Here is a 72,089-nt window from a genome sequence, read left to right as displayed (position 1 = left end):
AAGTTCCCAAATCAATATCTAGCCTCCGGGACATCAATCCCCACTTAACCGGGTACTAGGTACAACCCCGAGGCTTAAGGCTTGAATTCCCATGCTAAAAACCCCTTCCTTGGCAAAAATGACCTTAAGGGCTGCGGCCCTCCTTGGCCATGCCGCGGCCCGCCCCTCAGACAGAGGCGCCCAAACCCAGTTTACTCCAAGGGCTGCGGCTCTCCCTGGCCATGCAGCGGCGCAACACCCAATTTTGCCCAGAAAAAACCCAGCACGCACACCAGAATGTCCCCTGCATTTTCCCTTAGAACCAACCCCTCAAATTAGCCCAAAACCTCTTCCAAACACTCATTCAAACCCCTAGACATCACCCATAACCTCCCCTCATCAAGACCCAAAATAAATATCATCCAAACCTCCATTAATTCAAACTTTCCACAAATGATTCACAAGTTAAAAACTAAAACTCAAAACAGAGTATGAACCAGAAACTAATGGTTGAAGCTTACCTCAAACACGATTTGAATCCACTTTAATGGCTGAACTCAAGCTAAACCTCCCCAATCTTGACTCCCTAGCTTGCTTCCTCAAGATAGGCTCTCAAAACCTAAAGAAGAGGGTGAAGGATAACTTGTACGGGAAGGAAGGGAGAAAGAAGGGATAGGCTCTGTTTTAACTCTATTTTAATCTACCACTTTCCACAGCCAGCAGCCTTTAAATCATATATATATATATATATATCTAGAACCAAAAATGACCAAAATACCCTTAAGCCAATAAAAGCCTCTAAACCATTTCAAGGGTAAAATTGGTACTTTCCACCTATCTCATTAATCATAATTAACGCTTCCCAATTCCCACTAATCTCCATATTTTCAATTACCAATAAATCACATCCCATTACCCTTTAATTCCCAGTAATGCTCTAATCAATAAATTCACCCCGAGTCTCACCCCGAGCCCCGAACTTAATCCCGTTATGACTAGACTGAAAACTTGCTTTCCCATGATCGTCTCACGTCGAAAGGCTCGAACCAATCCACATATAATGTGGTAAAATTATAATTCACCCATATGCATACATTCACCATCATATAATAATATAATTCACATAAACAGGCATATAATCATTAAATATCATAACAAATCATTTATGGCCCTCCCGGCCTCCTAATCAAGGTCCTAAACCTTATTAGGAAATTTGGGCATTACACAAGCCCTATTCATAATACATTTAATAATGGGGCCGAGCCCTAATCACATGTTTCATGCATCGGGTGCAGTTTTCTTACCTTTGGTCCAGGCACAAGCAAATAAGCACGCAAGCACAACCCCCGAGAACGATCATCTCTTAAGCCTTAGCGATAACCTAGTCACAACCCATAGATAATATCTTATCAATATTCAATTCCATAAACGAATCCTATGACCAATCTCGTGCTCTCGGGACCTCCCATTCCACCAAACGAGGTGCTGAAGAACAGTGCCACGGCGCTCCTTTGCGAACCCATAAAAATTAGTTTTTCTTGCGTTTTCTCCTAACCCAAACCTTCCAAAACCATCCCAAGTTTTCCCCAAAGTCCCAACTAAGTCCCAAAAACAATAATACACAACATATGTACCCCAAACATCCCAAAAACCAACTCAAATCCAAACCCCAAACTCAAAACCCAAACATTGGTTTAAAACTTTGCTAAGACTTAAACCACTACAAAAATTATCAGAAAAATAGAGCATCTCCTTACCTTAAAGAAGAATCACGACCCTTATGTTGTTCCACTTCAATCCTAGCTTCAATTTCCCTCAATTCCCAAGCCTTTCTCCTTAACAACGATCAAACTCCTCTAAAGATTCAAGAGGTGGAGAGAAAAACGTGAGAGAGTGTGTGTGAGGTGCTGAGAGTGTTTCCTTAGTGTTCTGTTTCCTTCCCCTGAAGCATTCTAGTGACTAAGTCACTAATGTTGGTAAAAGACCAACCTACCCCTTGCTAAAACTCTTACTCATCTAATGCCCCCGAGGGCAAATCTGTCATTTTCGACTTTTCCCCGTTAATCATAATTAACGCCTCATAAATTCTCATTCTCTCCAATATCCTCAAATAGTCACTAAATAATTTTCCATTACCCGATAAATCCCGATAATTGACTAAATTACCAAAATACCCCTAGCCTCACCCCGAGCCGGGTATTTGACCCCGTTATGACTAAACCGCTAACTTGCCCCCTAGGATTGCCTCATGCCGGATAACCCAAATATATCCACATAATAATGTGGTCACAATCATATACCATACATATATTCAAATAATCCCTTAACGGGCAAAAATTACGAAAATGCTCTTCTAATAAGAGTTGGGCCCACCTGCATGCTTAATACACCTAAACATGCCAGTATAGTCATATTATCATATAACTCACATAATTCATATAATAACATGCTCATAACATATAAGCACTCAATTAATTCAATTATTGCTTCCAGGTTCCCTAATCCAAGCACATAACAATATTAGGGAATTTGGGGTGTTACAATTATCCCCTCCTAACAGGAATTTCGTCCTCGAAATTTTACCTGAACAGCTCGGGATACTGGTCCTGCATGGTTGATTCCAACTCCCAGGTCGCTTCCTCGACCTTGCTGTTCCTCCATAATACATTCACTAAAGATATGGTTCTATTTCTTAGGATCTTGTCCTTCCTGGCTAGTGTCTGGGCTGACTATTCCTCATAGAAGAGATATGTCTAAAGCCCCAGACCCTCATAACTCGATACATGAGTCACATCTGACACATACTTCTGAAGTGTCAAAATTTAAAGTACATTGTGTACTGCCAACAACGCCAAAGGTAAGGCCAACCTATAGGCCCCCTGACCGATCCCCTCCAGGATCTTATATGGTTTCAAAATTCTAGGGCTTCGCTCGCCTTTCCTCCCAAACCTGCTCACCCCTTACCATGGTGAGACTCTAAGGAAGACAGTCTCCCACTTGGAATTCCACGTTCCTGCATTTTAGACCAGCTTAGTTTTTTTTTCCTGTCTACTTTGAGAAGCGAGCATCTGAGCTCTGACCTTCTCATTAGCCTCGTGGGTAGCCTAAACTGGCTCAGGTTCCAAGTATTTCCTCTCTCCCATCTTATCCCGGTGAGTGGGCAATCTACACCTCCTACTATACAACATTTCCTAAGGTACTATTTTATTAGAGGCAAATGTTCATTCTAGGACCCTTCAAAGTCCAACATGCATGCTCTCAGCATGTCTTCCAATATCTGGGTAATCCTCTCTGACTTACCATCATTCCGAGGAAAATAAGCAGGACTTCCATTGTATATTCATCGCATTCTGTAAATTTCCCAAAATCTGGAAACAAATGTGGGGTCCCTATCCGTCAGGATAGACCCCAAAGTAGGGGTGAGCAACGATCGGTTTGGGCGGTTTTTTCACAACAAAAAATCCAGAATTCGGTTTTCGGTCCGGATTGGTGCAATCCAAAAACCGACCGAACCAAACCAGTTTAAAAAAAACCGACCGTTTTGGACCGTGGTTTGGTCGGTTAAACCGACCAAACCGAATTGATTTTTGTTTTTTTTTTTTTGAAAGTTTTAGTTAAAAATGACTTGCATTATCAAACTAAATCAACTCCTCCATGCGAATGCAACAAGATAAGAATCAGTCTAAAATTGCTCAACAAAGTTCATACTTGTGTTCCAAGACGTTCTCTCTTTTCAGTTTTCCATAATAAAAGCATCATTTTTAAATTTCAAACAGAATAGTTCAGCCATGAAAGTGAATAGCAGATTCGCAACTATTTATTTTACTACAATTGTGTATCATTGACAAAGATAAATCCATATGGAATAAAAAAATTTAACTACACCTAATTATTATATATACACAACCGTATACTGAAGAAATTAGACATATATTACACTGTACCAGAACAGGACTACATTCAAAATCTATATACCAATTCCCTTCCATTTTTATGCTTTTATTGTTTTATGTTTTAATAAAAAAAAAATTGAATAAAATTCATTTTTGTTTTTTTTCTTCCTTGGGGGATTGTCTGCTCTATTGATTAAATCAAAATTAAATTAATACATACATATATATAATGTAAAAGTGTACTGACATGCATAAAAACCTTTATATGTATATGTATGAAGACTTATTATATATGATTACACATACATATTGTAACGCCCTGGCTACCCCAGAACAGTTACGGTGAACGGTGGACCAGAAATTTGACTCACTACCTGAGTCCTTTGGTCAAAAACGTGCTCTAAGTGTAATTAACAGGTTAAGGTACAAAACCAATAAAAAGAAATGGAGATTTTTATTACAAACTGCTCTGCAGAGCTAAACAAAACATTTACAAGTGGTTCTCAGTACAAAATGGTCATTACTGTTTTAAATTTACAACCCCGCCAACCTAAGCGGCAAAAATAGGGTAAACCCCCTAGTTCCTCTGAGAACTCCTTGGCCGTGGTGGTCAAGCGGTCGCATATGTACACATCACCACATCAGCTCTCCACTCAAGGCTAGGTGAGCTTTTCTTTCCCTTTACCTGCACCACATAGCACCCATGAGCCAAAGCCCAGCAAGAAAACATAATACTTTTCATAAACATTATCAAATGATTATCATTATAATCACACTGAACATAAAGCTTTCAAACCAATGAGTGAACATCACATGATTCAAGAGGGAGAGTGGTTGCTAGGTAAGCCACTAGCCTCCAAGTGCTTATCTCAATCATCGACCCTCAGGGTCGGTCTTGCATTAATGCTCTTTGAGTCATTCAATGCTAATAGTCGATTAGATCTAATCTCTATTGGCTTGCGTGATCCGCGCTATGGCCGTTCTGAATAATAAGTCACAGCTTCACAGTTGATGCTAACACCTTTGCCAATTCTGACTGATGAGTCAGTGCAACGTGACCAGTGCCCAGTACCACTGTCGAACATAACTAATGAGTCACAACTTCACAGTTGATACTAGCACCTTTGCCAAACCTGACTAATAAGTCAGTACCACGCACAAGTGAGCAACATATGCCCAACATTCTATATTCAATCCATGTCCATATTACACAACCAACATGCCTCACGAGTATCCATGCATGTCACACTTGGGGTGCAGTTTTCTTACCTCCGGTTCGAGCGAGAATGAATAAAAGAACAATCCTGAGAACGATCGACCTTTTGGTCCTTTAGCGGTTACCTGGTCATAACCAATTATGGGATTCCATCAATAAAATGAACAATAAAAGGTTCCCAAACCAAAACCTAACCTCCGGGACATCAAACACTACTTAACCGAGTAGTAGGTTCAACCCCGAGGCCTTAGGTTTGAATCCCCATGCCTAAAACACTATTTTGGCCAAAAATGCCTTAAGGGCCGCGGCCCGCCCCTTAAACAGAGGCGCCCAAACCCAGCAGCCCCCAAGGGCCGCGGCTCACCCTGGCCATGCCGCGGCGCAAGCTCCAGTTCAGCTAAAACCCCTGTTTTTATTTCCTTGCATTTTCTCTTGAACCAACCCTTCAAACCCAATTAAAACACCAACCTAACACCCAATTAAACCTCCAAACATCACCCATAACTCTCCCCCATCATAACCCAAGTAAAACACCACATAAACTCCCCTTGATTCCAACTTTCCACACCAAAATCTAGAGCTGAAATCTTAAAACGAAAATAGAGCATACATGGAAACTAATGGCTAAAAGCTTACCTCAAGTTCAGGTTATGGTGCTCTTCCACAGTGGAACACTCTCCCAAAGTACCAAGGCCTAGCTCCCAAGCTCAAATCCTCAACAAGATCACAAAAACTCACAAGAAAAATGAAGGAAGTAGAAGGTACGGGAAGGAGAAGAAGAAAACCCTGTTTTTGGTTCTGTTTTTACAGCCATCTAAAACCATATATATCCAAATCCCAAATGACCAATATACCCCTAGGTCTTTTAAAGCTTCTAAAACCACTTCAAGGGTAATTTTGGCACTTTCCACCTACACCGTTAATGATAATTAACGCTTCCCAATTCCCGCTAATCCCAATATTCTTAAACACCAATATTTCACATCCCGTTACCCTTTAATGCCCGGTAACACTCTAATCATTAAAACACCCCGAGACTCACCCTGAGCCCCGAGCTTAAGCTTGTTATGACCGAACCGATAATTAACATTCCTTGATTGTCTCATGTCAAATGGCTCGAACAAACCCAAATCATAATGTGGTCTCAAGATATATCACCAACATGCGTTCAAATAATCAATTTACCCTCAACGGGCCAAATTACCATCACACCCCTGTAATTAGAAATATGGACTCACATGCATGCATTTCACATCATATCATAATATAATCAACATATACATGCATTCATCAATTAATAACATAATTAAGCAAGTATGGCCCTCCCGGCCTACTGTTCACGCCGTTAAACACAACGGAGAATTCGGGGCATTACACATATGCAGAGGGATCGAGTACTGCTGGAGAAAAAGAGTGGTACTTCTTCTGCAAAAGAGGGAGAAAATACAAGAACAGTATAAGACCAAATCGAGTGACGGGGTCTGGATTTTGGAAGGCCACTGGGATTGATAAGCCAGTATATAATTCTAATGGAGAAATCATATATGTCTCAATCTCTGTTTTAACGAAGCTGCATACCTCGATCGAGTCACTGTGTCCGTGAGTGAAGCAGTCGCCGGAGTGGGAAGGCACTGTGTCCGTGAAGCAGTCACTGGAATGGGCTGGGCAGTGCTGCCGCCGAGTCGCGTTTGCTCGGTGTCAATCCGTTCCGTTCGTTTCGTTTGGGCAGAGGGATAAGCGAAACAGAGAGGAAGAGGAGGAGATGAGGAGATGATGAGAGAGACAGAGAGGAAGAGGCTGGCTATTCCGTTCCGTTCGTTTGGGCAGTCGCCGGAGGGAGGAGACAGAGAGGAAGGATCGCCGCGACACCGTAGGGGCTGAGCTGAGTATATGCATTATAGAGATAGAGAAACCGAGAGGAGAAGAGATGCCCTAGTAAATAAAAAAACATATCAGATTTTATTTATTTTTTAATTAATAATTATATAATATTATATTATTATATATAATAGTGCTTGGTCGGTTTCGGTTCCGTTCGGTCGGTCCAGACAATATTTCCAAACCGACCGAACAGTGGCAGTTTGCGCCGTTGGCGGTTTTTTTGGTGTTTGGTTTAATCGGTTTCGGTTTTTTCAGTGTTCGGATGGTTAGTTTATCCGGTTTTTCAGATTTTATGCTCAGCCCTACCCCAAAGTCCAATAAGGGTTTACTATCTCTCTCACCTCGAGATCTAAATTCTAGTCAATTGTATTGCTTGTCCTCACTGATAAAAGTGAGCTGACTCTGTATACCGGTCCATCATGACCCAAACCAAATCATGCTGGCCCAAAATCCTGGGCGATTTTACCATGAAATCCATCGTGATGTCCTCTTACTTCCACTATGGAATACTCAAAGGATGTAATGGTCTTACTGGTTTCCGATAATCTGCCTTGAACTGCTACCAAGGTAGGCACTTGCCACATACTCAGTTATGCCCTTCTCCATCCCAAGCCACCGATAAAAAGCTTTCAGATCCTTGTACATCTTCATGTTGCCTGAATTTAGAGAATAAGGGGTAATATGAGATTCATCCAGAATCCCCCGTTAAATCCCAATGTCCATCGGAACACAAATCTGATCCTATATACCTTAATAAACTCATGTCTGACACTATATAGTCCTTAGCTATTCCAGCTAAGACATCCCCTCTAATCTTTCCCAACTGTGGTCACTCAACTGTCTCGGTATATCTTTCCCCCTGATCTCTAGCTGGTGATAACCAGATTGAAGATCCACCTTCGAGAATACTGTCTTACCCTGTGACTGAACCTTTAGTTCCTTCAACTCTGTTGGGACCATTCTGTAAGGTACCCTAGACACTGGCTCTGTCCCTGGTGCCAGTACAACAACAATTTATATTTCTTCGTGTGGCGGCAACCCTGGAAATTCTTCTGGAAACACATCTAGGAATTCACAGACTAACTTAGTCTCTTCTGGCCCACTGCCACGACCTGAATGGTATCCACCACGCTAACCAGGAATCTTATGCAACCTCCTCGCAATAGGTCCCTAACCCTTAATGCTGAAATCATAGGTATGCGGGGTCCATGCACAGTGCCAACAAATACAAAGGGGTGCTCACCCTCAAGCTCAAAGGTTACCATCATTTTCTTGTAACCCATGGTTACCCCATACTTCTCTTAATCAACCCATACCCCAAAATCATTTCAAAGTTAGTCATAACCAACTCTACTAGGTCAACTAACAACTTTTTGTCATCTACTATCACTAACACTAATCTAACCTATCTCATAGACACTACCGACTAACCCAGACGACATCTTTTACCTCTGACACACTCTGGATATATCCTCCAGTTCTTGTTGCCGCTCTGGCAGCCCGTCTATACACCCCGTGGCTTCTATCAGGGCTGGAAGTCAAAACAACATATGAGGTCTTTCTTTTCTGGTCACTAGGGCCCCTGCCCCTACCTGATCATGTAAAGGGAAGTTCCATTCTCCCGGTATCCCCTCTGGTTGCACTCTCGCGTCAAATCTTGTTCTCAGTGTCCTCTGCAGTAGGGCTTCTTTCACTGCTTGAGCGTATGTCATCACTCCAGGTACTATTGTAATTCTGACATCCCAGGCTATCTTAGACCGTAACCCCTGAAGGAATTTATCCTTTCTTAACCCATCGATGGGCACCAAGTCTGCAACGAACTTGGCTAATATATCAAACCTCAGTGCGTACTCTGTCACAGTCATATTTCCTTGCAGTCGTTTATTGAACTCTTTAGCTTTTACAGTCCTAACTGCCTCATTATAATGTTATTCATTAAACTGAGTTCTAATGTCTTTTTTTTTTTTTTCCAATCCAAGGTATTAATGCCCCTAGTTAGGGATACTACCTCCCACCAGATTCGAGCATCCTCCTGAAACTCAAATGTGGCAAGGACACTCTCTCGTTGCCCACCTTCCTCATAAAGTCTATGATGGATGTGATCACGCTCATCCACTGATCTACCTTGAGTGGATCTGCACTACCCTAAAAAACTAGAGGGCAATGATTCCTGAACCGTCCATATAACAATTCCCAATGGTTCCCTATCCCTGACTCCTGTTGTACGGTCGATACTATAACAACAGGTGAGGCCTCTGACGCAGCATTCCCTGCTGGAACCCACTATTGCCTCAACTGGTGAATCTCTTCTTCATGCCTCTGCAGCCTAGCTTGCAAATCAGCAAGCACTCATTGCCAGTTTTCAGGAGCTGGCAGAGGGGTCTGACCCTAATTATCATTTTCAGCCTGTATTTCCTGGCTAGCTTGCAGATCTAGCTGCCCTGGAAACATACTTCCAAACGTGTACCATATTGCACTAATCAATTCGACCAATTAGGTAGTAATAACTAAACCTCTTGCCGCCCTACGACTCAAGACCGAACAAACAAATGTTCACACTCAACAATCATGCTAGCGAGCATGTCAATCCATATTCATATCCAAACATGGTGCTAATAAACATTTCCTAACATTTATAAACAAATAACAATGCTAATAATAATTTCCTAACATACATGTACCTATAACAACGCTAATGAGCATGTCTTGACCTACATATCCATATAACAATGCTAATAAGCGCTTCATTTTGCATTCATAAGCGATGTCAATGCTAATAAGCATCCCAATACACTTACACCTATACAGTCATGCTAATAAGTATGGCGATTCATATTCATGCTCAAACAAAGTGCAAATAAGCACATTCTTAACATTCATATACATAACATAATGTTATTAATCATTTCCAACACTTAATAGCAATAACGATGCTAGTAAGCATCCTTTTTAACATTTCATTGGTGCTAACAAGCATCTCTTAGCATACATGCATATATAGCAGCGCTAATAAGCATTTTTTCCCCTCAAACGTAATAATGATGCTTATAAGCATTCCTGCAACATTTACAAGCCACTATTGTGCTAGTAAGCACATCTTTAATATGCATACAGCAGTCAAGGGCCAGAACCTATCAGAGTAGCTCATGTTTTCTATTTAGGCAACCAAGAAATTGCATACATAAATATATTAATAGTTACAGAACCCTGAATCGAGCTTGTCTTTAGCGGCAAGTGTACATGCCTAGTCCATCATCAGGAACCCTTAAACCTTGGCAGCTCTTATACTAAGTTGTAACATCCTGCTAATTAGGGTCTGTTACCACATGTGTTTAAAATAGTGCGGGACTCGCTAAACGAGTCATTTGGACTAAAACATGTGATTAAGCCACTAAGGTTTCATGCATTAAAAATCTTGGTTAATGAATAAACATTTCCATTAAAGAAAAACTTTAGACTTTACATGGGATCCCAAAAATACAAGTTTAGAAATTTGTTTACGACTCAAGGATACAAGATAAGCCGACCTAAGCGGCAAAACAAGGTCAAACCCTAGTTCCTCTACGATACCTCGGCCGTGGCAGTCGAGCAGACTGCATACGTACACATCACCCCTAACACTCTCCAACTCATGGCTGGCCAAGGTTCTTCTTACCCTTACCTGCACCACAAAGCACATGTGAGCCAACAGACTCATCAAGAAAACACATTAGCAAATTCAAATAGTCCACAACATATAACAGCATGCTCGATAGTAATAACTGGAACCAAGCATACACACTGTACAAGTAAGTGACCATATGGTCACGCAAATGCATGTCGCACTCTTGTTCATTCCAATGGCATCTAAGCCATTCAAGTGCATAATGCACTCCCATTCATTTATATGGCATCCGAGCCAGTCAGATGCTTGGTGCATCCCCTAGGTGGCCCAGCCATAGTGGCCTGCACTCCACGTGCATAAAGTTAATCTCAGCTCATAAGCTAAGTCCTATTATTCCTCGACTCATGAGTCGAGCCTCCCATACCTCCGACTGGTAAGTCGAAGCTTAAAGACCCTCGACTTATAAGCCGAGCTTCAGAGATCCTCAACTTATTAGTTGAGCCCCTCGAATCAGATATGCCTCGACTATAAATCGTTCTTTAACCTAATACCACAACAGATCCCCAGTCTATAACCCAAGCCCTCTAGTCACAGCAGACAATCATGTCCATTTATCATATATACAAACAGTTACAATGTATTATAATACATTTAAATAGACATACATACGAATAATCATAATCATGCGCATTCACAGGCTTAACGCCCAAATCAAGATTATATTCAGCATTCTGGTCGAGCCCTAGTCACATATATCATATTCCGGGTGTAGTTAATTTGAGCCTTGTGATATCTTGACTTATAAGCCAAGCCTTGTAAACCCTCGACTAGCAGGCCGAGCTCTTGGTTAGGGGGAATTGTCATACTTTCGACTTATAAGCCGATCTTCCCAGCTGGGAATAGACATGCATATAATACATTCATCATACACAAATATATTACATTATGAAGTACTTACACAGGTATACACATGCACAATTATAATCATGCTCATAAGCTGGGCCCGAGCCCTAATCATGTTTACATTCGACATCGGGGCTGAGCCCTAATCATAATATACTCAACAATGGGGCCGAGCCCTAATCACATGTCTCATGCATCGGGTGCAGTTTTCTTACCTTTGGTCCAAGCACAAGAAAATAAGAAAGCAGGCACGACCCCCGAGAACGATCCTCTCCTGAGCCTTAGCGATAACCTAGTCACAACCCATATATAATATCTTATCAATATTCAATTCCATAAACGAATCCCAAGACCAATCTCGTGCTCTCGAGACCTCCCATTCCACCAAATGGGGTGCTGAAGTCGTCCCCCGAGCCCCTGGGCGAAAACCCTAAAAATTGGATTTTGGGGATCCTGAAATTTGGCCTAGCGCTGCAGAGCAACCCCCAAGCGTCGTGGCACACAGTGAAGGTCCCCTTGCCCTGGTTCATCCCAACGCCGCGACGCTCCTTCGTGAACCCAGAAAAATTAGGTTTTTCTTGCATTTTCTCCTAACCCAAACCTTCCAAAACCATCCCAAGGTTTCCCCAAAGTCCCAACTAAGTCCCAAAAACAATAATACACAACATATGCACCCCAAACATCCCAAAAACCAACTCAAATCCAAACCCCAAACTCAAAACCCAAACATTGGTTTAAAACTTTGATAAGACTTAAACCACTGCAAGAATTATCAGAAAAACAGAGCATCTCCTTACCTTAAAGAAGAATCACGACCCTTATGTTGTTCCACTTCAATCCTAGCTTCAATTCCCCTTAATTCCCAAGCCTTTCTCCTTTCAACAGTCACCTTTCAACAGTCAAACTCCTCCAAAGATTCAAGAGGTAGAGAGAAAAACATGAGAGAGTGTGTGAGAGGTGCTGAGAGTGTTTCCTTAGTGTTCTGTTTCCTTCCCCTGAAGCATTCTAGTGACTAAGTCACTAAAGTTGGTATAAGACCAACCTACCCCTTGCTAAAACTCTTACTCATCTAATGCCCTCGAGGGAAAATCTGTCATTTTCCACTTTTCCCCGTTAATCATAATTAACGCCTCATAAATTCTCGTTATCTCCAATATCCTCAAATAGTCACTAAATAATTTTCCATTACCCGATAAATCCCGATAATGTACTAAATTACCAAATACCCCTAGGCTTACCCCGAGCCGGGTATTTGACCCCGGTATGACTAAACCGCTAACTTGCCCCCTAGGAACGCCTCGTGCCGGATAACCCAAATATATTCACATAATAATGTGATCACAATCATATACCATACATATATTCAAATAAGTCATTAATGGGCAAACATTACGAAAATGCCCTTATAATAAGAGTTGGGCCCACCTACATGCTTAATACACCCAAACATGCCAATATAGTCATATTATCATATAACTCACATAATTCATATAATAACATGCTTATAACATATAAGCACTCAATTAATTCAATTATTGCCTCTCGGCCCCCTAATCCAAGCACTAAGATATATTAGGGAATTTGGGGTGTTACAGTTCCTATAAATCCCCGTTTAATTCCAACATGTCTAAATCATTGCTAAATTACTACCCGTTACTCGGTAATTCCAGAACACATATAACACTCCCAAAATACCCCTAGGCTCATCCCGAGTCGGGTATTTGACCCCGTTGTGACTTCCTAGCTAAACTGCTTTCTAGGACCGTCTCGGATCGTGCATCACAAATATATCATCACTCACTCGTGGTATCAATCACAATATACATAAATATTACATTTATACCCTCAATGGAATAAAATTACAAATATGCCCTTAATAGCCAGATGTGGCCCACATCCATATTTAATTCACCTAAACATGCATTTCTAATCTCATAATCATCAAATTCACACATTAACATAATTAAATCAATTATTTCCCTCTCGGCACGCTAATCAAGGCCCTAAGCCTTATTAGCAAATTCAAGACGCTACACCAGCCCCCTAGGACCTCGAACTCTACCAAACCGGGAAGTAGATTTGATCTCGACCCTTAATGTTTGAAAACCTACTCTAAAATACCAACATTGGCTCAAAAAGAACAAGCGGGCCGCGACCTACCCCCAAGGGTCGCGGCGTGCCTTCCAGACAGACAGCCCCCTGTCTGGGTGCCAGGGGTGGGCCGCGACTTGCCCTTGAGGGTTGTGGCACGCTATGCAGACAGATCCCTTACAAGGCTATGAGGTTTTCTCAGGTCGCGGCGCCCAAGAACTCAGCGGTGACTTGAGCCCGCGAACCTAACCCCCCTGCATTTTCTTCAACTCAAACTCAGCCTAAAATACTTCCAATCAATCCCAAAATCAAAACCAAACCTCAACACAACATTACCACCAATCCAACAATAAAATCAAGCTTTATAACACTTTAAACACCACCAAATACTCAATTCACAATATAAAACTCTCAAGTTCAAACACAACTGAAACCAATCAAAAACAGAGTTGCAAACCTCACCTCAACTAGGAATTGAATTCTTCCAACTTTCGCAACTCAATCTTAAACTCCAAGCCTTAAATCCTCAAGCTTGAATCTTCTAACTTTAGCCTCAAAAATTAAACTGAGAGAAAGAAAATGATCGAGAGAGAGAGAAAAGTAGAGTACCCTGTTTATGTTTTTCCTTGGTTCTTTCTAAAGCCAACCTTTAGTTAAGCCTATCTCATTTAACCTAAAATGATTAAAATACCCCTAAGGCCAACCTAATCCCTCAAAGCCACCCAAGGGAAATCTTGTCATTACCACCTACCCCGTTAATCATAATTAACGTTTCTCAATTCCTGTCATTCCCAATATCCTCAAATAATTACCAAATCATTTCCCATTACCCGCTCATTCCCGGTAATGTACTAAGTACCAAATTACCCTTAGGCTCACCTAAAGCTCAGTAATTAACCCGTTATGACTAAACCACTAACTTGCTTCCTAGAATCGTCTCATGCTGAATAGTACGAATATATCCACATAATAATGTGGTCTCACCCATATATCACATACATGCACATAAATATACAAATACGCCATCAACGGCCTAAAATTACGAAAATGCCCTTCTTATAAGAAATGACCCACATATATGCAAATCCAATCATATGATAATACAACACACATAATCATGCATATAATCACATAATAATGCATTAAATCAGTTATTGCCTTCCTGGCCTCCTAACCCAGGCACTAAGCCATATCAAGGAATTTAGGACGTTACAAGGGTCGAATGACTAGTTCGACTATCAACGTAGAAATGATTAATTTGAGCATGAGATACCCGATGGCCCGAGAGGACTACCTAGACTTTATTTTAAAGAGTCCTCCCTTTGTTCATTGCCCATTTTCCTTACTATTCCATATGACTCGTTCAAAGGAGTTGCGTTCCGAGTATTGTGGGAAGGGTCATGCTCCTTTTGACTCGTTATGTGGTTAACTGATTTGACACATTTGGCTGATTGTGTGGATTTGAATTATGATTTGAATCAATGCGGGTTGTTATGAGGCCCATTAACGAGTACGAGTTGTTTATTTGTAACAATATAGGCAAGGTTGGTCTATCTAACTACCTTATTGGGCTTTAGAGTGCGAGGTTGATTTTTATTACTACACTACTCAAAGTTCTTTTTTTTTTTTTTTGTAACAATAAATACTCAAAGTTACATTAGATATTTATAATCATTTTTATTTAAATATAATTCAAAAATAAATATTTATTCTTATTAATATCAAATTATCATGATTTTTTTTTTTACTATACTATGTTTTTTGGGTTGGTTTGTTCATACTTATGTGTTGTGCATTCAAGCTTTTCGTTTAGTGTTGATACTTAACATCTAGGTCCGACACGACCTACAATATTATAGCATGTCTGATCTAAACCCATATATTTTGTGTGGTGATGTGTTAAAAAACTTGACCCACATTTACAACCTTAATTGAGACATTCTCATTTTGTTTTTTCATGCTTGACCAACACTGACAATACCTTTGAGACTACCACTAGTCCTAAGAAAAAAATTAATATTTGATAGGTAATTGAGTCTCTAGCTCAATTCGAAATTGATAATAGATTTAGACGAGATTTCAAAAGTAAATTCTTTGTTGATTTTTAGAGATTTTGGTTTATGTGATTAAAGAGAAAGTTGGATGAATGATTTGTTGATAAAAAAGAAAGGAGGAAAAAAAATGAAGACTTTTTAAATTTTTATAGTGTTTTTCAAAATTTATATATATTTAAGTAGATTAAAATTGTATTTATCATATTATCTATGTAAAACATTTTTTTTAGTTTTACAATACAATTTTTCTTATAAATTAAGTATTGTTCTATTTTTCTCACGAAAAAAGTATTATCACGCATTAAACTCCAGGGACTGTTACGGTGTGCGTTTTGAACAGTGTTAAACTCGCTAACTGAGTCATTTGGCCATAATCGTGTAACTAAGTATGATTAGCGATTTAGGATTGAAAATTTTGGATAATATATAACGTTTCACTAAAACATTTACTGTATACATTGGGATCCCAAAAATATAATTTAAAGGTTCATTACAAGAAAATATTTACAACCAGCCGATCTAAGCGGCAAAACAGGGTTTAACCCTAGTTCCTCTTTCAACCCTCGGCCGTGGCGAACGAGCAGCCGCATATGTACACATCGTCACATAAGCTCTCCAACTCAAGGATGATCCAACTTTCTTTTGCCTTTACCTGCACCACATAGCACCCGTGAGCTGAAACCCAACAAGAAAACTCAATATGCTCATGAACAATAATATCATGTCACAAAATCATAACTGGCATGCCTAGCAATTTATAGCCTATTCAAACATGCAAATGAGTTCAAACAACGCTAGGGAGTCTAGGATAAGAAATCTTGCCCTCTTGATTGGATGACTATCAAGTCAATCCTAATCAGATGAGTGATTTAACACTGGTGGTTCTGTTAACCATAATGAGCAACTGACAAGCAAGTCACCACGGGGCTCAGCACCCACAGCCATGCGAATGATGATCCTTATGATCATACAGAGCTTATAGCCCTGAACAGATGAGTGAATATCACTTTGAGGTTATGTTAAACCATAATGAGTGACTGACGAGCAAGTCACTAGGGCTCAGTACCCATAGCCGTGTGACGAAGCAGTCACCTGGGCTTTCTGGGAATGGATCTAATTAGATGAGTGATTGACGAACAAGTCACTACGGGCTCGGCACCCACAGTCATGTGACGAAGTAGTCACCTGGACCTTCTGGCCTTGGCTCCAATCAAATGAGTGACTGCTGGGTAAGTCACCCGGGCTCAACACCCATAGCCATGTGACTAAATAGTCACTGAGGCTCTCTGGCCCTGATTCTAAGTGACTAGCCTTAGGCTAGACAAGTGCTTTTAGTTTTCATCGAACTTGAGGTCGATCCGGCATTAATGCTCATTTGAGTCATTCAATGCAGATGTCGATTAGATCTAATCTTTATCGGCTTGTGTTAAACATGCTAAGACCGTTCTTGACTTTTTATTCAATGCCATGGGACCAGTGCTCAGTATTACTGCCGAACTTGACAAGTAGGTCACAGCTTCACAGTTAATACTGACACCATTGCCAATTTTGACTAGTTAGTCAGTGCCACACACAAGTAAGCAATGCTACCAGATATATATCCTATGTCAAATATCACATGTCAAATATCCAAATGTATGGCATTCGGCATGCTTACTTAACAATTGCTAGCATAATTATGTTCATGCACAAACACAGAGACTCAAGCTCTGATCAATCTCATATTCAACATTCATGGCATGCCCTAATCACACGTTTCTCATGCATTACATGCATCACATACTGGGTGCAGTTTTCTTACCTCTGGTTCGAGCGAGAAATAGCAATTGAACGACCCTTGAGAACGATCAATCCTTTGATCCCTTAGCAGTCACCTAGTCATAACAAAATATGGGATTCCATCAATAAAATCAATAATAAAGGTTCTCGGACCAAGACCTAGCCTCTAGGACATCAAATCCCACTAAACCGGGTAGTAGGAACAATCCTGAGGCCTAAGGTTTGGATTCCCACGATGAAAACACATTTCTGGCCAAAAATGCCACTAAGGGCCGCGGCCCTACATCCACCATGCCACGACCTGCCTCCCAAACAGAAGCGACCATCCTTAAATCCCCAACATGGGTCGCGGCCCTTCCTTTCCCATGTCGCGACCCGACGACCTTCTTGCACCCACCTGCTTCTTCATCAAGCTTGGGCCGCGGCACTCTAGTACAGAGCCGCGACCCCACTTGAAACCCAGCCAAAAACCCTTGTTTTTCCTCTCCGAACTCAATTCAAAACCTCAGTAAAACAATTTCTTCCAATATCACAAAGCAAAGGTCCCAACTATTACCACAACTTGTCCATCATATAACCAACAAAACCTAAGCCTTAACCCAATCAAAACCTCATCAAATTCCCATTCCTATGATCAAAACTTCAACCTCAAACTAACACCAAAAACAGAGTAAGGAACCAAAAAATTGAACTATAACCTTACCTTAAACTAAAATTGAACCCTCTTCAATGGCTGAACACAAGCCTAGAACCTCAAGCCTTGATTCCCACACTTGAATCCTCAAACTTAGCTTCAAAATCCAAAGAGAAATGAGGAGAAGAAGATGAACGGAAGAGGAAGAGGAAATTATCTGTTTTCTTAAAATTCAACAGCTTCTTAAGGTTATATATATCATTTAGGTAAAAAGACCAAAATACCCCTAGGCTTATCTTCTTTCCTTAACAGCCCCCAAGGGTAAAATTGTCCTTTCCCATCTAATCCCGCTAATCATAATTGTTAAGAAAAATAGTTTTTGTCTCAATGGAAGTGGTCAAAAAGTACAACTCTATGCAATATATTATAAATAAATAATGATTGATTAAAAAGAGTTACAACTCTACAATTGAAAAATACAAATAAACAAGGAAAAGAAGAAGAATAAGAGGATAGTGAGAATACAACTCTAAGCAAAAGATTACAAGTAAAGTAAATGTGTTTGAAACAAAAGAAAAGAAGATTACAACTCTAAACAAATGTTACAAGTAAATAGAACAAGAGAATAAGAAGAAAAGTAATAGTGTAAAAAGTAAGAACAAAAACAAAAGTAAACTCTCACTTACACAACCTAAGTGAAGAGTGTTGAGGATCACCAACTTGAACAATGTTTAAAACCTTTGTCCAAAATCTTATTTCCCCTAACTCAAGCACTAAGGAATCTTCTCAGATATTGGAAATGCTTTCTGGAATTATCAAGCCTCAAGGTATTTCTAGCCAAGTGCTCTAATGGATAGAAATGGTGTGTCTTTCAAGTGAGCTGGCTCCTATTTATAGAGTTTAGAGACACCCTTTGAATTTCAAATTCCACCAACCCCCATGGCTTTTACCAATGATTAATTGGATTATTATGAAATAAAAAAATGAGATTTGAGACTTATTTGGGTTTTTTGAGCTGTTCAACAAAGATTGAAAAAACTGAAAATTTGGTCAGATTTACACCTGTGGCCGCGGCCAGGGACATCAGTGCCCGCAGCCACTGCTCTCTGTCCCACAGGCCGTGGCCACCAACATTCTGTGGCTGCGGCCACTGACCAATTTCAGCACTTGAAAATGTGCTATTTTTTCCAAACAGTTCCAAATCCTCCCAAATGATTTGTAACCCTCAAAACACATTATTGGGGTTAAAATTATATCTCTAACAGCCATTTCACATATGACTTTATGAAATTCATCTCAATATTGTGTAACACCAAATTTACACAATAAATGGTAATATTTGGAAGTTACAAATTTGTAACACCAAATATATTACATATTTGGATATATCTCATATATCTAAATATTGTAACTTTCTATTATATGTTACAATATGTGACACTCTTTGTCATATTTATTTAATCTAAAACATTATATTATAATATAATATAATATTACATTATATTATATTATAAAATTATATAACAATAATTAACGTTCTCCAATTCTCATTACTCCCAATATTCTCAAATGCTAATAAATCACATCCCATTATCATTTAATTCCCGGTAATGAACTAATCCTCAAATTACCCCGAGACTCACCCCGAGCCCCGAAATTAACCTTGTTATGACCAGACCAATAACTTACATTCAAAGATCGTTTCATGTCGAATGGCTCGAACAAATCCACATATAATGTGGTAATATTCATAATTCACCCACATGCATGAAAATACACAATTACGCCATCAACGAGCCAAATTACCAAAATTCTTTTATAATTAAAAATGGACTCATATACATGCATTTATCATCATATTATAATATAATTCACACAAATATGCATATAATCATTTAATAATATAATAAATCAATTATGACCCTCCCGGCCTCCTAATCAAGGTCCTAAACCTTATTAGGGATTTTGGGGCATTACAAGTATTGTTTTATTTTTAATTTAAATAATTTTATTTGAGGCATTATATTTACACCCAATATATATAGGCAGCCCATTAATTAAAAATAAATTAATTTTTAAAACTATTTTCAATTCCCTTTCTCAATATTTTTTTTGACATTTTTTAAATTATTGTTTTTGTTAATTTCAATAATTTTATTTTATCTTGTTTTTATAATTTTTTTTAGGAAAAAACTACTTTTTGATAAATTTTTATATATTTTTTGTTAAAGTTTTTATTTTATTTAAATATATATAAATAATATATATTTTTTAGAATATGAAAAGAAAAAAAATTTAGAAAAATGTGAGCATTAGTTGATAAAAATAAATATTATATTAATTATTAATAAAAATAAAGTGTTTTAATCAAAATTTTGGGTGTCACCATTTTTTTTTTCCTTAATCTACAAATACTTTATTGCAAGGCAGCATTGATTTGCCATTGCCGATTGGGATAGAGAATAATCCAGAAGAGAAGGGTACTTCTTAAGATTATTGTTGCTTTAAATTTCTGCCAAGTGGCGACTCCATTGTAGTCCACTACTGATAAACCCTTACTCTTAAAAAAAAAGAGAGAAAAAAAAATCTTAAAACCCCAAAAAGCCCTTTACCACCAACCATCGAGCGAGACCAGATAGCCACCATGGCTTCATTATCAGCAGACCTAGCCACGGCCATCATCGGCCTCACATATCGGAGTCCCACGACACTCTACCGGGTTCGAACCGCAGTCCATCTCCCTCTCCTATGGAGACCCAGGACTCCCCACTCTCATGCGGTAAGCTTCTCCACGTCGTATTTTCGCTCAAGACTCCTTGCCCCCGACTTCGCCAAGCCGATGCTCGGCTCTCGAAGCCGCACTGTGGCCTTTTCGGTCGCAACCACGTCGCAGGAGAGCGATACCTCCGACGTCACTACGAAAATTCCACCCGATAATAGGATCCCGGCCACCATAATTACCGGTTTTTTGGGCTCCGGGAAGGTATGTGGTCTTTCTCTATTTCTTATCTTAATGCAGGCAAATTTGAGTACCCTTTTTTGGGTTTTCTATAAATTTTGAGCTTTTATTGTTTTCGGAAGTTTTATTTATTTCTAGTTAAATATCGAAATTTTTGGTATCATTAGTAATATGGCAATGGTTAATTGTGTGAAATTCTACAGACAACATTGCTCAACCATATATTGACTGCGGAACATGGAAAGCGGATTGCAGTTATTGAGAATGAGGTAAGAGGTTGATTCAATCTTGTATTGTTGTTATCGTTAATGTTTTTGGAGGTAGTAGATATTTAAGGGTGAATTACAATATGAATAATTTCATTGGTTTTGCAGTTTGGTGAGGTAGACATTGATGGTTCCTTAGTCGCCGCAAAAACTACTGGGGCTGAAGATATTATTATGTTGAATAACGGTTGCCTTTGCTGCACTGTGAGGGGTGATCTTGTAAGGATGATATCAGAGTTGGTGGAGAGGAAGAAAGGGAAATTTGATCATATTGTGATTGAGACTACAGGTAGGAAATTTGTTCATTTGCCAGATGATTAGGATGTGCTGAATTTGATTTAAAGTATGTGAATAACGGCTCTCTTGTTTTCTTGACAGTGATTATTGTTAATTGGTTTTGTTTTTTCTGCTATTTTATACTACTGTGGTTTATACAGTTTAGCTGTTTCGATTCTATACAGGGTTGGCAAATCCAGCACCGATCATTCAGACATTTTATGCAGAAGATAAAATATTTAATGATGTCAAGTTAGATGGTGTTGTCACTTTGGTGGATGCCAAACACGCTGGATTTCATTTGGACGAAATCAAGCCAAAAGGAGTGGTTAATGAAGCAATAGAGCAGATTGCTTATGCTGATCGTATTATTGTGAATAAGGTAGTCAGAGATTGCTATTTTTTTTACACAAGAGTAAGAGTGTAGTTAACTTGAACTAAGTTATCAGAGCTGTCCATAATATGATGTGTTCTTTTATGGATTTCAATCCCAACTGTTTTGGAGACCTGTTGCAGCTTCCAAATGGAATGATGTTATTGTAGCAACCCGACCATCTTCCTAGATATAGATGAAGAATTAATATGGAGGAAAGATCTTATGATATGTATCTTCTAATGTTGTTATACCCAACTGATGCACATATCCTGTTATTCTTGCAGACTGATCTTGTGGGAGAGTCGGAAATAGTTTCATTGGTTCAACGAGTTCGGGTTGGCACCTCCTCCTCCCCCTTTTTTCTTCTTATATACATATTTCAATTATTATTATTATTAACTTTTGATTTTTGCACTTCAATGTAGAACATCAATGGCTTGGCTCAACTCAAGCGAACAAAATTTGGACAAGTAGACTTAGGTTATGTTCTTGGTGTTGGGGGTTTTGATTTGGAGAGGTGTTTCCTTCTTCCTTTTCCTTCTGGTTCAATCCATTACTCTATTTAATAACAAATTCTTTTTCTTAAATTTCTGCCCATTCTCTATTGTCTTGTATATACAATATATACAAGTGAGGATGGTTCTGAATTTCATTATGATTGCTGGATGCTTCTGATGACACACATGTTAATCTTTGCTTTGTACTTGCCAGGATAGAGAGTGCCATCGAGGTTGAAGGTGCAAAGGAAGATCATAATGATCATACCCATGATCATCATCATGAGCATGATCATGGGCATGATCACCATGATCATGATCATGGTAAATTGATTATATGATTACGCGCACATACTTTCTGCTATCTTTGTTTGTAGCTTATTGCATTTTGTTATTCTCAACTATGCTTCTTCTTCCCATAAAGCTATAAACTAATACCTTGCATTTGGCACTTATACAGAACATCACCATGACCACCACTCCCATGATCATACTCATGATCCAGGTGTTTCTTCGGTCAGCATAGTTTGTGAAGGGAGCTTAGATCTTGAGAAGGTGAGTTCTGTACAACACCTAAAGAAGAACACACACTACTATCCTAGAATAATTCATAATGGAACTTGGAGGGAATTATGTTGATCATCTTACCTTGTATAATTGTTATTAAGAATGCCAAAAGTTTAGAAGATTGTAACAATTCCCCTTGGCTGAATTATTTCCAGGCTAATATGTGGCTTGGTACATTGTTGATGGAACGAAGCGAAGACATATACCGAATGAAGGGTCTTTTATCTGTTCAGGGAATGGATGAGAGATTTGTTTTCCAGGTGGGTTATATCTTTTGTTGCCTTCGAAGTTGTTGGTTTTCCTTTCCCAATATGAATTTCTTTGTGGTGTTATATCATCTGCTCTTGTATTGTATGATAACTTACCTGTTTTCTAAATATTTAATATCGGTTACCAAGCATTTGTTCTTAATATGTTGCATGAAATTTTCTGTTTGAAACTTCAGGGAGTTCATGACATATTCCAAGGTTCACCTGATCGGTTATGGGGCGCAGATGAACCAAGAATTAACAAGATAGTTTTTATAGGAAAGAACTTAGATGCAAAAGAACTAGAGAATGGCTTTAAAAGCTGTTTGCTGTGATTACTAAACTACGGTTTCAGTAACATGTATTACCATTTGTCACTATCACATTTGAGTAATGTCTTTTGGCTCATCATCTTGTTTTGGTTTATTTTTAATAGAAAAGCTGTCTTCTGGTCTTCGAGTTATGTATCAAAAACCCTTTTTTTTTGTATAATCTAAAACCAAAGTTGGAAGAACAAGAACAAATTATTAATGTTCCTGTTGATTTTTTTTTTCCTTTGGTAAAAAGAGATTGCTTGGCACCAATAACATTTTTACATTTTGGACAATTTCCTTTGAATTGTTCTCAGGTTTAGGTTCAACATACATACAAATGAAAGTATAAATAATAAATGAGTGTAGACCAAATTTAAGGAATTGTGAAAAATTATAAAACCCACCATTGAACAGATGAAAATCAATGTTGAAGATATTGCAAACAATTGTTGATATATGTCTCTCACCTTATAAAATAAATAATAATAATAATTTTGAAATCACCTTCTCCATTTTGTACCATTGCCAATTTTCATTACCACATCTTAACTATTATTTTTTTAAATAAAAAAAATTAAAGATTATATTTATGATTTTAAATTTGAAAATTCATAAACAATTATATTTATGTTAAAAAAATCTCGAATTTGTGAACTAAACCCCTGCTTTTATACAAAAATTACACAAAACTCATCCTTTATATTATTTTTCTAATGGAATCGTTATTATTACTTTGGAATTAAACTTTAAAAATGAAACATGGACACGAACAGCAAAGTAGGACCTTCACACGTATCAAGTCAAGTCCCCAGCCCAACGCCACTAGTATAGTATCACTTCTGCGACATCAATGTCCACCTTCGTATTACCCCCACTTAATTCCATCATTACAATTCATAAAAGGTTCATATATGAAAACATAGATACCATTAAATTCTAGATTTGACATAGTGGTAATATGTCTTTGAGTGTTTCTACCATCTCAATAATTTTTTTTAAAAAGATTGGTTTTCGTTATAGATTTACTCCATCAATTTATTTTCCACATTTATTTTATAGATTGTTTTTTTTTTTAATGATTGGAGAATTTTTAGTATATATTATATATATTTTTGTAATAAGTTATACACAGAGACTCATGCATGTTTATTTAGTGATAATGAGAATCATATATGGGATAATAATTTTTATTTATGTATTTACTAAACTAAGGAACGAGAAACAAGTGCGGATAAAAAAAAAAGAATAGAAATAATTCTCCTCCAAATACCAAGACTCTCGATGACTTCTCTCTTTTCTATTTAATTTTTTTAAAACTAAAATTAAAAAGACAATTTTATCCTTAAAAAATCCCTCTCACTAAAAGGCTATATTATTATTTTAATAAAAAAAATATAATTTAATCAATTTAATATTTTGATTTCGTTTCTCAATTTTGTAAACATGATAAAATAATTATGATTCACTTTTCAGTCAATTTCTCTAGTGAATTTTTGTAAAATACATAATACAAATAATAATTTCAAATATTTTATATTTTATTCTCGTTACAATTACAAACAATAGGTATGCCATCAAATTATGCACATTTTTACACAAATATTTTTAAGTGGGAGTAATCATGTGTTTTTTTCATTTTAGCATATTTTTGCAATTTGAGTGTGCGTCAATCAATTCATTATTATTTATGGTATATATTTCAATAAATAAAATTGATTAAAATAATGAAAATAGTTAGGCAAATAAATTAAAATTCAATTTGAGATGGGCCGCGGCCTTTTAGAAACGCATCGGGCACCCACCCACCGAGAGATTTACAAAACCATAGAAAAAGTCAACTTCAGAAGCCGAACTTCTCAACCCTACTACTCTTCTTCCTCAATTCAATTCACACCAAAAACCCAATCTTTCAAGGTACATTTTCTCATAATTCTCTTCTGACTTTTTTTTTTCCCCGGGATAAATTGATTTATGTATGTATTTGGGTTTCTCTTATTTCTTTGATTTATTTGAAATATTTACATATTTTGCACTTTCCAATTGAAGGATTATGCATCTGGGATTTTGTAATAATGCATAGGATATACAAACAGTGATTTTTATTTGGTTTTAAGTTTTGATAATGCTGTGGGTATTTACTTTAGGATTTTCTCTTCCCTTCAAATTTGATTGGTATGGTTTCATGTTCAAAATTTCTCTTAATGTACAAATTAGTAATTGTTTTTGGCAGAGTGGATCACTGCCTAGTGATCATAATACTTCCATGAATAAAGAAAAAAATCTTTTTATTCATTGAACAAATGACCAAGTATTTGGGTAACTTTGCAGGTTTTCAATGGCTGAAGTTAGTAAGAAGAAGCTGCCTATTGCTCCTGAAAACAAGGATGCTATTGAAGACGATTACACCAGCGATGAGAATGATAGTGAAGAAGAAGAAGAAGACGAGGTTGATTCTGATGAAGATCCCAACTCAGATGACGATTCTGATGATGATGATGATGATGAAGAAGATGGAAGTGAAGATGATGAAGATGATGACGATGACGATGACAGTGACAATGGAAGCAGTGATGACAGTAGCGATGAAAGCAGTGATGATGACACTAGTGATGGTGAAGACCATGCTAAGCAACCACAACTCATTCGAAGAAGAACTTTGAGCAAAAATTCTCATACTTAATGGAAACTCGTTTTTATTATTTGGATATATATATATATATATATATATATAACACTTACAATACAATATTTGATTTTGACCAAATTGTCTATAATTACATATATAATCTCACGAGTCAGGTAACTTTCGAGATCGAAATATGGCGAATTTCGAAACTTTGGAATAAGAAAATTCGATCCCATTCGTCTTCAACAACTTCTCCAACAATTTCTTGTCTCTTTCAGGGCTTAAGCTCTCGCATTCGAGTTCGTAATTCGTCCCAAAATCGTACTTTGTCTCGTCCAGCTCCAATTTCAATCCTTCCCAATTGTAAACCGTTCTCACGTTTCTGAACCCACCCAAACACACCAATCCACCTTCTCCGACCCCGAATTCCTCCCTCACTTGTTTCAAGATTTCCGATGAGTCCACCGCCAAAAGCCGCCAGGGCTCCGCCACGCACGCCCGGCCTATGGTTGGGTCGAATGGCTCCTCGTGCTCCTCGGCGCGGCTGATTCCGTTGTAGATGACGGGTTTTGCTTTGAGGGATAAAACGCAGCGGGAATTGTCGTCGTAGAATCGGAAGCGGTGGACGGCGAGGTTGGAGGAGAGCTTGGCGTTTGCGCCGTCGAAGAAGACATTTTCTTGGAAAAATGTGTTGGCGTGGCAAGGTGAGAGAATGTCCGAAAGCTTCTGGTGAGCTTCAGAGTCGGGGAGGCGAAGCTTCACTTCTACTTCCATGGTTAGTGCTTCAGCCGGAGAAGCTTGAGGATAAAAACAGTGGATTTTCCCACCTCTTTCTCACCAACCAAACATAAGTAAAATATCTTCTTACTTTTATTATTAGTCCCTGTTCTTTGAGAATTTAGCATCTTCATCCCTATTATTTTTTATACTTAAATCTTCATTTTATAAATGGTTTATACATTTTTGAATCCTGTGTTTTTTTTATTATTTATTTGGACCATGTATTTTGATAAATTATTTTTTGGACCTTATGTTTTGTAAAATGGTTAAAATGGAACCTTAAACCTGATTTTGGTTAATGTTTTCTCAACTAAAATCACAAATAATTTACCAATCTAACAATTCAGAATAAAAATAAAATTATTCTGCATAAAAACCATATTGTTATATTTAATTTGTTCATCATCAAAGTTGAGTTTAGGTTCTATTTTAACTATTTTACAAAACATAGGGTCCGAAAAATAATTTGTTAAAACACAGGTCTAAACAAGTAATGGGACAACACACCGTTCCAAAAATATATAAACACTTATATATATATATAAATTAACTCCAATCTTCATTTTTTTAAATCGATAATAATTATATAATAAATCAAACATATTATATAAAATTAAATAAATAATGTAAAGAAAACTTGGAAAATCATTTTTTTCCTTTTATTAAATAATTTTTATTTGTGATGTTTTAAGAAAATAGAAATGCGTAATGATAAAATTAAAGATGAATATTCGAAGATTTAATATTGTTAATGCATTTTTTCATCAATGAGAGACTAAAGAGTTCATAATTGGTTGAGATGAAAGTTTTTATGTGGTTCAGCTTTTAGTAAATCTTAATTAACGAGCCAATACATTTAAGGAGGAATTTATAAAGCGAAAATTTTGTTAGAATTTGGCTTGCTCAGGTTGTGATCATGTATACAAAGACTTCTACAACCTAATATAGGTGAGTCCGAATGATTAGTATTGTTAATGAGTGTTAATTACATTACTTTTCCTAATTACATGTTAAGGGGATGATTTATACAAAAAGAAACTAGGAAAATGATATTAAGTACACAAAATATGCTAAATTTTATGTGCCCAACATTGTAGATAGCCTACTCGAACTGGACGAGGAACTAGATTCGTACGTGTACAATTACGTCTTGAGAAATGACAAGAGATGTTAGATGACACATTTGATTTTGTCTTCGACATTTATAATTGTCGATTTTATGGATTAGATAGTCAATCTCCTTATGGATCCACCAAATTGGTAGGGGTGTTTATCGGTCGGTTTGGTCGAGTTATAACATATTTTAATCAACTCAATGTAAAAATCGGGCTGCAAAAATCTAATTCTAACATGTCCAAGTAAGAAAAAAAAGTTTAATTCGTCCAATGTTTTAGGCAGTTTGGTCGGGTTAACCCGTCCAAATTAATCTTAAGATTTTTTTTAAATGTTCAAATAATTAGATTCAACAAACTAAAAGTATAGTGTACATCTTCCAACTTAAACATATTGTTCTAAATTGAAACTTTAAAATATTATTCTAAATTCATTGTTAAAAATTTTAAAATAAAATTTAATATTACATATAATATATGTATGAATAAATGGAAAAAAAAATTCTTAACCAGTTTATTCGGGTTATACTGGGCTGGTTGGTATAATTCTCAAACCGCCTAATATAATAATTAGGCGGTTTGAATTTGTGTCAAGTTATTTAAATTCCATTTTTTGTCGGCTTTTTCGATTTAGTTTGGGCGGTTTATTCAGGTTGAGCGACTTGCAAATTTTTTTGCACATCCTTAGTAATTGGGCTTGCGTACTTTTTGGTCAAATTGTGGTTCCCACATCCTTTTTGTCTTTATTCTATTGGTTGTGATTTCTGTAGTAAGTTTTTCAAACTGGAGTGGCTGGTTCTGGTCACCTTGCATGGTTTGGTATTGGGCCACTTAGGCCAACTCCAATGGGACTGTAAAATATCAATTTAGTGTTGATATTGCACTATATATCACTCCAATGGGACTGTAAAATATCAATTTAGTGTTAATATTGCACTATATATCACTCCAATGAGACTATAAATGACACTGCAAAATGGTGGACATGAATAGTGTCACGATATTATTGATGTGATATTGTTCACCACGATAATTTTTTTTGTTTTATATTAATATTTTATACATATAAATATATGTATATTATTTAATTTATAAGATAAAATAATATAATGTGTACTTTGTGGAGAATATAACAATGTTGAGTATATTTTTTAATGTAATTTTTAGTATTAAGGTTGGATTGGAAAACAAATATGATGTTAAAATTAATTTACGTTGATGTACATTTTGATGTTCATGATTGGAGTTGTCCTCAAACGGATATTCTCAAGTGCAAGTAGCCCATAATTACCTACTAGGGAATGAATAATTGCGTGACGAGCCACTCGATAAGGCTCAAATAATTTGATCGGGGTGTGATAGGTGCCACAAGACGACCACGTGCTTTAAGAACACCTTGCATGAGAGGATTTCGAAAAAAAAATATAATCCAAAATATAAATATATGAACAAGTGATTAAAAGTAATATATATCCATTTAAATTAGATCGATTCTCTAATAGTAAAATTTAAGAGATTTCTTTTTACTTATGCTAAAATTAGAGTGTACTTACAAAATTAAAGTTTTACAATTGAAGTTATATTTTACTAAATCTATTAAATAATAAATATTTAATGCAAAAATATATATATATATATATATATATATATGATGCTAATAAAAACCGCCTAATTTTATAGTGTGGTCAAGCTTAGGGTGAGATGTGATAAAAAAAAGGGAAAATTTTTACAATTCATGATAAGTTTTAATTTTTTTTTTTGATATATACGGTTTATATTAAAAATATGGTTTTTAATATCAAATATACGGATATTGTAACGCTCTGGTTACTCCAAGATCGTTACTGTGAACTTTGAACCGTGCTTAACTCACTAATCGAGTTCTTTGGTTATAAACGTGCATCTAAGTGACATTAATAAGCTAAGGTGAAAAACCAATCAAAAGGAAATGATATATTTCATTGAATACATAAAATTGTTCATGGGCCCATAAAAACTTTTACAAGTTATTTATAATACAAAATGGTCATTACAGTGTGAAAATTACAACGCGCCGACCTAAGCGGCAAAAATAGGCTAAACCCCCTAGTTCCTCTGAGAAACTCTTTGGCCGTGGTGGTCAAGCGTGTAACGTCCCTAAGGTAGGGTACGTCTGCCACATACTCGTAATTCTAGGGTTTACGAGTATGTAAGGCACTTGACCAAAAGAATTAAATAAAATGATACGAAGAAATACAGAAAATTTAAAACTTTTATATAAACTTATTAGAAGAAATTATTACACGTATGAATACTTTAAATTCAAGGCAGCCATATGAAAACTCTAAACCATTATTGCATTGCTACTGAGTCCGTGCTCCACAAGTTGCTCAACAGCTAAAGCCACACCTGGAAAAATGTTGGAAAATAACATAATGAGCTAACGCTCAGTAAGCAAATCTCATGCATACACATACACATGAATGTCGTGAGTTTGTAGTGCACATATACTAATATGCTGACTTATATACTTATGCATTTCATTTATTGCTCATGCACTTTCAAACTTTACTTTTATGCTCTTTCTTTTAGTTTCACATTTTTATGGGCCCAATATCACTTGTGCACACTGTTTGATTCAGCCAATGCCTGCAGGGCTTGTTACACATATCATATAGAATCCCATGGGTTCTCCTCCGGCTAGCCATCATCTCAGCTAGGCTCATCATAACACTCATTTCATCGTTGCCATAGCTGCCATACTTATTACACATATGGAGGAGAAAGACGGAAACATGGCAAACATATCTGAATGGTCAACTCTGACCTAGCCCACACTAGTGGGCAGCCACTATAAGTCTTATAGACTTCCGTCTTCTTTACTGAACTTACTTGATTGCTTCATCAAAACAGTGGCACCCTTTTTAAACATCTTATTATCACTTTGCTTAAGCCTTGTGTCATTAAAATGTTTAACTTTACATAAGACTTTTCAAGACATTTCATAACTTTTCTCATATTCATATGCATGGTCTTATATCACATAATAATGTATCACATAACTGTACATGCCATGCATACATGCTGATGCTGAAATGCCAATGTTCGTGTTCATGACTCATGTTGATGGTATTCAATCAAGGCATTGTATCACATCTCATATAACTCAAAACATCTTTAGTCATAATACATGAAGCTTTGGGTTGGTGGCGTTGTTATACCTTAACGTAGAGCTATGGCTCAGGTCTAAGGTTTCCAGCCTAAAAACTTAAACGCTTCATATATCATAACATATAACAAATCATGAGCATAGAGTAATCCACATATCCATCAACATAAGAACACATACTTGCACATAATTCATATCATTCTTAACCAAGTAAGACATCTTTCACATATCACAGAATTCATCAATTACATATCACACAACACCCTTATGGTGTTCATATAACCATTTTTCACATACTTATCATATGCATCATCATCATACCATACTTAACTCATCAGATGTACACAATCAATGTAGTCATGCATCTTACACTTAAGCACAAAAGGTGAGATTTACTTACCTTAGGTCCTTAGCTTATTTTAAAACGGCTCACCAAGAGTCAATCAATCAAATCCATACAAATCCTATTCAAGGCACATAATTTATTAAATTCTATCTAATCCGTAAATATACACTATTGATAGTGTATATTAATCATACCAGAAACTATATAAATGATAATAATAATTATAATCCTAACAACAATAATAATTATCGTCTATAATTAAACTTATTTCGATATTAATAACAAAATACTTCAATAGCAATACGTATATGGATGTATATATTCAAATAGTCATTTTATAAAAGAAATCATATTTGTAACATAAAGTTGTAATAATCAATATAATGATAATAATATAAATATAAATATTTATATTATTATTAATTAGTCATAATATCAATTCCAGTGATATAATAAATATACTTTCTCCAAACTTCACTGATCTTACAAATATCAATAACTGTAGGAAACTAATATTTGATATTATTTTAATATTCAAATATTAATATACAATAATAATGGTTAGATAATAGGTTTACTATAAATCATACTTTTCATATATATATATATATATATATATATGAATCTGTATTCTTGATTTACTTAACAAAATAATAACAATAATAATTAAAATTACTTAATCATAATAATTTCCATATTAATATAAAATCAATTAAATATGTATTTTTATACTTGATTTAATATCTAATATTTTCTAGAAAATTAGACAGCACAACGGCTATAAAGTGGACAATTCCAAAATCAAAACCTGTATCAAAAATATATATATAATCCCAGACAGCCAGTAAATTACAGAAAATATTCCATATATCAATAATATATAATTATATACCATAAATACACATAATAACAATTACTCTAATCAATCACAATTAAATCACAATATATAGGTTAAAGAAATTATACCAAAATGATCGGGTTCCACAATAAGTCAAACGATGATTTTCTGAGACTCAAAACGTACTTCGGAACCTCGAACACTAAGTTTCGACCGTCGGTCTACGGTGGATCGCGGTGGCTCGTGGTGGGCCCACCACCCAACTATGGTAGATGTAGGAACAAGTTATTGGGTTTTGAAGCCCACAACACGAGGAACACGATGGTGGTGACGGATTGGCAAACGAATGCCCGAGGTGGCCGAATCGCAACTTTGAAGTCGCGGGGTGGCCGAACTTAAATCGAGTGGTTGAGGCGTTTAATCGGCGAGTGAGCTCTAGATTCTCGCGTGGGTCGATAGTTCGGAGGCCTCTGAATCCAACGGTCCGGCGCGTGGCTAAAAATGGTGGCCGGAAAGTACTCCTGCGTCGTCGGCAACAGTAATACGCAGAGGAGAGAGAGAGAGAGAGAGAGAGTTTCTGAGGAGAGAGAGAGAGGGCCTCGGGTAAAATGAAAGGCTGAAGCCTTTTATTTTATTTTATTTTATTTATTTATTTATTTATTTATTTTTAAAAATTACACTTGGACCCAAAATACTAAAATTCTTTTCAAATAAGCCCTTTAGCCAAACTTTCTTAATTTTATAAAAATCCCCAATTAAAATTATATGACATTTGGGTCCAATACTTAACTACTCAAGTTTCTCTTTCTTTAATCTCATTAAAAACATAAAATCATATTTTAAACACTATTTTTCCATTACTATTTCTTAAATTTGTAAAGTTGTACATTTTATGTATTAAAACTTTGATTTATAATAAATAAATGTATTATGAAAATGTTGGATATTACAATCCTTCCCCCGTTAAAATAATTTCGTCCTCGAAATTTCAAACTAAAATTTGATAATCGGAGACAAGAACTACCATTACAAATAAACAGAACAACATTTCACAGCATAAGATTTTATACACAACACTTACTTTCACCTCGAAAACAAAACTTATTCCTGACTTCTTGTAATCCTTATCATATATAAAAAGGCGAGGATGTGTAAACACCTCACATGAGGACTACAATATAGATAGAAAGGAAATAAGCTATAACAATAGTATAAATTACAATAAATGTATACGAAAATACAAACGAATCCTCATCATCCATACTTTTGAACACAAACCACATAACGTAAGAAGAGAAAATGACCATCATCATGAAAACATCCTTGATCTTCATGTCTTACAGTCAATTTTTTTATTTTTTTTTTAAGCAGATGCAATTGACTGGTTATACCTTGATAATAGATGCTAAATTGAGCAACAAGTTTGTTCAATAGAAAGTTTTTCGGCATAAAAAAAATTGGATAACTAGAAAACAATTATATAGCCGATGAAGATTATTCTTTAAAACCAAGTCTCTGTGAAACCCTTTCGTTGTCAAAACCGACTTCTTGCCCTGAATGAGAAATAGTGAGATAGGCCATTCATTAGGTACCAGTTCAGAAAAGCCTGACTCTCATTCTTTCTCTAAGAAAACATTTAAAAATCAAAATTGTTTCCAAATGTATAAAATAATAAAGGGCATATTGATACTATGCTAGAATGCAAATAACCGTGGCCACTCGGAAATTCACACACTTAGCTTAGTATCCCTTCATTGAATAAAACATGGGATAAGTCTTGACTGACCAATCCACCACTTCATCTACGAAAACGAATAATTCTCACATGTCTAATAAGTTAGACATGTCTCATTTCAACACCTATACCAATAATACTCAGTCATCACTTCACACAAGTAATACATTATCTTACTTTCGGGATAAAACAGCTAATATACTATAATTTAATCGCCGAAAGTAATTCACACTACAGAGTAATTCAGTAAATAACATTTATCACCTCGATTCATTCAACAATTTACAAATTGTTTCCATGTTCAAATCAGGATCGCAAAATCATAGAAGTGATTTCCATGTCGACAACATCTAATAAGTTTGACTTTCATCATCAGAGAGGATAGCGTAACACATTGAACAAGATAAAATCTGTGATATCTATCTTGAAAACAAACAAATTCAAGGATCCAATGACCCAACAGTTCAACACATTTTTCTATAAATAAAATTCATCACATACACACTAAAACACAATCAATCTCAAGCTTTTGAAAACCAAATCATTATTACTTCCGTCCATTACCCAAGCTAAGCAACCCATGGCATCCTCATCATCTCAGCTGAACTTAGACCTAACTTTAGCTTTACCTGAGCCAAATCTTCCCACTATCGAATCTTCACCACAAATTTCTGCACCCCTACCACAGCTAATGGTGTATCCTACGGTACACATCCCAGAACGAAATACTCAATTTCCCAGAGTTTGGCTTCCCAAATTTTATTCTGATACTGGCCTTGTCACGGTGGAGGATTCAGCTATGCTCGATAAAAAGGTGGCCATTAGTATAGGTCAAAGCATACTCACCCCTAAAGACCAAATAATTTTATCCCATAGGTCAGACCTACAAGCTGTAAAAGATTCCTTAGTTCTTACCACTCAGGCGGCAGCATCGGTCTCAAACCTAGGCCAACGGGTTCTTGCAAGAGAACAAGAGGTTGACCACTTGAAAAGGTATATAGAAACACAAAAACAAGAGATGATAACCATTAGAAATGCCAACAAGGCATTGACTCGAGAGAAGGAGAAGTTGGTTAAGGAGAATGGGACTTTAACTACACTTCTTGCTAACTACTCAGTCGATATGAAGGAAAAATTTCAGACACTGCAAACTACTGGGGAGACCCTTAGAGTTGAACAACAAAAGTTGATTGACGAGGTAGAACGTGTCCAAAACCCCAATCCTTAATGTATTATGTATTTTTTTTTTTTCTATATATTACTACTGTTTCACTAAAGTCTCTTATTGTGTGTGCTCTCAGCAACAACCTAAAACTCTGCTCTCCAAAACACTAACCTGACATATTAACCCTTAACACACTAACTGAACTGATAGGTCACTTTCAAAGCTTGAGAATATCAATTAACAATCCAAACATCGACATCGATAGATCATCAATTATTTATCACATCAATAATCAAGGCATGCATTCCGATAAATAACAAACTTCAGTTTCTCTACCGTGCATGAGAATATTCATTTAATCCAAACTCATACTTATATCATGGAAACTCAAACACACAATTGGTTTCTAATACAATTATACAACATCATTAACATACATTAACTAAAATATGGATAGATTATAGTAACCATTAATGTGTGGCTTGTCTTGTGGCGGAACTCAGTAGCATTTCGGATCCCAAAATTTAATAACATAATGAGTATACGACATCTACAAACTCAAAGCTCTGATACCATTTGTAACGTCCCTAAGGTAGGGTACGTCTGCCACATACTCGTAATTCTAGGGTTTACGAGTATGTAAGGCACTTGACCAAAAGAATTAAATAAAATGATACGAAGAAATACAGAAAATTTAAAACTTTTATATAAACTTATTAGAAGAAATTATTACACGTATGAATACTTTAAATTCAAGGCAGCCATATGAAAACTCTAAACCATTATTGCATTGCTACTGAGTCCGTGCTCCACAAGTTGCTCAACAGCTAAAGCCACACCTGGAAAAATGTTGGAAAATAACATAATGAGCTAACGCTCAGTAAGCAAATCTCATGCATACACATACACATGAATGTCGTGAGTTTGTAGTGCACATATACTAATATGCTGACTTATATACTTATGCATTTCATTTATTGCTCATGCACTTTCAAACTTTACTTTTATGCTCTTTCTTTTAGTTTCACATTTTTATGGGCCCAATATCACTTGTGCACACTGTTTGATTCAGCCAATGCCTGCAGGGCTTGTTACACATATCATATAGAATCCCATGGGTTCTCCTCCGGCTAGCCATCATCTCAGCTAGGCTCATCATAACACTCATTTCATCGTTGCCATAGCTGCCATACTTATTACACATATGGAGGAGAAAGACGGAAACATGGCAAACATATCTGAATGGTCAACTCTGACCTAGCCCACACTAGTGGGCAGCCACTATAAGTCTTATAGACTTCCGTCTTCTTTACTGAACTTACTTGATTGCTTCATCAAAACAGTGGCACCCTTTTTAAACATCTTATTATCACTTTGCTTAAGCCTTGTGTCATTAAAATGTTTAACTTTACATAAGACTTTTCAAGACATTTCATAACTTTTCTCATATTCATATGCATGGTCTTATATCACATAATAATGTATCACATAACTGTACATGCCATGCATACATGCTGATGCTGAAATGCCAATGTTCGTGTTCATGACTCATGTTGATGGTATTCAATCAAGGCATTGTATCACATCTCATATAACTCAAAACATCTTTAGTCATAATACATGAAGCTTTGGGTTGGTGGCGTTGTTATACCTTAACGTAGAGCTATGGCTCAGGTCTAAGGTTTCCAGCCTAAAAACTTAAACGCTTCATATATCATAACATATAACAAATCATGAGCATAGAGTAATCCACATATCCATCAACATAAGAACACATACTTGCACATAATTCATATCATTCTTAACCAAGTAAGACATCTTTCACATATCACAGAATTCATCAATTACATATCACACAACACCCTTATGGTGTTCATATAACCATTTTTCACATACTTATCATATGCATCATCATCATACCATACTTAACTCATCAGATGTACACAATCAATGTAGTCATGCATCTTACACTTAAGCACAAAAGGTGAGATTTACTTACCTTAGGTCCTTAGCTTATTTTAAAACGGCTCACCAAGAGTCAATCAATCAAATCCATACAAATCCTATTCAAGGCACATAATTTATTAAATTCTATCTAATCCGTAAATATACACTATTGATAGTGTATATTAATCATACCAGAAACTATATAAATGATAATAATAATTATAATCCTAACAACAATAATAATTATCGTCTATAATTAAACTTATTTCGATATTAATAACAAAATACTTCAATAGCAATACGTATATGGATGTATATATTCAAATAGTCATTTTATAAAAGAAATCATATTTGTAACATAAAGTTGTAATAATCAATATAATGATAATAATATAAATATAAATATTTATATTATTATTAATTAGTCATAATATCAATTCCAGTGATATAATAAATATACTTTCTCCAAACTTCACTGATCTTACAAATATCAATAACTGTAGGAAACTAATATTTGATATTATTTTAATATTCAAATATTAATATACAATAATAATGGTTAGATAATAGGTTTACTATAAATCATACTTTTCATATATATATATATATATATATATGAATCTGTATTCTTGATTTACTTAACAAAATAATAACAATAATAATTAAAATTACTTAATCATAATAATTTCCATATTAATATAAAATCAATTAAATATGTATTTTTATACTTGATTTAATATCTAATATTTTCTAGAAAATTAGACAGCACAACGGCTATAAAGTGGACAATTCCAAAATCAAAACCTGTATCAAAAATATATATATAATCCCAGACAGCCAGTAAATTACAGAAAATATTCCATATATCAATAATATATAATTATATACCATAAATACACATAATAACAATTACTCTAATCAATCACAATTAAATCACAATATATAGGTTAAAGAAATTATACCAAAATGATCGGGTTCCACAATAAGTCAAACGATGATTTTCTGAGACTCAAAACGTACTTCGGAACCTCGAACACTAAGTTTCGACCGTCGGTCTACGGTGGATCGCGGTGGCTCGTGGTGGGCCCACCACCCAACTATGGTAGATGTAGGAACAAGTTATTGGGTTTTGAAGCCCACAACACGAGGAACACGATGGTGGTGACGGATCGGGAAACGAATGCCCGAGGTGGCCGAATCGCAACTTTGAAGTCGCGGGGTGGCCGAACTTAAATCGAGTGGTTGAGGCGTTTAATCGGCGAGTGAGCTCTAGATTCTCGCGTGGGTCGATAGTTCGGAGGCCTCTGAATCCAACGGTCCGGCGCATATGTACACATCACCACCTAAGCTCTCCACTCAAGGCTGGATGAGCTTTTCATTCCCTTTACATGCACCACATAGCACCCATGAGCCAAAGTCTAGCAAGAAAACTCAATACTGCATGTATATAATATCAAATGATGATCATGATAAATCATACAAAGCTTATAGCCCTGAACAGATGAGTGAGTATCACTTTGTGGTTCTATTAACCATGATGGAGCGTATAGCTCTAATCAGATGAGTGATTTAACACTTGAGATTATTTTAAACCATAATGAGTGACTGACGAGCAAGTCACTACGGGGCTCAACACCCATAGCCATGTGAAAATTCAGTCACTTGGACCTTCTTGCCCTGACTCCAATCAAATGAGTGACTGCTGGGTAAGTCACTCGAGCTCAACACCCGTAGCCATGTGACTAAACAGTCACTGGGGCTCTCTGGCCCTGGCTCTAAGTGACTAGCCTTAGGCTAGACAAGTGCTTTTAGTTTTCATCGAACTTGAGGTCGGTCCGACATTAATGCTCGTTTGAGTCATTCAATGCAGATGTCGATTAGATCTAATCTTTGTCGGCTTGCGTTAAACACGCTAAGACCGTTCTTGACTTATTAGTCAATACCATGTGACCAGTGCTCAATACTACTGCTGAACTTGACTAATGAGTCACAACTTCACAGTTAATACTGACACTGTTTACCGAGTTTTTCGGAAACTACAATAGTAAAAGATAAGAGAGACTAAAGAGAAAGGGTTTAGAAGTTGTAAGCCAGATTTTTACGTGGTTGGGGCATTAATGAGCCTTAGTCCACGAGACAATTGTATTAGAGCTTAGAGAATCTATAACAATGGAGTTTTTTATCAGTTTCAGCAGAGTAACTGTATACACCCCAAAAATACATCCTTTCTCCAGTGCTCTGTTACATGTATTTATAGGTTCACAGGTGCACTGGGCTTAGGCCAGGCTGACCCGGGCCCAATAAAGGTATAAAAACTGCTGGCTTCTCTATCAGAAGCCTAATACAAAGGATTGAAACATAAGAGAAACACATTAATCTGAGCCCACTGGGCCAGCCCAAACCATATCTATCATGCAACAAATTGGAGCTTTGGTTTGGGCATCTCGAGTTACGAGGCCGATTCAGGGGACAAGATCGGTCAGAGTAGTGGCGGCGCAGGTTTGAACCAACAACGTACAATCCCAAGGTGGCCTTTTCTGCAGGTGAAACGTGGGGACAACTCCCACGCTTCATGGGACGAAGTCAAGGTCATGGATGCTTTATCCTGCCAACCATGGAGAACCAACCCGGGTTCGTTTACCCATGTCCTTCTCTGATCGTCGAGGTCCCGTACCGTTTACCATGGGCTCGGATCATTTACCAGGAGCCCGGACCGTTTACCAGACTTCGGGATTGTAACGTCCCAACTCCAGGGACGGGTGCTACGTGGTGCAGGTAAAGGCAAGAGGAAGCTGGACCATCCTTGAGTTGGAGAGCTTAGGTGATGATGTGTACATATGCAGCTGCTCGTCCGCCACGGCCAAGGTTTAAAGTGGAACTAGGGTTGAACCCTGTTTTGCCGCTTAGAACGGCCTGTTGTAAATATTTTCTGTAATAAACTCTGAAATTATATTTTCGGGATCCCAATGTATATACTAAACATTCTAGTGAAACGTTACACTCTAACCAAAATGTTTAATCCCTAAACTGCTGATCATACTTAGTTCACGATTTTGGCCAAATGACTCGATTAGCGAGTTTAGCACTGTTTACAAGGCACACCGTAATGGTCCCTGGAGTTGGGGCGTTACAACTTGGTATCAGAGCGAGCCAAGGTTTATGGTTCCTGAAGACAAGCTGGGCATGTACACTCATCACTGAAGATAGCTTCACTCAAGGAATGGTAATTATTTCTGTAGCTATGTGCATAGCTGTTCGTATAATATGTGAATGATTTACCTGTACATTGTATTAGGGAGCATGAGATTCTGATAGAGCCTGGCTCTTGACTATATGATTATATGCTCCGTGAATATATATATGTATGTGATCATATGATTGCCTGCTCTGTGAATATATATAATTGTGTTATTTGCATGCTGAGGTTGGAGGCATGGTTTGAGTATCGGAAGAGCAGGGATTATGAGTATGTATGAATGCCATGGGCATGGGTTGTAGCACTGCAAGTGGTTTATGATTGTGGTGTGGTAAGATTTATCCCGTGGGGGAAAGCCTTTGATATGGTTATTGTGACTAATAGGTCAAGTTATTGACTGCAGAATTGAATCAGCAGGTTTATATTCAAGGCAGATTATGAGGCCTGGTGATAGTTATACAGGGGCTGGGAGTTACGGCCAAGGTATCAGTTCTTCGTCTGCATCTCTGAATGTTCAGCAGACGCTTACAGATTTGCAATTAAGATTGCAGAGGCAGGAAGAAGATATTAGGTATTTGAAGCAACAGCGGAGTCTGTTGGGTGGTACCTCTTCCTTTCCTATGCCAGGGGTGGCATCAGTTACAGCTCAGCCAAGGGTTGAGAATAGATGGGAATTTCTCTGTGGAAGATTCCTGAAGTTTTATCCTCCAATCTTTGAGGGAGGCCTAGATCCATTCAGAGCTGAGCAATGGATGGGCATGATCAGCTCCATTCTTGATAGTATGGAACTGGTGGGTCACGATAGGGTGATCTGTGCTACATGTGTACTGCGGGATGATGCCCGGACATGGTGGGAGGTAGTATCCCAGACACGAGATACAGCTGTGATGGACTGGAAAGAATTTAGGCAGCTGTTTAATGAGAAGTATTACTATGATATGGCTAAGACTGCCAAGGTGAATGAGTTTCTGAATCATGCTCAAGGTAATGCATCAGTGACCGAGTATGTTACTAAATTTAATGAGTTGGCCAAGTTTTCCTTAGACATGGTACCCACAGAAGTGGCTCAGAAGGAAAGATTTATTCAGGGGTTGAATCCTGGAATAGCTTAGGGCATTAGAGTTGCCTCAGTGTATGAAGTCTCTACCTATGCTCAGGTGGTAGAGAAGGCTCTTTCTGTTGAGAGTATAGTAGTTGGGCAGCAGAGTGCTGGAGAGCATGGAGCCCAGATAGTGGTACCTCCACTTATTGGAGCAAGTAAGAATGAAAGCTGGAAGACTCGTCCAAAGTGCACTCGGTGCAAGAGGCATCATCTGGGAGAATGCCGAGCAAAGACATGTTTCTTATGTAGAATGGTTGGGCATCTTAAGAAGGATTGTCCAAGTCTAAGAGAGCTTAAGCAAAGGAGGATAGACAGCTCGACTCCAGCTCGAGTGTTTATTCCAGGGCAATCAGAGTTTGAGACTGAGACTAACTCGTCGGGGATGTCAGGTCAGTCTTCTAGTTCTAAGTTGTAAATTATGTTGTTTGGCTTTGGCGCCATGTTATTCTTTTGTTGGTATGTATATAGAGAAGGTATATTGATGGTATTTATAGATCACATGGTTATGTTGTGATGGGAAACGTAATACGGTATTGGCAATTTAAGAGATAAGTTGAGTTATGGCAAGGACTCATCAGGGATTCTGATAAAGCTGATTATGATAGGCTTTGGTTTGATCCAGGGTTTGGATTGGTTAAGTAATTAAAGAGCAGTCTTGAGTGGCAAAGAAAGTATAGTAATTCTTGCGCTTGTGAGCGGAAAGTCTTGTGACAATTGGCACTGTGCATGGATTCAATATGTTTATAATACCGGATGTGAGGGCTGGAGTTTGTGCAGGGAGGTGCATGGAAATCTTAGCCAGTGTGGTGGATACCACTTAGTTTGCGTTAGTGAAATCAGGACAGACTGGATTAGTCTGTGAGTTTTTAAATGTGTTTCCAGGTGGTCTGTCAGGCCTTCTTTTTATTAAAAGAAGATTGGAATGGTAATTGGTTTAGTACCAGAGATGGAATTAGATATAAACACTGTTTCGTGTGGCTCAGTGGGGTTATAAGAATTAAAGATTTAGTTGCTGAGTAAGATGGAACCCTTTAAGGTGGATCTTGGATCTGGTTAAGACCAGTTAGAGATCAGAGTGAGAAAATTATGTAAAGGATTGTGTTGGTATCAGATTAAAGCACTGCGAGTGCTGAGTATATTTTGAGAATTGGGTTGATGCTAAGTGTTTGTGAATCAGGTGAATATTGCATTCAAAGGTAGACTTGAATGGGATTTATGATCGTCTTGGACGATGGAATAGTGGTGTTTTCTCTGTGGAGAATTACCAAGAGTGAAGAGTGCCTTGGGGACAGGAGTGTCCATGAATTGTAAAGATATTTCAGGTGCCATGGGAAGAAAGTGCTAGGCCTTTATAGACCAGGATCAGTTAGTGGGTTGTTATGACATCCTAGTGATAAAGAAAAGTGATTGCCTATGCAACACGGTGATTAAAGAATCTGACCAGGACTGGGTAGAGTTTCTGGCGAGCCAAGTGGCCAGTTTATTGTTTGAGATTATTATCTCAAGAAAGATAAAAAGGAAAGATGGTTAAGTGAGCCATAGACGGGCAAGGTTGAATGGGAAGCTTTAACTGGACTAGCTAAAGGTTGTCAAGTGACAGACATGAATTTATGGTGATATAGACATCGGACCTGGGATCCGATGGACTTTGAGATTAACTAAGAGATTCTGGATGAGTCTCATGCTATTCTTTTATTCGTTTCATTCAGGCATTGTGAAAGGGTAACATGATATGGAAATCTTATGGTGATGGCCTGAGATGAAGGGGCATATATCGAGACATGTGTTAAGCTCTTACCTGTTAGCAGGTCGAGACAGAATATCAGAAAACAGCAAGGCCATTACAACCTTTGGGTGTTTCATAGTGGGAATAAGTGAGCATCGCGATGAGTTTCGCGGTGGGATTCCCAGGTTGATGGATCGGTATGAAATGGGCATTAAGTCATTGTGGACTGGTAGTCCAAGTGAGTTTATTTTATCAGTAAGGATAGGTGAGTAATACAGCTCACCTATATTTGGGTCTCCTTGTGAGAAAGATAGAGAGCCTTCATGGAACTCAAGGTCTATCTTATCTGATGAAGACTTTATTGTGACTTCCAGGTTTTGGAAGGGTTAGGAAGGCGATGAGTATATAAATGGAACTCAGTATAGTTTATCACTCTCAGACTGGTGGTAAACCAGAGAGAGAGGGTTATCCAATTATTATTGGAGGAACATCTTATAAGATAAGTGAGGAAATATATATATGTCTGGATCCTGAGGTGGTTCAGGGGATTTATGAGAATGTTGGAGCTTAAATTTTGGTTGCTCGCGTCTCAGAATAGACAGATCAATATTATTGAACTGGAAAGTAAGGATGTGGAATTCCAGGAAGGAGAATGTATCTTCTCTAAAGTATCACCATGGAAAAAGGTGAGGAATTAAGATAGGTTAAGCTCTGGTTCGCTTCATCAATTGGAACCTAATTGAGTCAGAGCAGGGTGAGTCTGAATTAGTTTTCCTTTTGGCACTGGCAGTTGTATACAGTGAGTTATGTGCTTCCATGCAGTGGGCATGGGCCGAAGGAACCTATGAGTTGAGTTGTGAGGATCTGAAGGTTAGGTTATGTATTCCGGTAAGGAATAGCCAGTTCAGATTGTGACATAAGTAATGAGGTTCTGTTGAGCAGAATGTACCTCAAGTTAAGGTAAGGCTATCGAAATACTGAAGTCAGGAAATGACTTAAGGAAAATTTATATCCAGTGAGTGGAACTCCGGTTCCGAGTTGTTGAGTAAATTTCGAGGACGAAATTTCTGTAAGGAGGGGATAGTTGTAATGCCCCAAATTTCCTAATAAGGTTTAGGACCTTGATTAGGAGGCCGGGAGGGCCATAAATGATTTATTATAGTATTTAATTATTATATGCATGTTTACGTGAATTATATTATTATATGACGGTGAATGCATGCATATGGGCTCATATGTTAACTATGAGGGTAATTTGGTAATTTGGCCACTGTGGGCGTAATTGTATATTTTGGGTGCATGATTGTGATTAATTAATATAGCCACGTTATAAGGTGGATTGGTTCGAGCTTATCGACATGAGACGATCATGAAATGTAAATGTTCAGTCTAGTCATAACGGGTTTAAGTTTGGGGCTCGGGGTGAGTCTCGAGGTGAAATTAATGATTAGAGCATTACCGGGAATTAAAGGGTAATGGGACATGATTTATTGGTATTTGGGAATATTGAGAATAGCGGGAATTGGAAAGCGTTAATTATGATTAACGGGATAAGCGGGAAGTACCAATTTCACCCTTGAAATGGTTTTAGAGGCATTAGGTGGCTTAAGGGTATTTTGGTCATTTGAAGGGATTTATATTACCCTTTAGTTGGCTGTAGAAGGATAAAGACTAAACAGAACCATCCTCATCTTCTCTTCCTTTCTCTCCCGTACAAGCTTCTCCCTTCACTTTTCTTTGATTTTTGAGAGGCCATCTTGAGGTTTTGAGCTAGGAATTCAAAGGGCTGAAGTTGTGGACCTGGTTTAGTTATTAAGGAAGGTTCAAACTGGTTTCAAGGTGAGTTTTAGACACTTGTTTCAGGTTATGCTCTATTTTGATCTTTAAATTTTCAGCCTTTGATTCTTGATGGAAGTATGGATTTAAAGGGGTTTTGATTGATGGTTTGGGTTTTGATGATGGGAGGTTATGGGTGATGTATGGAGGTTTAAATGAGTGTTTGGAAGAGGTTTTGGGCTAATTTGAGGGGCTGGTTCTAAGGGAAAACGCAGGGGAATTATGGTGTGCGTGCTGAGATTTCTGGGCATAAACAGGGTATTGAGCCGCGGCATGGCTGTGGTGCGCCGCGACTTAAGGCGTTTGGCAGGGGGAAACCCTCTCTGTTTCAGGGCGCGCCGCGGCGCAGCAAGGGAGGGTCGCGGCCCTTAAGGCCATTTTGACCAAAAACATGTTTTTAGCTTGGGGATTCAAGCCATAGGCCTCGAGGTTGGACCTAGTACCCGGTTAAGTGGTACTTGATGTCTCGGGGGCTGGGATTTGGTTTGGGAACCCTCGGTGATCATTTTTATTGATGATACCTTATATTTGGTTGTGACTAGGTGACCGCTAAAGGACAAAAAGTTGATCGTTCTCAAGGGTCGTTCTTTTAATTGTTCTAGCTTGACTTTGAGGTAAGAAAACTGCACCCTGTGTGTATGAGACATGCATGGCTATTATTGGTGTATGTCGGTTGATTATTATGTATGACATGCATGGCTATTATGAAGCATGTTGGTTGATTATTGAGTATGACATGCGTGGTTATTATTGATGCATGTCGGTTGATTATTATGTATGACATGCATAGCTATACTTGATGCATGTTGGTTGACTATGAAACGTGGCATGCATGGCTGTTATTGGTGCATGTAGGTTGACTATTAAACGTGACATGCATGGCTGTTATTGGTGCATGTTGGATTGCTGGATATATTGCATATGATGCATGAGAAACATGTGATTGGGACATGCTTTATATACTAAGTATGATATTGTTCAGAGCTTGAGCCTCTGTGTTTATGCATGGTCCTAATAGCACTAATACATGTTTAGTAAGCATGTTAAATGCCTCGTTTATGGATATGGAACATGAGATATATGATGGTGGCATGTCTTACTTGTAATGACACTGACTAGTCAGGGACCGACTCTAAAGTTGAGAATCACGCATTGAATGGCTCTATGGCATTAATGCTAGACCGACCCTAGGGTCGAAGAACTTATAAGCGCTTGCCTGGTCTATGACCAGATGTTTATAGCCAAGGTATATGACCCTGGTGACCGTTTGTCACATGGCTAAGGGACGTTGTCTATAGTTTCGACTCCAGAGTCGTGAGGGAGGTTATGTTGGTGACTAATCACCTTGCACCTGTCCTAATCGAACTTATGAAAGGATCATTTATCAGTTAAGCCCTAGTGACCCTATCGTCACATGGCTAGAAGGAGCGATGCTCATTATTGTGACTTTTGGCTATTGCACCTATTTGCTTGGACTGATAGTCCTGAATGGTTATTATGATCGTTGTTGATATTATATCAAGCTTTATTGGGTTTTCTTGCTGGGCTTCGGCTCACGGGTGCTACGTGGTGCAGGTAAAGGCAAGAGGAAGTTGGACCATCCTTGAGTTGGAGAGCTTAGGTGATGATGTGTACATATGCAGCTGCTCGTCCGCCACGGCCGAGGTTTAAAGTGGAACTAGGGTTGAACCCTGTTTTGCCGCTTAAAACGGCCTGTTGTAAATATTTTCTGTAATAAACTCTGAAATTATATTTTCGGGATCCCAATGTATATACTAAACGTTCTAGTGAAACGTTACACCCTAACCAAAATGTTTAATCCCTAAACTGCTGATCATACTTAGTTCACGATTTTGGCCAAATGACTCGATTAGCGGGTTTAGCACTGTTTACAAGGCACACCGTAACGGTCCCTGGAGTTGGGGCGTTACAGCCCACACCTCCGTGAACGGTTTCGGGGCCTGGAGCGTAGCCCACATCAGTGCGGGGGCTACGCTCCCGCTCCATGATTACTTCGTGCGGTTCCTGACATTCGTGGGGATCGCACCCTTCCAGCTTCTGCCCCAAGCATACCATTTGCTTGCGGGATGGCGCGTCTTCTGCTTCGCGAGGGAGATCCCAGAGCCGACCCCCGCAGAAATCTTGTACTTCTACAAGATGGAGCCGCAGGTCAACGTCAAGGACAAGACCCTGGACGACTTACAGGCTCAAACCGCGGGGCAACTACCCTGCTCTTACCAGCACCTGGAAGCATCCCCCGGACGTCTGACACTACTGGTTCATGACGTTCGGGTTCCTCACAAAGAAGAACCCCACATTGATGCTGGACTTCCAGCGAGTGGGTAAGTGGTTTCCCGTCCTTTTTCCTTGTCTTTGTCCTCTTTTCTTCCTCTTTTTCTTTTAGTCTCACCACATCATCTCGGGTGGCAGGACCCTTTGCCCAGACTCCCCTCACCCAGTTCATCCTGGATCAGAAGAAGCTTTACTTCGAGCTAAGCGTGGAGGATCTGGACGTGGGAGGTTGTGTCAACACTGACAACCTCTGAGTGATCGGAATGCTCACGGCCCACCAAACGATCCATGCCCTGAGCCTCCGGGGGATACAATGCGAGAAAGACCCTGCGCTGAGGGAGGAGCTGGCCCTGGAACACATCAGGGCCGTAGAGGCTGCGGCGTTGGCGGACGCAGCCAAGCGAAAGAGGGACCAAGCCCAGCCGAGGGAGGCGGCCACCTCTGAGGAGCTGGAAGCCTTCTTCGACGAGGAACAGCCGAATACGGGGACCCCCAGGGCTAGCGTATCAGGGCGAGGTAGCTCACCTATGATTTTGACTTATGCTCCCCAAGTTAGGGACCGAGGCCCCGTGTTCGGAGTTGATGGGGAAATGAGACCTTCGTCTCCCATTCCTGTAGGCTCAGAAGTCCTCTGGGTTTCTCCAATACGGAAAATTTCTACACCCGGATGACATGGGGGACCAAGTCTACTCTTTCGCGTTAGATGAATTGAGTCAGGTCTGGGGCCTAAATAAGGGTTCATCCCGGGTCACTCTTAGTCTTGACTTCCTTGTTTGCTTGTTAATTGTACTAACTCTTTTTTATTTGTGTTTATTTCAGAAGACTCCAATATGTCCGACCCCGTGGATAAGATAAAGTAGCTCCTCGAGACCCGGGCTGCCAAGGCGAGGGCCGCGACCAGGAAGGCTGCCAAGAAAGCGTCTAAGGAGACGCCAGGGCCGGAGCTTCAACCTAGCAATGAGACACTAGGGTCGGAGCTTCAACCCAGCAAGCCGACCCTGGTGTTCGGAATGAGTTTCCTAATTCGCAGCGGAATGGTGGTGAGGATGGCCCAGTGTACAACAAAAATTTTGTAACATATTTAAACTACCTTTAAATATGCGGATCCATTAATATACATACATTAATCATAAGCAAGATAATAATAGAAATCATACCTCTTGAAGCCTATCAAGTGTCCTTGCTATCTTTTCGTATTTAGAACGATCTTCCTATCCAAGTCGCTCCCACGTACTCACACCAAGATCTTCCAAAGCGTTCTCTACACCTCAAGAAGTGTGTGGGCACTTAGAGAATGAAGGATAGTTTATTTGTGATTCTACTTAATGTACTCAACACACAAGATCAAGAGAATAGGCCTAAGAATTGTTTCTTTATTTTTCAGGGAGAGAAAACTATCGTTCTATTTTTTCACAGAGCGAATGTTCTGAGTTGTCTCACATATCTGAATATTTTTCTAATTAGTCATACTTAAAAGAAAATATTCAAATTTTAAAAATAAATCTGTAACCATTTTACAATTTACTTTTTAATTAATTAATTATTCTATTAATGAAAAAACTCAAAAACCAATTATTGAATTATCCATTAATTAATTAAATAAAAATGAAAATCCTATCCCTGAAATTTGCCCTACACGCCACACACAGTCCATGAACTGTGTGTGCACATGTAGTCTCCCTAATTTTAGGGATGTTGGTTTTTCAATTTTTATTTAATTATTTATTCAAACTGCTTTGTCAATAAGATCTAACAACCTGATAACTAATTCAAATTTGAATTCAAAATTAATTATCTTTTTAATTAATTATCAAATATAATTAATTATTTGAATAAATATTAATCTTTTAAATTCAAATCCAATTTGAACTTATCAGATTATTATCTCCCACTCAAATAAAGATATTTAATTAATTCTACTAATTAATTAAATCCAATATTTTCGAAAATAAATATTTAATTTATTATAATTTCGAAAATTATAATTAATTAATTATTTAATTAAATTTCAAAATTAATTTAATTATTTAATATAATTTTGAAAATTATACAATAATTAAATATTAATAAATTTTTTTAACTACAACTAATTTGTAATTAATTAATTAATCGCTATTATCATATAATTACATATTTCGCCTGAAGAACAAATTTCTTCTTAAATATGTCTTTAAACTATTTTTCCCTTCATATCAACTCTTACCTTGAACAGTGTTGATAGAGCCGCTATGGGGACCTATGGACCTATAATTCCAAACTCTAATAAATTTGAGATTATTAATTAAACTCTTTAATTAAATAATCTTAATTTATTAATCTCATGATTATTCCACTATTAATATGAGACTGCACTCTTGTAATTATAGACATTTCATTTACTGAGTACTTTATAATCATAAAGCATCCATTGATATAATCATTGCATACAACTTGACCCTCTAATAATGATTCATAATTAATCGGGAATAAAATTATCGTTTTACCCTTTTAATTATCTCTTGTTTTAAGTACCATTGACTTTACTAGTGAATGTTAATTCATAACTAAATTATGAATTTAAGCTCAATAACCTTTCAGTCCCAAAAGTCAACCCTTAAGAGAACCATCATTCTCTTGCGAGAAGGCATAGATTCCATATCTGTATACTATGTCCCCGACCATCTACATTAATGAGTTCCCAAAACAAAAGTTTCTAGCCTGATCATTCTGACAGACCCTAACAAGTGAATCAAAGAACTCATATAACATAAACAGGAGTTCATAGTAACTTCAGGATTAAGATCTATTTGTATATGATCATCAGTTGATATATTTAATTAATACTTCGAACCAGTATTTAACTAAGTATTAATAAACATATCTGGTCCAGTTCTATATATTCTCTAATATATAAAGCACCTCCACTAAAGTGTCTTACCACACTAGTGATCCGGATCTAGATCACATGTATTCATAATACTAGTGGACCGTACTTGCAGTAATTAATCTAAAGATTCCATAACTTTATTTTACTGCGAACTATTCAAGTTCATTTATCTCAAACACAATCCTCCAATACCAATACGTGTTTGAGATCACATATATGAACTTAGGACTTTTCTTGATATTTACATAATATTATCACGGAATAATATAGTTCATAAAATATATGCATAACAAATTCAATTTATTTATTTATTTCATAAAACAATGTCTGCTACATATGCTTTCAGGGCACATTTCCAACACCTGGCAGCGGTTCCAATCACGGCCGTTGACCCGGCCACTGTCCCTGACCTTCTCGCTCACCCCCTGGTGATTAACCTGGAGCTGGAACCAACAGCAAGCCAGAGCTCCGGGAAAAGAGCCGCGGACTTGGACGCGGAGGAGGCAGAATCAAGAAACAAGAGGGCCCGGATGAGGCGGGCTGGTTCAGCTGGGGAGTCGTTCGGAGAGAGTCACGTTGCCGCTAAAGACCTTCCAGCAACACCGACTCTTCCCGTTCACCCGGCCTTACCTGAGGAGGGGGAGGTCGTCTTGCGAGACGATCAGTCCAAACTCATTTCCCGGACCTGGGAGAGTGGCCGGGAAAGGAGGGATGAGGTTTACAAGGCCTTGACGATTTGTCGTCAGGTAGAATTCGCTGATCGCCCGGCAGCCTTCAGTGCCCCTCAGCCAATCGTGGATCGGCTGGTTGCCGAGACAGTTTTTGGCCCCAAGCTGGGGCAGGACACGGCCCCGTTCGCGGCGGGTCTGTTGGATCAAGTGGGGAACACCATGTCCAATCTCCAACTGAAGCGATATGCCACCATCGCCAACCAGGACATGCTGTTCATTTCCCAAGCTCTCCACCACCAAGCCACCGCTGTAAGTTTGCTTTGCATATTTTCTTTCTCCTTTTCCTTGCTCAGTAAGGACTCTTCTAACTTTGCTTTGTTCCAGGGTGCTCTATTACCCCCATCGGAATGCCGACCTGGTGGCCGAGGCTGCCATTAAGATGGAGACGCTCCAGCTGGAGCTGGAGGCGATCGTGAATCAAAGAGAAGCCGCCAAGGAGGCCTTGGCTAAGGAGACAACCCAGGATAAAGTGTCCCTGGCCAATGCGGTTGCTCAGGCTGAAGCGGACCGTGCGGAGTTCGACCGGGTCAAGTTTCTGCTTGAAGAGGCTCTGTCCCGGAAATAAGCCAAGGCTGGTGAGCGGATGGCCAATCTGGAGGTGGAGCTTCTCCGAGTAAAGGCTTCACAGGAGGCGGCTGTGACTCAGTCCATCTAGGACCGGGCGAGGGTCAAAGGTATGGAGGCCCGGACCCATGAGCTAGATGGCTTGCTTCACAAGGAGGTGAAGGCGCACGAGGACACCCGCCGCGAAAAAGAGCAGGCAGACAACATGCTGGGCGTTACCTTTGATGAGGCCATCTATATGGCCTGGGTCCAGGACGAGAACATGAACCTCCTGGTCTATCCTGACCCTGCCGCGAAGAGAGCCGAAATTGAGGCCAAGGAGAAAGCTGACGCGGAGCCCCTGGATGATGAAGAGGCGGATGGAGCCATCCCGGAGGCATCAGGACCTGGCAAAGTCTAGACCTAGACCTTCTTTTTGTTTATAATTTTGCAATATTTTTACGGACGCGCATGCGTCTAAGACAATTTTGGGTGTTTTATCCACTTTATTTTTTGCTTATTGCTTTCCCGTTTCCACCCGCTAAGCTTTCACTAAGTGTGTCACCATCGTGCATGAATGAGCCGAGTGTTTGGTCCCAGTTCCAATGGACTAGATTATTCCTGACTTTAATTTATCAACTCACTTTAATCCTGTTGCTCAGGATCCAACGACCTGGGCCATTAGGGAGTTGATAATTATCACTGAATCTACTCGTCCAATCCCCAACTTTGCAAATCTGACGGTCTGGACCATCGGGATTTAGCGATTAGCTTATTTTGAAACCTAGACTAGGTTCTCACGGCCTGGGCCGTTTACACCTAGGACCCACGCCCTAATAGTCGTGAGTTATTGTGGAAGCTACGCAAACGGGTACTTGGTTGTTTGGGGCCGTGCATGGTCGACCGACAGTTAGGATATGGGCTAGCCCATACGTCCTACTGGATATTTTTACCCCCCGGATAGCGTTCATCTGGGGCGAGACCATGCCTGAGCCTTGGTCCTTTTTATCATACCCCTGGATAGCGTTTTTCCGGGGGAAGGGGGACCAGGCCTAAGCCTTGGTCCTTTTTATCATACCCCCGGACAGCGTTTGCCCGGGGCAGGACCAGGCCCGAGCCTTATGTCGAACGGGGTTTGTACCCCCCAGACCTTGCCGGTCTGGGCTGGGACTGGGCCTGAGCCCTGTGTCCCACATGGTATTTGTTCATACTAGAGATACCCCCCAAGTGAGCAAAGACTGGTCTTGGGTCACTTGATTAGGAAAGCAGATTGGAATTTTCATTGTTTGATAATATTTCTTTATGACGTTTTGTACACGCCATTTTTATTATTCAAGGAATCACCCTGAGGAGTACATTGTTTACAACGAAAATATAAAACTGGAACATGCTCTCCTGACTACTGATAGTACTTACGGAGATGCTCCGCGTTCCAGGCTCTTGGGACTTCCGTGCCATCGAGCCGTTTTAAACGGTATGTTTCAAGGCACATTTCGTGCTGGATTTCGTACGACCCTTCCCAATTCGGGCCCAGAACCCCTACTCCCGGATCTTGGGTTGTAGGGAAGACTCTTCGCAGGACCAGATCGCCAGTTTTGAACCTCCGGCTTTTTACTTTCGAGTTAAAATGTCAAGTGATCTTGCCTTGGTACATCTTCAACTGAACTTGTGACTCTTCCCGGATCTCCTTGATGAGATCCAAGGACTCCTGGAGTAAGGCGTGGTTCTGAGCGGGATCGTATGCGTCTCTTCTGTGGGACGGGATGGCCGTTTCAACAGGGATGACGGCTTCGCACTCGTACACCATGGAGTAAGGAGTGTGCCCGGTAGACATCTTTTCGGTGGTCCGGTAAGCCCATAACACACGGGGCAACTCTTTGGGCCACTTGTTCTTGCAGGCTTGGAGCTTTTTCTTTAATGTTCCTTTCAAGATTTTGTTGACGGCCTCTGCTTGCCTGTTCGCTTGAGGCCTGGTGACTGCGAAGAAACTTTTGACGATACCATGTCTTTCACAGAAATTCGTGAAGTGGATGTTGTCGAACTGCTTTCCGTTGTTGGATACAATCTTGTAGGGGAGCCCATATCGACACACAATGTTGTTGATGATGAAATCCAGGGCCTTCTTCGAGGTGATTGTACTCATGGATTCTGCTTCACCCCACTTGGTATAGTAGTCGACGGCCATGATGGCGTACTTCACCCCTCCCTTCCCGGTTGGGAGCGATCCTACTAGATCGATTTCTCACACCGTGAAAGGCCAGGGGCTTGTCATCAGAGTTATTTCTGTTGGAGGGGCCCGCGGGACATTTGTGTACCTTTGGCACTGCTCGCACTTGCAGACGTAATCAATACAGTCTTTCTTCATGGTTGGCCAGAAATATCCTTGGCGCAAGATCTTTTGGACAGATTGAGTCCGACTGTATGGTCTCCGCAGAAGCCTACGTGCACTTCATGCATGATTGCGTACAGTTTGGTCCTAGATATGCATCTGAGGTATGGCATGGATAACCCTCTGTGGTAGAGCTTTCCATCCATCATGACGTATCTGTGGACCTGGTACTGAAGCTTCCTGGCTGCGGCCCTGTTCGCTGGCAACCCGCCGGTTGTCAGATAGTGGATAAGGGGTCCCATCCAGGATGTGGAGTGGTCAATGGCGTTGATCGCAGAGACTTGAATGCTTGGGATGGGGAGATGGTTGACGGGGACCAGTCCAGACAGCTCCGCCTCGGCATCGGTGGCCAATTTTGCCAGTGCGTCCGCGAACACATTTTGTTCCCTAGGGATCTGTCGGATGGAGTGCCTTTTGAACGTTTGCAGCATTTCTCTTGTCTAAGTCACGTAAGCCGTCATCTTTTCCCCTTTGGTTTGGTATTCTCCCGAGACTTGCCTAACAACCAACTGGGAATCGCTATAGATCTCCAGGTTCGCGGCCCCCACTTCCCGGGCCAAACGCAATCCGGTCAGCATGGCCTCGTTGTTCAACACCTTGAAGTGGAAGCGCAGAGCGTTTTGCAACTGGTGCCCTTGTGGCGACACTAGGATGATTCCGGCCCCTGTTCCATTTTCATTCGAGGCTCTATCCACGAACACCTTCCACATGGGCGCCGCGGGCTCTGCGGGATCGTCCCCTTCGGTGATCCCGGAGCATTCCATGATGAAGTCGGCTAGGGCTTGCCCCTTGACTGAGACTCTAAGAACGTAAGCTATATCGAATTGACTCAATTCCATGGCCCACTTCAAGAGTCTTCCGGATGACTCGGGTTTTTGCAACACTTGCCGCAAAGGGTGATTGGTCAGAACTTTTATGGTGTGGGCCTGGAAGTAAGGCCGGAGTTTCCGGGACACCACCAGTAGACAAAATGTCAACTTTTCAATTAACGGATACCTTGACTTCGCCCCCAATAACCTCTTGCTCAAGTAGTACACTGGGAGTTGGGTTTTCTCGTCCTCCCACACTAGTGCGGCGCTGATCGTGTGTTCGGTCACGGCCAAATAGAGGTATTGAGGCTCCCCATCCACCGGTTTCGCCAATATCGGTGCACGGGCTAGGTGATCTTTCAACTTTTGAAAAGCTTCTTTGCACTCGACTGACCATTCGAAACGTTGGCTTCCCCGAAGAACATTGAAGAACGGGATGCACTTGTTCGTGGCCTTTGAGACGAAACGGCTTAAGGCGGCTAACCGCCCGGTCAGACTCGAGACGTCTTTATGGTTCCAGGGAGAGGGCATTTATATCAGTGCCTTGATCTTGTCCGGATTGGCTTCTATTCCCCGAAAACTCACTAAGAAACCCAAGAACTTCCCGGAAGCCACACCGAAAGTGCATTTTTTGGGATTCAGTTTCATCCCATACTTTCGGATGACCGCGAAGGCTTCATCCAGGTCGTCAGAATGTTTCCCGGAGGTTTTGGATTTGACCAGCATGTCGTCAATGTAGACTTCCATGTTTCGCCCCAGCTGGGCCCGAAACATTCGGTTGACGAGCCTCTGATAGGTGGCTCCGGCGTTTTTGAGCCCGAAAGGCATGACGATGTAGCAGTATACTCCTTTGTCGGTTTGGAAATTGGTATGCTCCTAGTCTGTTACATGCATAGAGATCTGATTGCAGCCGAAGTAAGCATCCATGAAACTCAAGATCCCGTACCCGGACGTCGCATCCACCTCCACCATCTGATCGATCCGGGGAAGCGGGAAACAATCTTTAGGGCAAGCCTTGTTGAGATTCGTGAAATCGATGCATGTCCTCCAGGTCCCGTTCGGCTTTGGTACCAGGACTGGGTTGGCTAGCCATGCGGGGTATATAGCTTCGCGGATGAAGTTGATCGACGATAGCTTTTCGATCTCCAGCTTGAGGGCCTAGGCCCTCTCCGTTCCCAAGGGCCTTCGTTTTTACCGGACCGGGGTCGCATCTTTGTCGATGTTCAAGGCATGGCAGATGATGTTACGGTCGATCCTCGTCATATCTGAATGAGACCAGCCTAGGATATCCTGGTTCTCCTTTACTTGGGCGACGATGGCGGCCTGGACGTCTGCTGGCAGATTTTTCCCGACTTGGATTAACCTGGTTGGGTCGGTGTCACTAATGCACAACTCATCAATCTCGTCCATGGGCTCCAGGACGCGGTCGTCTCCTATCCTCGGGTCCAGCTCGTCCTCCTCCCAAACAATTCTTCAAGCTGGAGGAGGTGGAACCAGACCGACGACTCCCTCAAAGGGTTCCTCTCGGACCATGTAGATTGGCCGGGTGGACACGTGATAACATTTTCGGGTGCTCTTTTGATCTCCCCGAACTGTTCCCACCCCTTCATTATCGCAAGGGAACTTCATGCAAAGATGACGGATGGAGGTGATAGCCCCGAACTCGACTAATGCGGGCCGACCAAAAATGACATTGTAAGCACTGGGGCAATCCATTACTATGAACGTGCAGAACTTGAATGAGCGCTGCAACTCGCTCCCCGATGTTACGGGCAACTGGATTTTTCCCATAGGGAGTATCGCCTCCCCGTTGAAGTCGTAGATCTGGGTTGGGCATGATGCTAGATCCGCTTCGGTCAAGCCAGTCGCGGTAAAGGCGGGCTTGAACAGAATATTGATGGAGCTTTCGTCGTCCACCAGCACCCGGGACACCAGTTTATTGGCGATCTGGGCGTCTATGACCAGAGGGTCATGATGCGTTCGTGAAGGTGATAGGGAGGTTCATCAGCCTCGGGCATTGAGTCGGGGCCTGGACCAGAGCGCACACCTCCTGATCGTGGTCGAGCTCGCTAATGTAGCATTTTTTATCATTCCTAGACGGCCCTCCTAGATGAGGCCTGCCCGAGATGGTGGCCACTTGGCCATCCACTCGGGGGGTGCTGTCGGATGGATAAGGCATTCCAGGTCTGGGTGCTTACACAGCGGGGACCCCCTGAGGGGCCTGTGCTACCAGACCCTTTGCGTATCCTCCCTGAGGGGGATATGCTCCAGGTGCACCCGGGACCGTGGATTGTCCGGGGACTGCTGACAGGCCTGGGACACCCACGGGCATCCTGACCCACTGGTGGAGATGCCCCAACTTAATCAAATTCTCGATCTCATCCTTGAGCTGTCGGCACTCTTCAGTCATGTGGCCCACATCCTTATGGTAAGCACACCATTTGCTGGTATCTCTCGGATTCCTCCTCCTTTAAACATGGGGGTAGGCTTCTGGAAATGAACCGCCCTTTCTGTGGCCAATAAGATGTTCTCCCTGGTGTCCACCAAGTTGGTGTACTCTGAATACTGGGGCTCGTAGCCCCTCTTGCCTTTCTTAGCTGGCTCAGACCGATTTTGGCCCTTGCCGGATCTCTTCCCCCAAGAGGGGTTTACACTCGCCTCAGTTCCCCCTGCCTGGGATGGCTGGGCTCCGATGAGGGCAGTGTTGTACCCAACCGGTGCGGCTCCATATCCAGAAAAAGGGGCGCACTGGACCGGGGCATATCCTGGGGAGGCAGGACCACACACCGTGGGCGTGGTGAAGGTTATCCCGGGCGCGGCCGGCGATCTTGGGGCAAGCGGGGGAGCGAGGTATTGCTGCACCGGAAACTGCACCCCGTATCCTGGAAACGTTTGGCCATTAGGCTGAGGTGTCAGCTGCCATCCGAACACTTGAATTTGGGCCTCTTCCCAGTTGATGAATCCTTGGGCCCTCTTTATGAACTCCTCTAGGGTAGCCGCCTTGCTACGCTGCATATCATCCCAGAGGGGGGACCCAGCCCGGATTCTGGACTGCAGTGCCACCAGGCGTTTCCTATCATCCACCTTGGTCTTGGAGGCCTCTTCGGTGAAACACTGGATGTAGGCTCTCAGTGTCTCCACGGGGAGCTGTTTAATGTTGGCGAGGGCACTAATTTGCATGTCCATTCTCATGGCGGCCACAAACTGTTTGCAAAACACCGACTGTAGTCCTGACTAGGATTGGATGGATCTTGGCTTAAGTCTCTTCCACCATTCTTCTACGGGGCCACCTAGAGTGATCGAAAAACAGAGGCACTTGTCGTCGTCACTAACATGGGCCGCATTCATTAGTCAGTTATACCGGGACAAATATCCCTGGGGTCAGTGTTCCCGGTGTAGGCAGTTAGGCTCGGCATCTTGAATCCCTTGGGGAGCATGGCGCCCAGAAAGTGCCTCGCACAGGGCTCTTTGTCCTCCTCAACGGAATCGGTGTCCGCTCATTCCTGTTTGCGGACCAAGCGGTCCGTGACCTTTTTCAAGGCGACCAACTACTCCATGAGCTGCCTGGCCATGCCATCTTCTAGGGGAACCCTCTCGTTCCTCCTGTCGTTGATGTTGTTCCTAAGGTCGTCATCTCGGGGGTGGATCTTTTCCTTGCGGGCTCGTTCCTTCCGAGCATTCAGCCCATCGCGCAGGTCTACCCGGGACGTATCGTCCCCAGAGCTAAGGGCATGATGCTCGTGTTATATTATTTCATATAATATAATACTAGATTAAATAATGTGACAAAATGTGATTTGTCACACCTTGTAACATATTATTGAGAGTCAAAAACTTGGACACATGTGTGTGTCCAAATGTGACATATTTTGGAGTTACAAAATCAGTTACAAATTTGTAACTCCCAAATATTACCCAATAATGTGTATATTATATGTTACACATTTGAAATTGGATTTCATAAAGCCATATGAGAAATGGCTGATAGAGATGTGATTTTAACTCCCATATTGTGTATGGAAGTTACAAAATCAAGTGGGAATAAATTGGAACGTTTTGGAAAAAACTGAAAAAACTTGTTGCTGAACTTGACTGAGCACCGCGGCGCTTGGAACATGCGCCGCGGCCCTAGTGGCTAAACTTGACTGAGCACCGCGGCGCCTGGAACAAGCGCCGCGGCCCTAGTGGCTGACAACTTCTTTGAATTTCGGTTTTTATCCAATTTTGAACGTTTCCAACAGCCAAGTAACTCCCAAATCTCTATTTTAATTCCATAAAACATCCAATTAAACATTGGTAACAGCCATGGGGGTTGGTGGAATTTGAAATTCAAAGGGGTATCTCAAACTCTATAAATAGGAGCCTAATGCTCACTTGTATGACACACCATTTTTCATCCACAAAGCACTTGGCTGAAAAATACACCTTAAGGCTTGATAATTCTAGAGAGCTATTTCCTAGAGAGATCCCTTAGTGCTTAGAGAATAGGGGGAAATAAGCTTTTGGACAAAGGTCTTGAACCTTGTTCAAGTTGGTGATCCCCACTACTCTACACTTTGGTTGTGTGAGAGTTTATTTGTGTTTTCATTCTTTTGATCTTGTTGATCTTATTTACTTGTATTATTATTGTTTTGAGTTTGTAATCTTCTTCTCCTACATCTTTCTAGTTACTTGTATTTTGAGCAATTGAGTTGTAATATTTATTTAATCAATTACCTTGTCTATTGTATTTTTGCATAGAGTTGTATTTGGTTTTTCCATAATTCCGTTGAGCAATAATATATATTCTCTAACAGCTCGTTGTTACGCGGGCGCTCCTAGCGGCTTTTGTTCACTGAAGCGCTGGGATGTAAAGATCTCTCCCGTCCGGCTTGCCCTGGGGCATACCGGGGACTAGTACCCTGTGGCCGCGTCCCTTGCGGATTGGTCGGGTGGCCCTGTCCTGGGACGGGGCGCACCTTCTCTTTCCTAAGGAGCGGCTGGGGACGGGTCCCGGCTATCTAGACGGGAGGGTTTTTCCTCTAGGTGTTTGCCCTGGCTTTCTTTTTCTCTCGGTCCGGGTTTCCTGGGCCTTGCTCAGGAGCCGGTCCCGGAGGAGGGGTTGGCACCGTGTCCTCAGGGGCGCCGGTTCTAGCCTGCGAAGCGGGCGATTGTGCTCCCGGAGGCGGGCCAACCAGAGGATTGGTCGCCAAACCCTGGGCGGCTATGAAAGCCTGCAAGACTTGGAGGGACTCTTGCATCCGGCGAGACGCCTCCACCTGCTCAGCAATCCTGGCTTCTTGGTCCAGGACCTGCTGCCTCAGTCTAGTCACCTCCTGATCATCCTAGTTGGGGTCCACTCCTGGGATCTTGAGATCCTCAGCTTAGTCGTGGTATTCCCCCTCATTCTCCTCCTCTTCCTTGTAGTAGTCCTCCTCGTACTCCGCTCCACCTTCATAGTTCTGCGACTCGTCAGGCTGGGACATCTGATGGGGAGTGTCCTCAGGTGGACTTTGAGGAAGAGGTTGGGTGGGCAGTGGCTCTCCATTGCCCTGTTCTGGGTTAGTAGGGTCGAAAGTGGTGTGTCTTGTGTTCACCATTGTTGTAGAGGTTTGATGTCAACACTAGCTTTTTCAGGCTCTTAATGAAAGCACCAAAATGTTTACCGAGTTTTTCGGAAACTACAATAGTAAAAGATAAGAGAGACTAAAGAAAAAGGGTTTAGAAGTTGTAAGCCAGATTTTTACGTGGTTGAGGCGTTAATGAGCCTTAGTATACGAGACAATTGTATTTGAGCTTAGAGAATCTATAACAATAGAGTTTTTTATCAGTTTCAGCAGAGTAACTGTATACACCCCAAAAAGAGATCATTTCTCCAGTGCTCTGTTACATGTATTTATAGGTTCACAGATGCATTGGGCTTAGGCTGGGCTGACCCAGGCCCAATAGAGGTATAAATATTGTTGGCTTCTCTATTGGAAGCCCAATACAAATGATTAAAACATAGAGAAATACATTAATCTGAGCCCACTGGGCCAGCCCAAACCATATCTATCATGCGAAAAATTGGAGCTTTGGTTTGGGCATCTCGAGTTACGAGGTCAATTCAGGGGACAAGATCAGTCAGAGTAGTGGCGGCGCAGGTCTGAACCAACAGCATACAATCCCGAGGTGGCCTTTTCTGCAGGTGAAACGTGGGGACAACTCCCACGCTTCATGGGACGAAGTCAGGGTCATGGATGCTTTATCCTGCCAACCTGTAGAGTCCAAGAACTTTACTTAGCTAAGTTAGATAGTAGTATAATAGTAATAATAGTATTATCTTTATGACTGTGGATTTTTGGTTCAGACCGGGATTTATTTGGACACTCATAGTAGTACTTGTAGATTTTCTAAGTTTAACCTATAGTTTAGGAATATTAATTTTAACCTAAGGTTTGATTTATATGACTGATATTGAGGATAATATTTATTATACTATAAGGTTTAGATAAGAACCAATAAGATAATAGCACATGTTATGTATAGGTTTATTAATGATTAAGTATTTTGAGGATTAAATTTATTAAGGGTAAAATTTGAATACTCTAAGGTCAGTCAGCAGCTTTGAAAACGTTAAAAGGCTTAGTCAAGGCTGTTTACTCAATTCAAATTAAGCTAAAAATGTGTAATTTCGTGTTTAAATAATCAGCGTATGCCGATATATCGCAGCTATGGGGGGCGATATATTGCAGCATGAAGATATGAAAAACACAAAACGTTGCACGATTGCCTCGGGCATACTGGCCCAGGCGATATATCGCCTACAGGGGGCGATATATCGCCCCTCTCAGCATATTTTGAAAGTTTTCAAAAACGTTTTCCATTCAAACCTTCAACCTCTTGATAAGTCTAGCACCTTTCTGAACGAGTCTTCAGCCTCTGCTGAACGATAATTCAAATTATTTTCACTTAAAAAGCCATTATTTTTATTCAAGTTAAATGAGATCTTTTCATTCCTAAACTCTATAAATAGGACCTAGTACCCAGCCATTTATTCATTTATTACTCTAAGTTCAGAGGCTGCAAGTTGCTAGGTGAGTGTGAGAGTGTAAACACTTGGGTTGGCAATTATAAGCTTGATCATTATAAGCTTATCAAACACTTGGGGAAGTTAGGTTTATTCACATTTCAGTTCAAGGTTTAGATTGATCATATAAGTCTTCAAGGTATTTCCAAACTCTAGTCCATTTCTGTATTATGTTCTTTAAGTTCTCATAGTCTTCTACTCATTCTAACCTTATTCTTATTCTTGGTAAGGAAATCCAAGTTCTTAAGCACAAGGTTTTTGGTAAGTATATAGCATAGATCCTTCTTCACTTTCCTCCCTTTTCTTCAATATACTCACCATATTTTAAATGGTTTTTAGGAGTGTTCCAAGGTCCCAAATCAGTTCTCATATCCCGGTTATTTTGGTAAGGAAAATAGGATAGGATTTATGTGTTATATGATTTTGTATGTTATCTTATGATTTTATGTTATGTAATATGTTATGTTAAGTATGTTTGTAGACTTGGGCATATGACCTATACAACGAACAAGCCCCAAATAGATTATGGGCATATGACTTGCTTAGCTAGCAAGACCCCACTAATCTAATGGTCATATGACTTTTTAGTTTATGGGACCCCAAGTAATAATGGCCATTATAGTATGTATGTGACATAAGTGTTATGGTATGTTTTTATGTTGCATTATGAATTTTTATGTATATGACTATATGTTAGATTTTCCTTGCTGGGCATTAGGCTCACTCCTTTTTGTTTATATGTGCAGGAAAATAGTTCTAATGGCGGGAAAGGTTCTTGGAAGCTTAGGGAATGTGTATTGAGGCGGAATGGATTCAAAGAACCGAGAGTTTCGATTTGAGGATGTAGTTTTTGTTTCTTATGGTTTTTATATGTATTATTCTGCATTTTGTTATGTAATCTCTTTTTAATTATCATTATGTCATGTTTTGATTTTAAAACAATGGGATCCCATATCCTAACTTCAATTTTATATAAGTTTGACTTTTGTTATTTTTAAGTTTTAATAAAGTTATGATCTTTTCATTTGTAAGTTCTATTAAGAATTAGGGTCTATGTGTAGTTTTCGTTAATGGTCCAAAAGTCTAGAGTAGTTGGGTCATTACACAATCATGAACCGACCCGGGTTCATTTACCCATGTCCCTCTCCGATCGTCGAGGTCCCGTACCGTTTACCATGGGCCCGGATCATTTACCAGGAGCCCAGACCATTTACTAGGCTTCGGGATCATCCTCATCGATCCCGACTGTTATCCGGAAGCCAAACACACCATCTCCTGGATGATCGTCCCGGACAATACTCCCCGAACGCCTTTCGGGCCTCGCCCAGAATTGGGCTGTCGATATCTATTATACTTCTTGGAAAATGGGCCTGGGCTGAGCCTAAACTCATTAAGCCAACCCGTGGGCCTGAAGCGCGGACCCGAGCTGTAATGCCCCAAATTTCCTAATAAGGTTTAGGACCTTGATTAGGAGGCCGGGAGGGCCATAATTGATTTAATATGTTATAAAATGAATATATGCATGTTAATGTGAACTATATTATTATATGATGATAAATGCATGCGTATGGGAGTATTTAAAATGATAAGGGCATTTTGGTAATTTGGCCTATTGGGTGCGTATTGTAATATGTGAATGAGATTTCATTATTTTGGAGATATATTCGAGCTATGTGGCATGAGACGATCTTAGATTATGAGTTAGCGGTTTTGTCATAACGGGGTCAATTTTGGGGTAATAGAAATGTTTATTTGGTGATAGATTAGGAATATTTGAGATCAGGGTGAAATTCTGGAAGTTTTGACTATAGTGTCCCCGGGGGTGTTTTCGGGACCCCGAGCACTAGGTTTTATTTGAGGTTACTTAAGCTTGAAGTAGCTTGACAGATAAGAACGTACGTTAGAAAATTCTCGTTCTCTCTTGAAACAGTCCGTTTTACTGTTTGAACCTTTTTGAGGAAATCTTGAGTTCTAGGAGTCGGAATCAAGCGAGGGTCGAGGCGTAGCGATCCTAGGAAAGATTAAAAGCTTCTTAACCGAAGTATTTGATGAGAAACAACCCAATCGAAGGTAATTTAAGTTTGAAGTTTTAAGTTTTTAAAGTTTTAAAGCTTAGAATTGGACTTTGTGAATTGTTGAGTTTTTGGTTGGTTTGAGCTTTGGGTTTTGAGGGTTTTGGAGTATTGGGAAGCTTGGGAACTTTGATTTGATGATTGGGGAATGTTTGGGTATGTTTTTGGAGGATTTGGAGTGCTTGAAACACGTTTAGGAATGGCCCAGGGTTGGGGGCCGCGACCCTGTTCTTGTGCGCCGCGACCCTAGTTCGAAGAAGCAGTTGTCAGGAATTTGTCTTCGCTGGGGGCCGCGGCCCAAGGTGCTAGGGCCGCAGCCCTTGCCCTGTTTTCGCCCCGTTTGCTCGTTTTGACCCCGGGAACTTAGCTATGGGCCTCGGGAGTGTCCCTACTACTTAGATTAGTTTGGATTGATCTCTTGGGGGCTAGATATTGGTGTGAAACCTTTGATTATCATGTTATTGATGGTGTTTCATACTTGGTTATGATTAGGTGACCGCTAAGGGCTTAAAGGTTGATCGTTCTCAAGGATCGTTCTTATATTGGTACTAGCTCGAATCTGAGGTAAGAAAACTGCACCCTGTGTATATGTGACATGCATGGCTATTATGGATGCATGTTGGTTGGTTATTGAGCATGACATGCATGGCTATTATGATGCATTTTGATTGGCTATTGAGTATGACATGCATGGCTATGATTGATGCATGTTGGATGTTTAAATGTAAACATTGTTAGCATAATGAATGCTTGGCAAATCTTGCCCATTTGCATATGACTGTTGTTGAGGCATGCTGGAAAATTAAGTGTGATGCATGTAATGCACGAGAAACATGTGATAGGGCATGCCATGAACGATGAATATGAGATTGGTCAGAGCTTGAGTCTCTGAGTTTATGCATGATCATGACTGTGCTAGAAACTGTTTAGTAAGCATGCTGAATGCCCTATTCTTGGATAACTAGCATATGATACATATTGATAGCATTGCTTACTTGTGTATGGTACTGACTAACTAGTCAGATCGACAAAAGTGTTAGTATCAGCTGTGAAGCTGTGACTTACTTGTCAGGTTCGGCAGTGATACTGGACACAGGTCAGGAAGCGCTGACTTACTTGTCAGAACGGCCTTAGCGTGAATCACGCAAGCCAACAGAGATTAGATGTAATCGATTACTAGCATTGAATGACTCAAGGAGCATTAATGCCTGACCGACCCTGAGGGTCGATGAATAAACAGAGCTTGAAGGCCAGTGGCTTACCTATCAGCCACTCTCTTGCTAGAAAACAGAGCTTGAAGGCCAGTGGCTTACCTATCAGCCACTCTCTTGCTAGAAAACAGAGCTTGAAGGCCAGTTGCTTACCTATCAGCCACTCTCTTGCTAGAAAACAGAGCTTGAAGGCCAGTGGCTTACCTATCAGCCACTCTCTTGCTAGAAAACAGAGCCTGAAGGCCAGTGGCTTACCTATCAGCCACTCTCTTGCTAGAAAACAGAGCTTGGAGGCTAGTGGCTTACCTAACAGCCACTCTCCCGCTAAAAGACAGAGCTTGGAGGCTGGTGGCTTACTTAACAGCCACTCTCCCGCTACAAAACAGAGCTTGGAGGCTGGTGGCTTACTTAACAGCCACTCTCCCGCTAGAATCATGTGATGTGCACCCATTGGTTTGAAAGCTTTATATTCAGTGTGATTATAATGATAATCATTTGATAATGTTTATGAAAAGTGTTATGTTTTCTTGCTGGGCTTCGACTCACGGGTGCTATGTGGTGCAGGTAAAGGCAAGAGAAAGCTAAACCATCCTTGAGTTGGAGGGCTTAGGTGATGACGTGTACATATGCGGCTGCTCGACCGCCACGGTCGAGGTTTAAAGTGGAACTAGGGTTGAACCCTGTTTTGCCGCTTAGAACGGCCTATTGTAAATATTTTCTGTAATAAACTCTGAATTGTATTTTCGGGATCCCAATGTATATGTTAAATGTTCTAGTGAAACGTTATATCTTAACCAAAATGTTTAATCCCTAAACCACTAATCATACTTAGATCACGATTTTGGCCAAATGACTCGATTAGCGAGTTTAGCACTATTTACAAGGCACACCGTAACGGTCCCAAGAGTTGGGGCGTTACACGAGCGCTTGGCAGGAAACGGGGATAACAGACACCATTGCCAATTCTGAATATTTAGTCAGTGCCATGCACAAGTGAGCAAGATTTTCTAAGCATTCGATATGCAATCAATGTCCACATTTACACACTCAACATGCCTCATGAATAACCATGCATGTCACATATGGGATGCAGTTTTCTTACCTCTAGTTCGAGCGAGAATTAATAAAAGAACGACCCTTGAGAATGATCAGTCTTTTAGTCCCTTAGCGGTCACCTAGTCATAACCAAATATGAGATTCCATCAATAAAATGAATAATAAAAAGTTCCCGAACCAAGATCTAACCTCCGAGACGCGAATCCTACTAAACCAGTTAGTAGGAACAGTCTCGAGGCCTAAGGTTTGAGTTCTCGTGACAACAACACATTGTTGGCCAAAAAATCTCTTAAGGGTCGCAGCCCTACTTCCACCATGCCGCAGCCCGCCTCCCAAACAGAGGCGCTAGCCTCAAGCTCCTGCACCCAATGCCGCGGCATTGCCTCCCAAGCGCCGCGACATTGCCTCTCAGCAGCCAAATACCCATGTTTTCTCCCATCAAAACCTCATTTTTTCCCTCTTTCAATCCTTCCAAAAACTTACTCAAACATCTCCAAATCTAAAACCAAGTATTACCACAACACAATCAACATACCAACAACAAAACCCAAGCAACTTTTCTCAAAAACCTCAATGAATTCTCAACTAATCACTTCAAATTTCTCAGCTGAAAACCATTAGAAAAACAGAGTATAGCTAAGATTTCATGGATGAATTCTTACCTCAAGCTTGAATTAAGTCCTCTTCAATGGATGAACTAAGGTTATAAGCTCCAAACTTTGATGCCTTAGCTTGGTTCTTCAAATAGGGTTCAAAAATTCCAAAGGAAGAAGGAGTAGGTGATGGTCGTGAGAAGAGGAAACCAGCAACTCTATTTTGCTGTCAGTTCTTCTACAGCTTACTAGAATCACATATATCCCTTGCCAAATGACCATATTGCCCCTAGGTTAAGTAAAACTCTATAAAGCTAGTAAGGGCAAAAATGTCATTTATCCTCTAATCCCGCTAATCATAATTAACGTTCTCCAATTCACGTTATTTCCAAAATTCTCAAATACTAAAATTTCATATCCCGTTACCCTTTAATTCCTGGCAATATTCTAATCGCCAAATCACCCCGAGACTCACCCTAAGCCCCGAACTTAAACCTGTTATGACCAAACCGCTAACTTGTTACTCAAAGATCGTCTCATGCCGAATGGCTCGAACAAATCCACATTTTAATGTAGTCTCAACAATAAATCACTGACATGCATACAAATATACAATTACGCCCTCACAGGCCAAATCACCAAAATGCCCCTATGATAAAATGTGGACCTACGTGCATGCATTTAACGTCATATTATAATATAATTCACATAAACATGCACGTAATCATTTAATGGCATAATAAATCAATTATGGTCCTCCCGACCTACTAATCCAACCATTAAACCGCATTGGGGATTTCAGGGCATTACAGATATTTTATATCCCTTTATTATGTGAAAAGCACACTCACTTCTCTCCTCCATTAAGAGTTAATGACCATGTCCCCTCAAATTTCCCTCTTTTTTTCTTCATATTTTCACCATTTTTACTCCTCATTCTCACCACTCTCACAACCATAGTAAATTGATTCTCTCTACCCATTCTCACTGTTTCTCTCTCTAAATTTTTCAGTGGTCTCATCGTCCCTCTCTCTTTTTCTCCCCATTTATCTTTGTGGCTTGACGACTAAACTCATTATTTTCATTCGTTTACCAGATTTCTATCTATGGCTACTCACCATTTTGTTGGTTTGGTGTTTGAATCCTTGATTTAAAGTATTTGCCCCTAACATGTCTATCACATGATTTAGCTCTTATTTTTTGTTCGTATATATATGTGTGTGTCTACACTAAATTTTTCAGAGAAGGAACTCCATTGTTGCTTCTTCAAGTGTTGCTAAGAAAATAAAAAGAGAAGCTTCCCCTTTCTCATAAGAAAAGTCCAATTTTTTGTTTGTTTGTTTTTGTTCTGTTTTTTGAATTTATTTGGTTGATGTTTATTATAATAACTGATTAAGTGTGGAACTATTGATATAGCTCTTCGGTTACCACCGATACAACTCTTCTTCTCTTGATAAAATGCATGCAACTTGCTCATTCGGGCTATGAAATTAAATACTCTGTTATGATATTTGCTTGCTTTGATTATGATCTTTCATGACTTTTTTTTATTCTATATTATGGTCCTGTAACAATTTGTTTCAAGTTTGTTAGCACATGTTATAATTCTATAAATAACTATTACAATCTTGTTAATTTTTGTTGTTGCATTTATCTATTTTATTTAATTGCTTACCATTTTGATTTTTGCTTGAATTCTTAGAATCTAGTGCCAAGCTTGAGAGTGTAATTGGGTTATTAAAATCTGATGGCATGCTCATCATGGTCCTATGATTATATCACTAATATCATGAAAAGTAAAACTAGATAAAAAATGTGCTGAGATCTATAATAGACCTTAATAACCATTTACAATGGGGATCACAATTATTTGTGTTTAAGAAATAATGTTTGTTATATGTTAATTTAAACAATTTTCCATGTATTTTGCTTGATTGAAATAAGCTAAACATTTCAAAGCCCTATAAGTATACATGGTCATTTTATTGGGTGTTTTAATGTCAATTCATTGACTCAAAACAAAGAAAATTTTCACTTCCGTACAAGAAAGATGACTTATATATGTTATTTTTTGGATTTATAACAATTTGTTTGAAGTTTGTAAAGTTTGTTTATTGTTTGATGTGGGTCTGTAACAGTATGTTAAAGTTTTGTAAAGTATGCTTGCAGTATGATTTGGTTCTATATGTTGCATTTTTGAAAAGTTTGTTTCCAATTTTTTGTTGTTTTTTATTATTTCATAATTGCAGTAAACTCTCATACAAGAAAGATGACTATTATATGTTATTTTCTAGATCAGTAACCATCTATTTGAAGTTTGTAAAGTCTGTTTATTGTTTGATGTGGATTTGAAACAGGCTGTTACAATTTTGTAAAGTTATTGACGCCGCTTTTCGTCAACAGTGAAACAAGAGCACGAAAACAATAAATAGTTATGGCCAGAAAAACACAATAAAACAAGAAGAGTTTTTTACGTGGTTCAGCAGTTAACTCTGCCTAGTCCACGAGTCTTTGTTATTAGAACTCTAAGATGATCTCTAGAAATTCCTCAAGAATGAATTCTCCAGAGTTTTCTCTCAAGATCACAAAAATTCGGTCATTTACAATGGTGCATGACTTCTCTATTTATAGAGAAGATTTCTGAATACTATCCCACGCGTTTTGGGAAGTTATTCTGTATATGTAAATGAATTTAATGGCATTAAAAACCTGTAATCCAATATACAAGGAAACGTCTCCTGAAGATCAGGGAGCGTATAACTGAATAATAAATATCCCTTGATTATAGGGGATTTACAGCAATGAATGCAGACTGCGTCTCTCTTAGATGATTCACTAAGATATTCAAAGTTATCAGCTTATATTGTCAATGCCACGTTCACCCAGGTCTCTTAATGACTTTCGAGCTATAGCATTTTCCCGAGATCATGTGGCTTCGAGCTCATACTTTTATCAGGCTCGGAACCCCTGATCCGAGGTCATCCGAGAATAGACGTACTTCGATGCCTGTCTTTCGAGCTTGTGAAGGTTTCGAGGCTACCATCTTCGAAGTTGCCCCTGCTTCCCAGGCTCGGTGCCTAGGTTGCGAACACGTTCCAGACATTACGAGTCCATTCCTTACGAGTCCAGCTTTTGAGATCACAATTCTTAAGGCTCGAAATCTGGGTGTAACATTTTGCCCCCTCAAAAGTATTTGTTCGAATCCTATGAGAAGGAAACTTTTGAACTACTTTCTCCGGGAACCACACTGTCACACATACTTGAGGGTGGACACGCGTCAGTCGGGTATTGCTCATCCAAGATACTCGAGTACCTTGGAAATCCGCCCACGATCGTTCGCCTGCCACCTTTTTGATGCCGTCATGTCATCAATCCCTGACCGTTGGATTTTACAAGGATTCTGGCCAATGGCTCAGATTAATCCTTTTTACCACTTTTTCCCATCTATATATACAAGGTCTTCTTCTTCCTCTTATTTTACACGCATCAGAAACAAAAGAAAAGGGGCAAAACCAGAAGCCCTCTTAGAGAACTTTTAGCTTTTGCATGTTCTCCCAGCTGAAGAAACAAAGGACCGCTAGTTTGCTCGAGACCGTAAACTCATACCTGCAGCCTCTCCTTCAATCAATGATTTCTCTGCAATCGCCATCATTGTGTAAGTATCTGATGATGATTTTTTTTTTCCGTCTATGCCGGTTTCTGTCTGTGTTGTTCTTTTATTTTTGGGAATGTGCTGGTTTATTTTCTTAGTTTGACACGCTAGGTAGCTCTGACCGTTAGGCTTTCACGTTTAAGTCTCCATGCTAGGTTTAAGTCACTGGTTTTAAATCCAGTTTTGATGTAGAACAAGGTTTCTTTTTCTGGGTTTTCAAAGTTTAAAAGACATATCTTGTACACCAAGATATCGGGTACAAAATCTTGGTATTAAAGAACACACGATACCTAAGATTACCATTTCTGAATAACCGTCACCCTTTTTCCCTGATATTTCGGGATTTTCAAAAAAAATTATCCACTCCCCTCCTTTTTCTCGTTGAATACACGTTCCGACTCTTAATCGGGTTTTTAGTATCGAGCTCGTTTCGTACCCAAGCACTCTTCGAGTTTGTCTTGTCAAGCTCGTAATTCTTGAGTCCTTGCATGCATGGCCCTCACCATTTTTTCTTTCTCGCTAGATGTCACAGAATCTAGAAAGACGGTGGGGGTCGTTGCTGGCAATTCCGTATTTGCCAAAAACCCCGAGCCCAGAATCGCTGTTTGCTCGAAACCAATGCCTGATTCGTGAATACGATCTCACGCGCGAACAGGAAGAAACCCGAGCTCACTATCGCCGCCAAATCGTCGAGGTCATAGAAAAGAAGAGGAGAACCCTTCAAGAGGCTCTTTATCCGGAATCTAATTCAGGGCCCAGGCCGATCCCCCTCGACCCTAGGCTAAAAGTGATCATTGCGTACAGTCTGGGAGAGCTCCAATTCTCACTGATGGGGGAGCCTTCTACCTCGCAACCGAGGAGGGAGTTCTTTGAGGCCGAGCACTACTGGAGCTCGGTTGCCTCGATAAGCCAGATAATTGATATCCTGGCCTTCCACGATCTCAGGTTGTCAAGCTCCTTAAGGTGTCGAGTTCCAACCTCCAGCGAATGAAGCTGCTATGCTCCAGGGAATGGAAACCCTGACAACAGGCTGAGGTATGCGGCTTGGAGTTAGGAGCATATGAAGGCAGGAGCATTATTGCCTTTGAAGTCTTTCTTCAAGGACTTCATGGACTTTGTTGGGTTGGCTCCATTCTAGCTCAACACTAATTCTTACAGGGTTCTGTCTGCCCTGAGGTCGTTATACCACGAGTTAAAGTGGGAAGGACCTTCACCAAAGGAGATCATGTATCTCTTTTGTCTGAAAAGCAACCCCTCCCAAGCTCGGGGAGGAGACGACTTCTACTATCTCTCGAGCTACCCCAAGGAGAAAAGGATGTTCGAGGATCTTCCCAATCATCCTCCCGACTTTAAGAAGGCCTTCTTCTGGACAGATGGCCTGTCCCCGTCTCGATACTATTCATTCAGACGGATTCGTAAGTACCCTAACCTTCTTTATCTCTGTGCTCGAACTTTTGTCTGTAGGCTCGTACTTAGTTGAAATTTGTTTTACTTTCCAGCCAACTTTCACTGTCCCACTCCCACCGACGAGATGAAGGAGCATAGGGAGGCTCTGCTCCAACTCCCTTATGGCAGGAAGTCTCTCTCATATATTTTGCATGAGAGTAAGCTCCGAGCCTGCGGGCTCTTTGGAAATGGCCAGTCCACCTCGGACTGGTCCAACAAAAAATACGACCGCTGGGAGCTCGTGCCCCTGCCAACAAGCATCCTTCCCCTGAGGAGAGAGGTGAGGC

The 72,089-nt window shown here is 39.8% G+C and overlaps 3 protein-coding genes and 2 long non-coding RNA genes across 8 annotated transcripts; 2 read left to right on the top strand and 3 right to left on the bottom strand.

Moving 5' to 3' along the window:
• The first annotated feature begins 20,506 nt into the window (after positions 1–20,506).
• LOC133796437 (uncharacterized) lies at positions 20,507–23,760 on the top strand. The gene is made up of 10 exons (XM_062233942.1): positions 20,507–21,017; positions 21,197–21,262; positions 21,368–21,548; positions 21,721–21,917; positions 22,196–22,246; positions 22,337–22,428; positions 22,623–22,732; positions 22,869–22,963; positions 23,131–23,235; positions 23,421–23,760. Exons 1-10 carry the CDS (start codon positions 20,679–20,681, stop codon positions 23,556–23,558), a joined length of 1,374 nt encoding a protein of 457 aa, XP_062089926.1. The 5' UTR covers positions 20,507–20,678; the 3' UTR covers positions 23,559–23,760.
• Positions 23,761–25,317: 1,557 nt separating this feature from the next.
• Positions 25,318–26,355, top strand: LOC133796436 (uncharacterized). Of its 3 annotated transcripts, none has more exons than XM_062233941.1 (2): positions 25,318–25,451; positions 25,866–26,355. In XM_062233941.1, the coding sequence occupies exon 2, from the start codon at positions 25,873–25,875 to the stop codon at positions 26,215–26,217; it is 345 nt and encodes a 114-aa protein (XP_062089925.1). In that variant the 5' UTR covers positions 25,318–25,451; positions 25,866–25,872; the 3' UTR covers positions 26,218–26,355. The 3 variants fall into 3 exon arrangements, with proteins under 3 accessions (XP_062089925.1, XP_062089923.1, XP_062089922.1); XM_062233939.1 differs by lacking the exon at positions 25,318–25,451 and adding an exon at positions 25,456–25,510; XM_062233938.1 differs by lacking the exon at positions 25,318–25,451 and adding an exon at positions 25,540–25,709.
• LOC133796435 (triphosphate tunnel metalloenzyme 3-like) lies at positions 26,243–27,018 on the bottom strand. The gene has a single exon (XM_062233937.1). The coding sequence runs from the start codon at positions 26,935–26,937 to the stop codon at positions 26,326–26,328; it is 612 nt and encodes a 203-aa protein (XP_062089921.1). The 5' UTR covers positions 26,938–27,018; the 3' UTR covers positions 26,243–26,325.
• A 3,320-nt stretch (positions 27,019–30,338) lies between these two features.
• On the bottom strand, positions 30,339–32,942 carry LOC133796434 (uncharacterized). Its single transcript, XR_009875441.1, has 3 exons — positions 32,516–32,942; positions 31,604–31,667; positions 30,339–30,443 (listed from the first exon to the last, which is right to left on the bottom strand). It is a non-coding gene; the product is annotated as an uncharacterized LOC133796434 (long non-coding RNA).
• Positions 32,943–33,840: 898 nt separating this feature from the next.
• Positions 33,841–38,520, bottom strand: LOC133796432 (uncharacterized). Of its 2 annotated transcripts, none has more exons than XR_009875440.1 (3): positions 38,197–38,520; positions 37,287–37,350; positions 33,841–33,940 (listed from the first exon to the last, which is right to left on the bottom strand). It is a non-coding gene; the product is annotated as an uncharacterized LOC133796432 (long non-coding RNA). The 2 variants fall into 2 exon arrangements; XR_009875439.1 differs by lacking the exon at positions 33,841–33,940 and adding an exon at positions 35,977–36,126.
• Positions 38,521–72,089: the final 33,569 nt, after the last annotated feature.

The sequence above is a fragment of the Humulus lupulus genome, chromosome 8 (assembly GCF_963169125.1).
Source record: "Humulus lupulus chromosome 8, drHumLupu1.1, whole genome shotgun sequence".
Classification (NCBI taxonomy): Eukaryota; Viridiplantae; Streptophyta; class Magnoliopsida; order Rosales; family Cannabaceae; genus Humulus; species Humulus lupulus.
Note: the sequence above shows the minus strand (reverse complement) of the source record. Positions and strands in the feature narration are given on the sequence as shown.

What these genes read in the sequence shown, in the direction of transcription:
- LOC133796437 (XM_062233942.1), top strand. Translation starts at nt 20,679, where the DNA reads ATGGCTTCATTATCAGCAGACCTAGCCACGGCCATCATCGGCCTCACA. An exon ending in TCACCATGATCATGATCATG is followed by an intron (nt 22,733 to 22,868) that starts GTAAATTGATTA and finishes GCACTTATACAG; the next exon opens with AACATCACCATGACCACCAC. An exon ending in GGAGCTTAGATCTTGAGAAG is followed by an intron (nt 22,964 to 23,130) that starts GTGAGTTCTGTA and finishes AATTATTTCCAG; the next exon opens with GCTAATATGTGGCTTGGTAC.
- LOC133796436 (XM_062233938.1), top strand. Translation starts at nt 25,660, where the DNA reads ATGCTGTGGGTATTTACTTTAGGATTTTCTCTTCCCTTCAAATTTGAT. An exon ending in CTTCCCTTCAAATTTGATTG is followed by an intron (nt 25,710 to 25,865) that starts GTATGGTTTCAT and finishes GTAACTTTGCAG; the next exon opens with GTTTTCAATGGCTGAAGTTA.
- LOC133796435 (XM_062233937.1), bottom strand. Translation starts at nt 26,937, where the DNA reads ATGGAAGTAGAAGTGAAGCTTCGCCTCCCCGACTCTGAAGCTCACCAG.